Source organism: Ochotona princeps, chromosome 23 (assembly GCF_030435755.1).
Source record: "Ochotona princeps isolate mOchPri1 chromosome 23, mOchPri1.hap1, whole genome shotgun sequence".
In the NCBI taxonomy this organism is placed as follows: domain Eukaryota; kingdom Metazoa; phylum Chordata; class Mammalia; order Lagomorpha; family Ochotonidae; genus Ochotona; species Ochotona princeps.
In genome coordinates this window covers 28,652,490-28,724,578 of record NC_080854.1, presented here as the reverse complement: position 1 = coordinate 28,724,578, position 72,089 = coordinate 28,652,490, and positions in this window count along the sequence as shown.

Below are 72,089 nucleotides of genomic sequence, written 5' to 3'. Positions count from 1 at the left end.
TCGCCTTGCATGCGCCAGAATCCCATATGGGTGTCAGTTTGTTTCCCCGCTGATCCACCTTCGATCCAGCACCCTGCCTGTGGCCTGGGAAAGCAGCCGAGGACGGCCCAAAGCCTTAAGAGCCCTGCACTCCATGAGAGACCTGGAAGAAGTTCCTGGTTCCTGGCTCCGGAGAAACTCAGTTCTGGCCGCTGCTGCCACTTGGGGAGTGAACCAGCGGACAGAAAATCTTTCTGTATCTCCTTCTTTCTGTATATGTATTTTCCCAATAAAAGATACACAGATCTTTTAAAAAAAGATGAAAAGACTGATAAAAGAATTCTTGCGACAGCAGCATCTCTTGTGCTTTAGGCCGCAGCACAGCTGTAGCATCAAAGCATTTTTATGACTACAGTTTTTGCCTTGTCAGGTCAAGAAATAATATCAGCAAACTTGTTGCATAGCACCCTGTACATGTCCATACTGAAATACTTAACATACTTTCCTTTGGTACCATCATCGTAGTGTAGAGGACAGAACTGCCTGCCCGCCACATCAGCATCCCATATGGGTGTCAAAGGCTGCAATGGCTGCTCCACTTCCCATTCTGCTCCCTGCTGATACACTTGCAGTGGAAGAAGGCCATGTGTCTGAGTCCCTACCACCCATGTGGGAGACTTGATCAACCTGCTGGCTTCTGGCTTAGCCTGGTCCAGCACTGGCCATCGCAGCTACCTTTGGCCTGTATCCTTTGATAGAAGATACTTGTTTCTCTCTCCCCTCTCTCTTTAACTCTTTCAAATACATACATCATTAAAGAGAAAAACAAGTTTCTTCTCATTGAACTTACCCAGTTTTCTCTCGTTTTTTACTAGTTTGGGTTGAAAACCATATTAACAGGGAGCCAGAATTATTTTTCTACCAATCACATTAAATATTTATCAAAATATTTCATATGCAATTTCTTTTGGATATAAATGCATTTTACATAATTCCATCATATAATTTGCATGCACATACTGTATATAGATATTAAATATGAATGCATGTATATAATAAATGTAGTAAATGTAATACATATATCTGTGTGTATATTTATATTGTATTTCCCTGAGGGGCCTACTATACAACAGAATAAATTTTAAATATGTGCAATTATTTAAAGATTAAAATTAATACATACAATGAAAATATGTAAGAATATACAGGAAATTAGCACACAATGTTACATAGTGGTAAAAATAAATATCATAATACAAAATGGGGGGAATGATATAAACTTGAGTTTTCAAGCAATATATATTAGCACATAACTTATGAGAAATATGAAGAGGGAAAATAGATTAATTTAATTGTTTCTTGATTAATTTTCAATGTTTTTTTGAGGAATGAGCTAAATTTGCTACTCAAGCTACCTAGAAATATGACTTGCAATATTAGTTTATAAGTGAGGAAATGCAGGGCTTCAAGCACTGGTGTGGGTTTAGGCAGGTCAGTAGTCAAGTTGTGACATGAATGCAATCATGTCAATAAACTGATAAATGCAGGATCACGAGCAGCTAGTCTCAGTAAGAACGGGTGAATAAGCGCCAAACAGTTAATACGGACTAGAGGAGCGTATTAAATTTATTTTTAAAAAATCATAGCTCACCACTAAATCAACTAATTTGTCCATAACTTGCTCATGCTTTCTGTTTTCTTTAACTGTCCCTGTTCAGACTCAGACAAGTCAGCCGTTCGCAGACTGTATCTTACACCTTTTTACTTCTCTAAATAAATCCCACTTAGATGTTTAACCATCACCCTACCTCACTCCCCAATTCCTCACATAATGCTTTTGCCTTTCTGAGATAAAAACTCTCATTATCAACATTTCATCTCAGTACACTACCATTTAATTTTTTAATCAGTTATTATAAACAGCCTTATGTTGGGTTTTTCTTGTTCATATTATCCTTACTACCTCCCTCTACTTTGTGGGGACAGACTTTGCAGTCCCTTTGTGGTTATGCCACTATACATTAGGTGACCAGAAACTGGGCAATATTTTCTTTCAATTCATTCTCTATCTTGAGTCCTCAATGTGCATAGAAAACACAGGATACCTGCTAACTGTTGGTCCTTGAACTAAGAAATGAAAAAACAATACCACATCCAATGAGAAGGGTGAAGTCCCACTCAAGACAAATCAACATATCAAGACAAATCTTCAAAGAGGGAATGGAGAAAACAACAGTGTGCATGGAAGTAAAAAATGAGTTTGAAGCTTTCTTTCTGGTAAATTAACTGTTACTTTGTTCTCTCTTCTTGCTACCACATCCTTCTTCTCCTCTGTTGTTCGTAATTCTTCCCATATTCTTCCTGAAAACTACTGATGGTGCAGTACTTCACAAGGAGCAGTACCTCACAAATCAGATTGTTCCCCATCCATTAATAGGTGATCACCCGCCCCATAGGAAGCCTTTCCCTTGCTTCTAGAACATTTTATATAACAATTATCTTCCTGTTTCACTCTCACTCCTTTTCATTCTCTTCTTCCTCCTCCTGGCACCTCAGCATTGCAGATCACAAGCTATTTCTCAATTGTAATTAGGTCCTGTGTAACTCACATGCTGGACTACTTGTCCTCCTCCACTGAGGCTATGTAATCACTTTCTGAAAGTGGTCACCTAATTTACACATCTGCATAAGCCTCTCCTGTGCATTCTAACTCCATGAACTTCACTGGAAAGCCAGTGGGATCCTTATAGTTACTATGTCACCCACTGAGACTAATGCACCACGTTAACTAGAGTATACAGAACTAGGGATGGAATGTATGGGAAAACTGTGCAGTTTATAATGTTTTATACATGTAAGACAGTTAGAAGACGAAGTTTCTTTTTTTAAAAGATGAGAGTCTTCTTATGGGAGGTGTGTAAGTTTCAGATCTCATTCAGCATTGCTGGAGAATGCAACCTAAGCCAGCTTGCTAAATATGTATTTTTATAAAATGACTAAATCTGAAGTTCTTGCACCTCACAAGCATTAAAAAAATTAAGAATGGAAAAAAACCTAAAGCTTTATGCACCGAATATATCTGATTTGTGTAAATTATAATAATATGAAAATACCAGTCGTTGCATTTTGTGATTTAAAAGTTCGAAATTCTCACTCAGTGATTATAATTTTCTTAGAAAATATGCAAACATGTAATTTAAAGCATTGCACAGCTGAGACTGGCTAGTATTTCTTTGCAGACAAAGGTTGTCTTCCTCACTACATACAGATTCAAGATACGTAGTCAAATCTAAACTTTATCACAAATTATATTAATCCAAAAATCTGAAATATCTATGTAATTAAAATGTTTATTATTCTACTGTAGCTTTAAGCTAGCAACACTGTGTTCAGGTTATTTTTAAAACAGCAGTCAGCACTTTATTTTCTAGTGTAACTTGCAGATATTTCGAGTACATTCCGGTCTCCGAAGGGCCTCTGCAGTCTTGCTCATCCCAGTCTCTGCTCCCTCCTCTTCACCAGCTCGGACTCCCCTTATCCCCTGTATTTCTCCTGACATTACAACTACGTATTCCATTCCATTGGCGGCTTGTGCTGAGGATAATTGTAAAATCTGTCTTTTTCCAATTATGAGAGGTGTTCTATAAATTCTTTCGGTATATTCGTTTTGAGATGTAAGCCCATAACTCCCATTAACGCTGCCCATTTAAACTTGATCCATGGCTGCCTTTCCTCTCAAGCTGACTGCAGCCTCCGGTAAATATAGTTTGTTTATAATCTCCAAACTCCCCCGTAACTACACGAACTCTCTCACAAATGCTTTGCATGTAGGTCATTTATTAAACTGTAAGCCAGAGCAATGTGAGTTCAACCATTTTTTTTGAGCTGGAATATTTTTCATCTTCAAATGCAGTATTGCCACTACATAAAATACATTATTGAGTACCCTCGACAGAGGAAGTGCATCACTGTACTCTAAAATTAGACTAGCTTTTGAAGTGGCTTGCTTGGATTGACCATCGAAACAATGACCCCAGGAACCTGTACCACAGAAGTTATGCACTTCAATATTTAAAAATGACGCACTGTTCATTTTACAGTTGAGGATATACTATTTGTCTACAAATTTATTCCCTATTGTGAACACAAGTGTGTGGCAGAAATGTCTTGAATTTATATTTTTATGAGTGCAGCCAAAGCCAAAGGATTCTGACTTTCATTCCATGCTATTTTCTTCAACGTTTGTGTTTCAACTTCCAAAACAGCAAACCTCATAACATCTAGGTAAATGACTCATTTGATATCCTGATTTCTAGCTCCACTAGACCTGAACTGTCTATAACATCTGTAGTTTAGACCTTAAAATCATCCAGGATGTACGCTCTTCAAAACAATGAGACATTATTAGCTTCCCTATGATCACATTTCTGTCCCTACACATAATAATGTGTTTCTTGCTTATCACCTCCTTGAAAGTCCCCAAGATATTCACATAGAATCTTGTGTCCGTCACGTTAATCACTGAACCACACCTTTGATGATCAGGTTCATTTTAGCACACTTATTCAGATTCTAAAAGTGCTGGGTACCACCAGTCATTTCATTCCTCATATGCAGCAGCAATTAGCCCATAGGTTGCAATGCTTGTTTGAAAGTAAATTTCTGACATTTTCCTGGATCTTGGTTACACTGGCTGATGGATTTCTGTATATTAAAAAAATAAATAAATAAGTGAGAGAGAGAGAGAGAGAGAGAGAGAGAGAGAGAGAGAGAAGAGAAGAGAAGAGAAGAGAAGAGAAGAGAAGAGAAGAGAAGAGAAGAGAAGAGAAGAGAAGAGAAGAGAAGAGAAGAGAAGAGAAGAGAGTGGGGACAAGCATGAGACAGAAAGAGCCCATTCACTGCTTAACTACCCAAACCAGGAGACAGGAACTCACTGTAGATTTCCCAAATCAGTGGCAGCAGCCCAGTGACTTATGTCAGCAATACTGGCCAAGGAGAAATATTAGCACAAAGCTGGAGCAGGAACCAGAAACAGAAATCAAACCCCTGAGCTCCAATATAGGATGTGGGCATCTTAATTGGAGTCTTAATTGCTAAGCCAGATGACAGCTCCACATTTATGGATTTTTGAAAGGTTGTTTCAAATCGACTCACCTATGCTTCTTCCTGTTCTCATTAACCAGTGTTTAGAATCTTAATTCTCAAGGGTTCTTCCCAGGAGACTAAATCTCAGAATCTCACCTGGAGACCTAGTCCAAGTACCTAAGAACAGAGGTGTCTTCTCTCCTTTTCTTTTTCTCAAAGCAAATTTTTTTTTTATTACTACTTTATTTTCCCTTCAGGTTCAGATGAAATTTCCCACACATATTCACAAAGTTACAATTCTCCTCCTTCTGGACTCATACACAGTGAACATGGAGCCAGTGTTCTGGCACACATGGCTAAGCTGACACTGCTTTATCAGCATCCCATAATAGAGTATCCGAGCAGTCACGTATTCTGCTTTATTCGTGACTGGATCCAAAGCAAGCTGTACATCATTTCCATGCTTCTTTCACACTTTACTCATTGTTGCTTATCTGTCAGATTCTTCCTTCTTACTAGTGATACATTTAGCCTTCTTCTATCAGTTTAGTGTGATGTTCTATGCCTACAGCTTGACAGTTCCAAAGAACTAATTACTTATAAATATTTGACTTACATTATGCTTTCTTAGTGAGACCAGAGGAAAGCGTGTGTGAATTGGCCAGATCTGAGACACACAAACTCCCTGCAATGAGGAAACTCACTCCGACCACTTTAAGGACTGAAACTAGAGGGGATTCATGTCCAAAAAGGAACATGTTTGATGGCGAAAAAAACTATAACCACTATGACTGTGGAAGGCAGAGAGGCTGTTTTTCCATCTCATGACATATTCCTCAAATGTCTGTGGCATAAAGAAGACAGGAACTCGCTGTGGGCTCCCCTGCGGCAGCAGAAACTCAGTAACCTGAGTCCTCACCGATTGCTTTCCAGGGTGTGCTTCTCCAAGGGGTTGGAAAGGGGAGCAGAGCCAACTCCCAAACCAGCTACCCCATTAAAGGACATGGCAGTTCAACACAGCTTCACTAACAGTTGCTCCAAAAATCTGTCCCTGCCGTATTTCTCCAACATACATATCGGACAACTGACATGGAGAGTCCAAAGTTTTGAGCATGGCATTCAAGGGTGTTCACATGGTGCCAGGCTTTCTACCTTACAACAGTTTAGTCCAAGCATGCTTGGACTCTAAGCACCTGAGAAATACCAGGACTCTGGGGGAATGAATCTCATTTTCCCAGAAACCTCCTTTGTTTTCTGCAGTGAATGCCAGCATGTTCTTTATCTTACACAGTAGACCTCCAGATGTACAAGCCTCTCAGTTGCAAGCACACCATCAAGCTCTCTATCATGCTGCCACTGCTTCTTCTGTCTTCCTAAAGTAGACATTGTCTCGCTCTTGCCTTTAAATCTTCTGCATATATTTCACTACATATTTGTTGACACACTCATGTCTCTGTCACCAGCTAAACCTGCGCAGGAAGTAGCTGAAATGAGTACCTCACTGTTGCTGATTCGGGACAGGGTTGTGCAGACTAACCATATATTTCTGTTAACTTGAACTTTGTAGAGACAAAAATGATTTATCACATTTTGATATTCAAATTTAGTTTCAGAAACACATTAGTGAGAACAAAACTAAAAATCACTAGCTGTTCTCTATGCTCTAAATGCTTTACAAGTTTAGTGCGAATTGTAAATTTCTATATCCCTTCTTTTAATGAATGATTTGTAGCTAACATTGGATTTATTTCCCCACATAATATTTTTAGCACAGCTATTAGCTACTCAGAACATAGAATTTTTTCTAAACAATAAATAACATTGAATAATTTTCACAAACAATTTTAACTTAAGTGTTATCTACAAATCAAACTCATTCTCTGTGTAAACCTTTCAGATGCTATATTTACCTATTTTCATCCTCCTTATGTTACGTTAAACATCACCATAATAGAACAGTATCTGCTACACAATTAAAATGTTTTGAATTTTTCTAAAATGTTCTTTTTAACATTGCTTGCACAATTGAGAGCGATTCACACCCAACCTGGGCCTCTACTTAAGGTGGGTAGGGTCATGTGTGGAGAAAGGTAGGTGAGACATATGTATCAATCTTTTTTTTTTAACTGTGTCCCCACAGGAGGAGGAAGACAGAACCACTCCATCCCATTGAGTAAAAGGGCAAGCCCTCCCTCACCTCTGACCTGCTTTGATCATGCTGATTCAATAAATGCCACACAGTTACATTCAACCAAGTTTTATATCTCTTATCACTATCAAAATGAGAGACTCAACGTTCATCTTAATCTTGAACAGCCCTACTCAGATTGCCCAGACTCAACAAAATAAGCCTGGTGTCTCCGAGATTATGCATTTTTCAGTAACTAATCTGATCTGAAGAAAAGAAAAGTACGTCAGTGTAAAATGAATCTGACTTCTCGTTTCATCATCTGCTGCAGACGCAAGGTCAAGCTGACATGCAAACATTCTTTGGCTAACGCAGGGATCCAGGCTTGCAAGGAATGAAACCATGATATCATGCAGAAGAGTGAAGAATAATCAGGTGAGAGTTCACAGTGAATAAAATGAATAGGCAGGAATTAGAATGCTAGGTTTTTCCAAAACACAGCATTCTACTCACAATGACAGGTGATGTGCTCTCAACTGAACAACTATGCACCATTACAATCACCGTCAGCTAGAACTGCTTGTCACATCGCTTCCAATTCTGGCATTTCATGGAACTGTTTCATTTAGAATTTTTAAAAAAATACCCTCATTAACAGTGTGATAAGTGTTTGATTGTTGTGCCAACACTTAACTCATGTCTGCCAATTGAAGAGGGAAAATGTTCTTTATTGATTGAAAGAAGGATCTTGTTTGAATGTAATAGACTCTGGGTCTTTTGCTGACATAACTGAATCCCTGGAAGAAACATATACTCAGAAAACTAAGTTTTACACGTAAGGGGCTGATCACTTTCTCCTTACCCAAATATAGCGCTGATTAACTGAAGAGAGAATTCTGTTTTCTGTGAATCAAACATCACAGACCATGAATTATATTCTAGAAGCTGAATATGGGAATACGCATATGCGAATACGAACATGGAAATTAAGCATTTGGGGAAGCAGCATACAAGAAACGCAAAGCCAGAAACCTGTTACAAGAAAGATGAGGGCAAATTTGGGGTCCTAAGAGAAAAATTATTGTTTCAAAAAGAAAAGTATACACAAGAATCAACATTTTATACACTACATTAATGCCTGCCAAGATTTCACTAAAAATGAGATGTTCAGCTTTACAGAAGCTTACTTTAAAGATACATTTTGATTGGAAAGTGAGATACACAGGAGAGACAGAGAGGAAGATCTGTCCTCTGCTGATTCACTCCTCAAGCGGCTGCAACAGCTGGAACTGGGCCAATCTGAAGCCAGGAGCCAGGAACCTTTTCTGGGTCTGCTATGCAGGTGAAGCATCCCAAGGCTTTGGGCTGTACTCAACTGCTTTCCCAGGCCACAAGCAGGAAGCTGGGTGGGAAGCAGAGCTGCTGGGTTAAGAACTGGTACCAATATGGGATCGCAGCATGTGCAAGGTGAGGACTTTAGCCACTAGGCCACACCAGGCCATTCAACATGAGTTTAATAATAAAGTCATGAATTGAAAATATGCTTCTTTAGGGTTCGAAGAACAGAGAAACAAATATTACCTCATGTGTATACACAATTTGCCTTTATCAGCTAAAATGAAAAAACAGGAGACTAAGAGATGAGCCATTGAACATTGAAAGTGCAAACAAAATTTTAATAATTCACCCTGTATTTTGTTTGGTGCAATAAGTAAATGCTTCATTCGTTTCATTTTATGTTAAAAGAATGATTCGTTCCCTTCAAAAGATGGTTGACCTGGTATCGGAGAAAAGAAAAGGTGTGAAAAACGTGTCATTTAGCCCAGTGTTATGGTTCAATGACTAAATCCTCACCTTGCACGTGCCAGGATCCCGTGTGGGCATCAATTTGTGTTCCAGTTGCTCCACTTCCCCTCCAGTGTCCTGCTTATGGCCTGGGAAAGCTGCAGATGATTCCGCAGGTCATTGAGACTCTGCATCCATGTGGGAGACCCAGACGAAGCTCGAGCCTTGGGCTTTGAATTGGCTTAGCTCCAGCCATCAAGGCCATTTTGAGACGGAACCACTGGATGAAAGATCTTTCTGTCTCTCCTTCTCTGTACTTCTGATCTGCCTTACCAATAAAAATGAATACATAAGTCCTTAAAAAATGAAAAGAAAGAAAATGGGGTGGAGATTAGATAAAAAAAAAAACAAAACAAAACAATGGAATCTAATTGACCATTGGAGGGTCTGGCCTCCAAGAAAGGCAGTTCAACACAATAATGGTATGGTAGAAAGAATATGTCACCCACTTCCTAGGAAGCTTGATAGCTAGTATTTCAGTCTGGACACACAGTATCACTCACACACAAAACTATGAGGATGAAAGATAATTAGTAAAAATTACTGACACTAGGTATGATTTTAATACAAGCTTACTGTCAGCTATTTGCTCATCTGTTTGTTTTTGAATGTATGTAATATTCACTGACTTTTTTATGCAGCATTCGTGAATATAAAGTCTTGAATAAGCAGGGCACCATACACCTCACAGAACTATGGATCTTCACCATTCATCCCCAACATGCATCATCACCTATGCTGAGCCATAAATATAGCCACAGAGAACACCACTTCTTAAGCAATGACTAATGCTCACTTTCTCCAGCATTGGCACATAGGATGAAAATATTTAGAGAAAAGCAACAATAAAACCCACCGAGTAGCCATGTGTAAGATCCAACTGATATAAGACATAGTAGTTTTTGTGCAACTCTCCAATTGTTAAAACAATTTTACAAAGATTAATATTTTGTAGAATATCAAAATATCTATTTTTACTTAAATCAAAGAGTGTATTGACTGCTATTCATCTAGAAATTATAAAATTTCTCATCTATACAATTTTAATAATCCTAGGCAGGAAGAAGATTCATAATCTTTCATTTTAATTTCTTTTTCTAGCTTTCTTTACAGTCTTCAAAACTAGTTTAGCATAGTTGCCCTAGAAGTCATCTCCACTTTTCTCAGCAATCCAGTGGGGGGTGGTTCCCAAAGGAACCTCACAGGAGGTGACCCCACACCTGAGTCCTGTGTGTGCCAGCCAGTGTAGGGTCCGCATCCGTTCATCACCCACATCAGCCTACAGATGCCTTGTCTACCATATCTAACTACATCCTTTTTTGACTTAGCCATTCTTTCCTGCTTACATATGAAATTTTCAAAACCAGCTGAGGAACTTTCATAAGTTATTCTGAACTCAATCAAGGAGAACGCCTACCTACCAAACTTCACTGTGTGGGTGCCAGGTCATGTTCAAGCTGTTCCACTTACTTTCCAGTTCCATGCTTACAGTCTGGGAAAGCAGCAGAGGGCAGCCCAAGGCCTTGGAACTACAGCTGTGTGGGAGACCTGGAAGAAGCTCCAGGTTCCTGGCTCCTAGCTCCTGGCTTCTGGCTTTGTATTGGCTGAGGTCTAGCTATTGTGACTGTTTTAGTGAACCAATGGATGGAAAATCATTCTTTCTGTCTCTCCTCCTCTCTGTAAATTTGCCTTTCCAACTAAAAATAAATAAATTTTTAAAAATGTAACATAGGATTTTGAATGTTTTCCTAAAATGTCAATGTTTAAAAACATAGCAATGTTTATCCTCACTGGGTATTACATAATGTATACTTGTATTGAATAATCACATGTTACCAAAAAATTGGGTAGTTTTGTGTGACTCTTAAGAAACTTGCAAATAATAACAACAGAAGAAACAAATTCATTTCATGCAAAAAGATTTGCAAAGAAGTTGGGCTACTGCAACCCAAGTATAGAAAAAGTTAAAATTTGTTTAATCTGTGTTTTTAATGCACAGACTTTAATATTGTTTTGAGGAGACAGGAAATCCATCTTGCTTTTTCCCACAACTGTATGAAAGCAGACTGCTGGGATGATAAGAATAATTAATACTATTCACAAGTAATTGATGTTATTGAAGCACAGCTCAATGCATGACATAAAATATATTTACTTCAAAGAAGAAGAAACAGAAGCAAAAGTGAATCAAAGACCTCAAGGTCAATTTCTTATAAAGATATCTGAGCTGTATTTTTATCTCAGTTTTGTCTGCCTCCAAAGGTAATGTACTTCTCTTGATATCACAGATTTTATCTTAGTATTAGATTCTATCGCAGTATTAAGTGGCACAGTCAAAAGTATATACTATTTGGCAACAGAATGTGAGGTCCCAAATACAAATGAAACCACTATGAGAGTTGCCTTTCCCCTGCTATACCGCCAGTTGAAAATAGCTACATCTTTAGTCTACTGAGGGCACTTATCCAGAGGCCCTTGTGCCAAGGCTAGGGCACCTCCAGGTTCCACACAACAGGGACACATAAGCTTATTAGAGATGTGCCTGGAAAGCAGCAACTGCAGACGCAGTCCTCTTTGCACATTTGGGAGCCCTTGAAAGCTTCCCCCGCAACCAAGGGCATCCTTTAGAAGCTTAGACGTTGCACTGTGTCTAGAACTTGGAAATACGTGCTGACCTTAATAGCCAGCAAGTCTCAACTCTGAGCCTGCTGCTGTCTATGCATCATCGCAAGTAATGAAGAACTCTTTTACATTCCTGAATATCATAAACTGGGGCCTAGTAACTGAGAGGAAATGCATGCCTTTATAGATTTGAAATGATTTGAAAATATCTTGGACGTGAAACTCTAATGTTTGTCCTACTTCTGCTATTTGCTTTTATATTTTTGCAAGCCAGGTTTCTAACAGAAGATTCAAGATCTTTTCATTTAGGTCGCTGAGGATTTCTGCTTCTTTGTTTTGATGTCTGTGCTTTTTAACACTGCTGCTTTCATGGAAGGAAAGGACATATTCATACAGTCAATATTACCATGAAATTTAGCCTGTTTTTAAAAACTATAGTTCTGTAAGAGCTTATCTAAGCAAACTGCCAAGACCACACAATAAGTTCTACTAGTTTGATTCAAGAGCTTGCTAGCTGCATCCCATATGGACCCTGGTTCAATTCCCAGCTGCTCACCTTCCAGTCTATGTCTCTGCCAACTGTTCTGGGAAAGCACCAGAAAATGGCCCAAATTCTTGAACCCTTCCCATCCACTTGGCAGACCTGGGTGGAAGAACTGCCTCCAGAATTCAGCTTAGATTACACTGGCCTTTGTGGTCATTTGAGCAGTGAAACAGCAGATGGAAGGTCATTCTTGCTCTTTCTCCCTCCCACTCTCATTCTTCTCTCTTTTTGTAATGTTTTCTTTAAAGTAAACAAGTAAACATTTTAAAAATTAAGAGCCTAAGAATTTATTCACACATCACCACCACTATCACCACTACCACTATCATCATCATCACCATCAGCCATTATTAATTTCCTTGTATTAAGAGGTATATCAATTTCTAGACAGAGAAGAATCCACACAAAATCTTGTACAAATTTTAAGTCTCAGAAACAGGCAATAAAATTGATATTCAGGCAGTCACACAGGGCAGGATTGTGAGGCCTGTCTTGTCAGGAATGATGACTGTCAGCTAAGGGTGGCTGGAGAAGACATCTCCGCTAAACCGCCAATGAGTGAGCATTAGTGATTAGCAAATGATTAATGGGGAAGGCATTTCAGGAAGGAAAAAAAAAAAAACATGCAATAGAGAAAACTGTGAAGTGGAATGCTGTGTGAAGAGAGAAGCTGCAGTGGTCCAGACTCCGTGAGGCAAAGAACAACACAGTGAAGATCATGCTAAACAGTACTCCAGATTCATGCATGATTATGTAGCTCAAGTTCCATTCCCAACACTGTTAATAATTATTAATTTGGCTCTGAATGCTTTCTCATCTTTCTGTAAAAAGACTCAGGCTTTCTTTCAAATTTCCAAATGTTTAACCACAAATCACCTTCTGAAAGTATCAACTTGCTCATAGACATGACAGGCCAACCCGCGTGCCACCCTGAATGCTATTGCATTAAATCGTTACCCAGACTTACAATCAGAGATTTAATGTCTTGTATATAATAATATGTAAAATACGATAGTAAGTCACATGTGTGATTCTCTGGTACCCAGGATGACTGTACCAGGAGGACCACATAAAACATTTAAAATCTGATCCACTCCAGTATAGGTAAAGCAGAAACTGGAAGGGGAAAACCAAACTTAATGTTACAGGCTCCCTGAGGGCTTCTACACAGCTGACACATTCTTCGGGAAGCTACAATGGTGTCTATTTCTATATTTTTCCCCTACTGCTTCTTCATTATTTTCAGAAAAAAAAAATCTAAGCAAACACAAAATCATGCACTCTAAAATTACATTGTCTGTCAACCACATGTCTGGTTGGCAGGTACTGTTCTTGGCCATTTCAGATTTGTGAACACACAAAACTCACTGCCACATTTAGCTCATATTCTACTGGGCTAAGAGAAAATTAGCACAAAAAGTAACAAATACCCCTAATCATGCTGTTTTGCAACTAGCGGTCCTACGGAGCAACTGTATCTGTGTTTGATTTCTTTGAATGGAATCTCTCATTGAATTTTTCTTCAAATACATTCCAGTTTTGTCTACTTTTATTGCATTTTCTCTTTCAGCCAAGCTCCCTTGACACAGACATTATTTCTTTTTAATCTAGCTCTACAATATGTTCAAAGAAATCATGTACAGGAAAAAAACTGAAAATAGTAATTGGAGAAAATCTAACATATATTTGTCATGTATTATTTTAATCACCTTAAAACATGCATACCCTAGGCACTGACTTGGTGATGTAGGGGGTAGAGTCATTACCTACAACACCCACATTCCACACAGGCACGAGGACACGTCCTGCACCATTTCCCACCGACTTCCCCGTGGATGGTCCGAGAAAAGCAGCAGGAAATGGCCTAAGAACTTAATTTTCTGTCACCAACAAGTGACATCTATAGGAAGCTCCTAGCTTCAGCCTGGTCCAGCCCCGGCTACTGCAGCTGTATGGAGATTGAAGTACCAGGACAAAGATCTCTTATCAGCTCCAACTCTGCCTATCAAATAAATAAATAAGTACATCTTTTTTAAAATTTATTTCCATTGGAAAGTCAGAGTGACACAGAGAAAGAGAGAAAAGATCTTCGATCTGTTGGTTCATTTCCCCAGAAGAGTGCAATGGCTGGAATTGAAATGATTTGAAGCCAGGAGCTTAAGTGTCTCCCACTTGTTACAGGGTTCCAGGACTTTGGGCCATTCTCTACTGCCTTCCTAGGTTCTAACCATGGGAAGCAGAGCAGCGAGGACATTAACTGGTGCCTCTGTTGGATGCTAGCACTTTGAAGATAGATGATTGGCCATGAGCTATGGTGCTGGGCCCTAAAAAAATATATTCTACATTTTCTTTCCCTCTCAGTTCAAACTGATTATACTGTGTGTCTCTTTTTCTCTACTTCTTTGCTCTAATTATACTCAAGTTTCCAAGGATATCTGAGCATGATGGCAGAATCTGCAGCTCGTTTCCATATTTATAGTATTCTAGTTGCCATTTTCACTGAAAAATGTATTTTCATTATTTGATTCTTAGCCACTACAATATTGCCAACATTAAAAATATCCTGTTTTACCAAATTTGTGTTATCTTAAAATACACAAAAATCATAAGCACCCATATCTTTTTAATGAGCAAAGCATATGACAATCATCAACTTCTAATGTATGACATTATCCACCAAGCTTAGATCTTGCTTGGGCAGCTGTGAAAGTCCCATTGAGTTTTCTCTTAATGACTCACAGAAATATCTTTTTATAATTTTACCCAATAACTTTACTCCCTAATTTAAAACCCATTAATAGCCTCCACTTGGCAATTGGATTAAAAGCTTTCCTGTTTACCTTCCCTCCTCCACCTTTATTTTACCATTGCTCAGTCGGCCTCCGTGACAGCAAATCCCTTCCAGATGTATTCTAGCCTTTATCCATTTACAATAAGGCTTCTACTGGTTTTCGCTTCCCAAACCTAATAACCACAGTGTTTCCTTATAGTTAAGGAAAGGCGATTTAAAATTTTCTGATATTTTTGGATACAGGAACCTTTTTAGTATTCTTCATTATGATATTCATAGTCTTCCATAATGATGATATGAAACAAGCTCAATAAATGTTTGTAGTGAACAGGTAGACATTAGTTATCTATACATACACACAGTGAATATATGAGCATATATGGAGTGAATATACTTTTTTCTATGCAGATTCAGCTCAGTTCATAAAATATAATAACGCCTATAATTTCTAATAGTTTTTCCTTGGAAATAATTTGCATTTTACCCTTCCACTATTCATAAATGAAACTCCATGTGACAATGTGTAACAACACATTATGGATTACTCCTGAGCTGCCATCACATTAGTATTCAATGTCCTTATGCTGTAAGAAAAACATTGATTTCCTCACTGGCATGAGAATAGCAAAGGCTTCTTTAGGAGTCATGATCTTTAAGTCTTTCTGCTTCATAAGATCTGATTTGTTGCAAATCATAAATTTTCTCCTACCTATGACCTTGAGATGATATTTGAAAACCAGTTAGATGTGTTTAGGAAAGCAGTCCATGACCTTGGTGCTAAAGGAAAATAACTGACTCATAAAACAGTAAAGCTCATTATATGTGTGGTGAGAGGCTATATGAAGTTTGGAGTGTCAAAAAGTGGAAGTTGTGGAAATATGGGAGTTGGTCAATACACTTCTTCCAATACATTGCTTCCAAAGTTGACCATTTTGCCAGACTTTATTAAAATAATATTCAAAGTAAACACTGCTTAATAAGATTCACATGGTCAAAACTCTTTCTTAGAGGTAACTACAAAACATCAGTTTACTAGACTTTTCAAAGTTAAAGTGAAATTAGATGGCCTTATATGAAAATAAACACAGATAAAAATTGTACACTAAAAAGGATACCTGAATGATTGCAAGCAATGCAATTTAATTCTTAATTTACTGTTCCAGATTTTGTCACCAGAACTGACTTCTTTTTGTTGCCATGCAAGTGAACAAGCTCTCATGTGAATTTATGTCCAAAACACCCCATAACTCCCAGAGGTAATAATGGAAAAATAAATCACTTCACTCCACAGTGTGCTATGAAGCTTTTGTGTTGATGCTTAACTCAAATTACACTTAGGTCACAGATTACCTGACTCTCCTAGAAATAAAAAAAGTGCAAGGTAGATCGAAAGAGACTGCTGATATTTAATATTAAGCCTGCATGCAATAGATTCAGCATTTAACAGCAATTTTCAATTCTTGTCTCACCTATAAGTCTGCATTATAATAATGCCAATTGTTTGCATTTGGAAATCAGCTGATTTCACATTACCATCTACTTACTATTGTGATTTATGTCATTTAGATATTAATTGAGTTATTGAAATTTGTCTCATCTGCCTATCATTGATGGAAAGAAAACTGCCTTTTCTGCTGAAAACAATATGTTCCAATGAATCAGTAAAATAGTTCACAAGAGGAGAAAAACAGCAAAATTATACCTCTATTCTTGCATTTTTCAGAAACACAATTTTTCTGGATAATTGAAATGCGTACATACAAGTAACTGGCTGAGGGCTTGTTGCCAGTACCATGCTTATAACAGACTCAGCACATTTATGGTGATACTGTACATAGATTAAAGTTGTGAAGTTGAGCACATTATGTATCACAAGAATTGAAATAGCTTCCCAAAACTTGTAAGGGGAAAAAAAAAAAAAGAGAGAGAACCAGACAAAGAACCAAACTAAAAAAGTCTTCAGTTTACAGAAAGCAAGAGTCAACTATTACTGATACAGATGCATTGCTATAATGTCAAGAGGACATACATGGCCTTAGAAAGGCACTGATTACAAGAAAATTCACTAAATTATGGAAATGAAAAAGCTTGCATTAATTTTGTATTTACTTGTCTTTTTTTCTCAGAAGAAATGTGGAGAAAAGGCAACAATCACAAAGTTATCAATCAGTCGATGAGTTATCCTGATGATTCTCCTAAATGCCTCAAGAACTAAGCGGCAGATTAGTATTCAGTCATGAATTGGGTGTTTTCAGTCTCTGTAGAACAACCATACACCACAGGAGCAACAAAAACCAATTCTTAGTTGGAATCATTAAAGGATGCTTCAAGAAAAGGATACAAATATTTGTGGAATGATGGCACCCTTCCTTTGAGTTAACCATTTCAGTTATCTCATTAAGCAATGTTATTGAAAACATTAAATATTTTTTATTTTTAAATTTGATTTAGTTGAACATGTTAGAAAAACAGAAGGAAAGACAGAAAAATCTTCTACCTGCTAGTTTACAACTGGCCACACCAGCCAGGGCTGAGCCAAGCCAAAACCAGGATTTCCACATGGTTCTCCCAAGTGAGTGGTCACAGCCCAAATACAGCTTTTCCCAGGCTACTAGCAAAAAGTTGGATTGGTACTGGAGTAGCCAGTACTTGAACTGGCACACACATGGAATGTTGGTGTCACAGAGGTCCTTAACCTACTAAATTACACTGCTGATCTGCTAATTTTAACTCCTTAGATAAAATTTGTGAATTGCTAGAAATATATTTGATTATGATTTAGAGTGGTTTTTGGGGCCCAGCACGGTAACCAAGTGGTTAAAGTCCTCGATTTACATGCAAAAGGATTCCATATGCGCACTGGTTCATGTACTGGCTGCTCCACTTCCTTTCCTGTTCCCTGACTGTGGCCTGGGAAAGCAGCGTAAGACTGCCTAAAGCCTTGGAAATCCTGCACCCACATGAGAATACCAGAGGAAGCTCCTGACTCCTGGCTGCGGATCAGCTCAAGTCCGCTATTGCAGCGACTTGGGGAGTAAACCAGCGAACGGAAGATTTCTCTGTCTTTCCTTCTCTCTGTAAATCCGACTGTCCAATGAAAATAAATACTTTTAAAAAAGAGTGGTTCTGTATCAGGTTCTCGTATCTGGCATCCTAATGTAGAAATGGAATACATTTTGACAAGCAACGATCTCCTGTGCAATTCTTGGTCAGTCATCTCTTCAGCGCCTTTTCACTGCCAGATGCAACTTCTTGAGACCAAACAGTTTCTCCACCACTGTGATTCACAAGTTGAGCAGGTAATGTCTTACATGTTTCTTTGTCAGGTGTATTCTTACAATTTAAACAAGCATTAAAGAGGTTGTAACACAGACAAATATAGCTATCAGCAATGTCATTTTGCCCCCAAGGATTACTATTTGGTACTATCATGAGCTCAATACACTGAGCTTAGGAACATGTGGCTCTCTTGTCATCTAGGGGATTCCTGAGTCTCCTCCAAACAACTTAACATCCTCTCCACCTGCTTTTCACACATACTCAGGGTTGATTGAAATTCAATCAGATTTCATTGTACCAAGACACAGCTTGCAGTATATATACAAACTAAAATGTGTTCATGCTCAGTTTATAATTTGGAGCTGTTTTTTCATTGGGCTTATTTTATCATGACTTTAATAGAGTTTCATTAATGTGGTAACAATAAAGAGTAAATCCTAACAATTTTACTCCTTCCCCTCTCTGAAGCTACAAAAAAAATTCACAATATTTTTTCTCCTTTAAAATGAGGACATTTTGTGCATGCCAATTACTTTACACTGAACAAAATAGCCACTGTAAGGCAGGAAAAGATGGACAGAGTGAAACTATGGAGATTTTGGCTACCAAATCTAGTTTAAAGAAATGTTACGAAAATGAGATCTTAAAATATTTAAAGTGAAACATTTATCCAATTACAAAGCTATTGCTAGAGGAAAAAAAAATAAAGCCAACCAAAGAGGAATGACATGGAGAAATGGGGTTGTCAAAAATATATATATTAAAGAGGGTGAAATGAACACTTTGGTTTTGGATATGAAATCTCCATTATGGAAATGTTAACTACCTTTTATTAACTGCATAAAATGTACCAGGCATACTGCCAGGCTTGTGAATACAGCATTTCCAGTGTTTGCAATGGGCACTATTATTAACACGATTTGTTAGTCTTCCCCTCTCCTTCCCGTTCGAAGACTAGCTGGGCTAATGAAAGGTTATATGACTTGCTCAAGGATTGCATAAGCCAGACTCAGATGGGTGCTTCCATTTCCAAGATTCACTTTGTTCCCATGCACTGCAGAACCATGTATGTGAGGGTGTGAGATCAAAGCAATTGATAGTTCTTCTCCTACCAATCCAGGGGACCCAACAGGGTGGAAGGAAAGGATAATACAGAAAACCGGGTTGGCCCAGTTGGAGTGGCAACTTCATCATGTTGAAACATGGTCAAAGACAAGAGATGTGCTACAGTACTTAGGCAAATTGATATTTGACTGAATAGTGTAGTGTGACAATATTTAAAGTAAATGCCTAGATTTATTTGAAAAATATACAGCAATGCCAATGTACAAGGAAGAGCACACATCTCCTATTGCCCAGATTACACAAGAGTCCCACGACTACTTTGTTTTTGTTTTTAAAGATTTATTTATTTTATTGGAAAGGCAGATGTACAGAGAGGAGGAGAGACAGAGAGGAAAACCTTCTGTGATTCACTTCCCAAGTGGCCGCAACAGCCGGTGCTGACCCATTCTGAAACCAGGAGCTGGGAACTTCTTTCTGGGTCTCCCACATGGGTGCAGGGTCCCAGCGCTCTGGGCCATCCTCAACTGCTTTCCCAGGCCACAAGCAGGGAGCTGAATGGGAAGTGGAGCTGCCGGGATAAGAACTGGCACCCATAGGGGATCCTGGAGCATTCAAGTTGAGGACCTTAACCATTACGCTTATTACTCCAGGCCCCCTACAAACACTTTGAAAACATTTTTGCAATTATCCAGTGAAGTCGGTTAAAAATCACATAGCCAAACTCAGACACTCCTGAATCATGGATGCAGTAATCGAGCCGGTCAGCCAACAGCCCTTGGAAATACGTCCTCAACCCTGATGTAATGAACCTGACAATGTCTCAGAACCACCAAACCATTAAAGTTCCACTCTCAGGAAAGTCTTCCCCTCACTGGGATGTCTAAGGCCTCATCAAAGAACTGCTCCCCATCCCTAGGTGCTGATGCAGTTTGACCATAAGAAGCAGCATTCTCTCCTTCCACGCTTGAAGAAGAAGATGAGAAAAAAATGGAAACATGTACCTCATCCATCTTCCTCCACACTTTAACCCTCCCCAGCGTGACTGGAGGCCTACATGTGTGCATGTCTCTCTCAACTATGTAAAAGAATATTAAAAATAAAATTAAAACTTTTAAAAATATTGATCAGAGAGAACCTCAATTCTTCCCCAGAATAATGCAGAAGATGGTTTATAGTTTCATTTCATTGTATAAAAATGATTCATTTACATATATATTTATACACATAACATGTTTATCTGTTTACTTTATTTGATTGTATATATTTGTCTGTGGGTATGTGGGTAAGTATAATTGTTTCTACATAACATAGATCAGTAACAAAACTTAATGTGTAAAAAATAAATTAGTACACATTTAGCTGGTCTCCAATTCTGCAAGGATTAAAACCAGAAAAAAGAAGTTGGTGACGCACTGGCTAGTGATATGTCATTATGACAATATAATAAAGATATGCCAGAAATAAACTGATGAAATATCAGGTTTAGTAGTGATCCACTCTTAATAGTTCTCACGCTGTCAAGAAAAGGATACAGTAATTCCCCACTATTCAAATGGCAGACATCCCAGTGATTCCACAGACCCCGGAGGCCTCAGAAATTACTCCACGGTATACATTCTCGGGCCTTCCCTACACATGTGTATATAACTACGATAAAGCTTAGGAAGCTATGTACAGTAAAACAGTCACACCAAGAACTAATTGTGGTAAAATATGAAAAAAATAGGCTGTAAAGCAATTATTTAAATTGCATACTGTATTTACTTTGTCATTTCCCATTCAATATTTTTGTTCATTACAGATAGCTAAACTGGAAAAGGTAAAACTTGGATAAGGTGGGATTACTCTACTGGAAACATTAGATGCATTTCTCAAAAGCTATGAAAACAGAATATTTAAAAGTAATTTTTTTCACTGACACGACAACTGAAAATACATCAGAAAGTTATTCTTTCTTAAAAACATTTAACAGCAAAGCTTGACTTAGACCTAGACACTTAAAAGTGCACACTGCTGTGTAAATTGTAGAGTGCACCATCTAACAGGCTAAGAATCTCCCTTCCATTTCACACTAAAACTTTACGTTTCTCACTCAGACAACCGTCATGACCAGTAAATCTCTCTCTTCAATGTAGAAATTATACATATTTCGTACATTATATTTGACTACAAAACCCTAGGTTCATCCTTGGCCATCCTAAAAACACAAAGTGAATTTTCTTCTGCAGCCACAAACATTGCTTTTCATATTAATTTTGTGTTTTAGTCACTGCTTTAATCAGATGTTGCGCCTATTGACTCAAAATTTCAATGTGTTTTTAATGAATGTGTTTACACAGCATTAATGCCTTTCATGGTTCCCTTAAAATTAAATGCACTGATGATGCAATGATAATGATTTAAAAGTCATTATCGAATGCACTTTGACTTTTCTAGCAAGAAAAGAAACACACAAGCAAAAAATGACCAGTTCAAACCTGTCCTGACTTCACAAGGAAAGGACTGTAATGGGGCAACGTTCAAAGCTCTTTGCAATCACTTCTCTGTAGACCTTGTATCAGATTTTGGATTGCTGCTTCCCAGCAGTGCCTGATACCTCTAATGTGCAATTAGAGAAAACAAAGAAACCTTGTTTATACAAATAGAAAGCTAATGAGATGGTACAATCAATGAGGATACATGATCATTTCAGAGCCACAACCAGAATATTCCACCACTTAATCTAATTCCTAACAAAGCATTAGCTGCAGCCAAGTGAGTATCTTAAACAAAATTAGGTTCCTGCTCCTATTTGGTTTGTTTGCTTTTTTTTTTTTTTCATGATCTGGGTTGAATGCAAAAATCCCATTATCAGTGTCCACCTCTTGTAAACTCATCTAATTTGTTTCCCTATAAGGCTTATAAGTGATTATTCTACTGAGAAAAATTTCAGAAAACTCAAAAATAAATGTATTGCATATGAAGATAAGTTCTTTCAGGCAATCCTTTAAGGACTCGGTGGGACAAGAGAGAGTTAAGTCTCTGATTCCATGTAAAACATTTCTCTGAAAACATAAAATTTTGCTGCTTCACCATTTCACCCCTACGGAAGGGTGCACTCCTCCTGGCTTACCACAAGAACTATAACTGGGCTTAACCTGGAGCCTTCATCAGAATGTGAACTGGAATTTTACTTAAGTCAGGAATTCCCTTTGAAGGAATGAAAAGGGTCATCCCAAAAGCTCTCAGACAAAACCAAAATGTCAACTCCCCTATTCTTGAGTTTTTATTATGAGAAAAGCAAGGAAATGGTACCTTAGATACCAGCTTATCCTGAGGCTGAAACAGGAGGCTACCAGTCACACACTTCTGATTGCCTTTTGGCTCTAAGCAAGCTGGATAGGATTAGAATTCTGGCCTGTCACTGTTAACTGCTGTTTTATGTTTTGTTTGTTTTTTCACTCCAAAATGTTGCTTAGAAGACACCACTTCTACCATTTTATCAGATCTTTTGCTATGGAAAATCCCCCTCCTGCTGTGGACAGAGGTCTCTGTCTTTTATAACATTAGTAAATCTTGCTTTGCTTATTGACACTGTCCACCTGCAAAGTTTTTCTTTCCCAAGAAAAGAACAAAGTTTGCCTTTGTGTTTTCACATGAAATTCCCCACAACAATACATACTTCATTTTAAAATATTCCGTAAGCTGTTGATCTTAAACCTGTAACTTCTTTCCTCCATTTATAGACTCATCTGGAGCATAATGCTGACAAAAATTTAGATCCCAAGATTCCCAAGGTAGACTGAATTCCACCATAACATGCAGCTTTCCCCAACATCTTGCCCTAAATTCAGTTCCTTTGATCCCTACAATACCCTGAGATCATCTAAGCCCACTAAAATCTTAGTCACACCTTCGACGGGGTGGCCCAAGAACTTCCTAGTCATTTTCTAACAGGATGAGAGACCACCAGTGGGGAACACCTTCCCTGTCCAGACCAGGAGGGTGCAGGGAACACATTAAAATCCCAAGACCCTTCCAAAACCCTTTGGTGTTGCTTCCTCTCTCCAAGAGGCACCCTATCTCCTGTTTTTTTCCTTTAGGTACTATCATCTTCCCCTTTCTACACTCACCTAGTCACTTTGCAAATAAAATTTCTTTGTTTACAACTGATTCCCAGCTTTTTACTTTCATGTTGAGTTGAAGAACCTATTGAGCTTTTCTGGTAATGTTGCGGGGAATTTGATGACCGAAATGAAAGAATTTTCAGACAACTTCAGTGTTCTAAGTGACATTGATTTAAGAAAATGAGAGAGAGGTCTTCTACCATAATCAAAGAAAGGTGCTCCAATGTGCCTTTCATGAACCATTCAGGGACGGGTGGGCAGTGACAGGGAGAATAAGAAGTCACTCAGAGGGTAGAAAATTAAAAAAAAAAAAAAAAGCAATAACAACAACAACAACAGTTAAAGTCCTCGCCTTGCATGCACCAGGATCCCATATGGTTGCCGCTTCTGGTCCCGGCAGTCCCGCTTCCCATCCAGTTCCCTGATTGTGGCCTGGGAAAGCAGTCCTGCACGGCCAAAAGCCTTGGGATCATATACCAGTGTGGGAGACCTGGAAGAAGCTCCTGGCTTTGGATCAGTTCAGCTCCAGGTGTTGTGGATGCTTGGAGAGTGAACCATCATATGGAAGATCTTGCTTTCTGTCTCTCCCCTTCTTTGTATTTCTGACTTTCCAATGAAACTAAATAAAATCTTTTTTTAAAAAAATGGGAACTCATTCACCCTGAGCAAAAATGTCTGTCACTTTGCTCAGGACAAAGAGGACATGACATAGGTGTGACTGTGGTAGCATCTCCCTGACAGTAACTCAGTGACTCAGAGACAGGGGGTTTAGGCTTTGTCTCCTTGTTTTAGTCACTCTAGCAGACGGGAAGTGATGTGCTCATTCTGTCTCCTTGTTCTCCTTCCAGGGGACCTAAGGGATGTGGGGGGAAGCCAGGGAGAACACACTCGAGAAAGGATAAGAAACAGGGAGAAGCAAGGTTTTATATTTTACAATGGTAGTTTTACCAGGAACCAGAGACCCTAACTGCCTATTATCTGTTGGAATTCTCAAAGGAACATATCCTATAACCAAGAATCACAAATTCATAAGGAATATACCATAGTCTCTTGTTTCTGCCTTCACACATTAGTTTGTTTAATCTGATCCTGAACATGAATTTTTGCAAAATCCTGAAAAGCTCCCTGAAACTGGGGTGGACACATCTATAAGTAGCTACATGTTTGGAGGACTCCCAGGAAGAACAGACTGAATCACACAAAAATATTTCTGAGGCATCCATATTACTCATTCATCTGGCTTAAGATGTAAGGGATAATATCTATATAGAAAGAAAAAAATTTCATTTGATTTTTTTTAAGAGAAGCAGGAAAACGGTAAAAGTAAGAGAGAAACATGGAAAAAGATGCTATTCACTGCTTCCCTCGCCAAACGTCTGCAGTGTCTAAAGCAAGGTTAGAACAAAGCTAACTTCAAGGAACTGAATCTACGTCTCTCAAATGAATGTCAGCACCTGAGCTCTTGAGACATCACCCTTGCTTCTCAGGGTCTACCTTAGCAGAAAGTAAGAGCCAGAAGTTTTAATTACATAGGTATTTGTACACAGGAACTTAAAAAGATCTTAACTGTTGGCTCCGTACTGCCCTATGTCCCTGCCCTAAGAGACTCCCTGTTTCAGTCTTCAGACTGAGTTTCTTGCAATACCATTTTTACCGAGAAAGCAACTTTCCCTTGGACTCTTGGGAAAACCAGACACCAAGAAGTCACGAAGGGAAATGAACCTTCAGGGTAAGGAAGAGGAGCAGGGCTGTCTGGACAAAATCCTGGGAACAGAAACATGGACGCAGGAAACTACGGAATGTGTTTTTGTTGAAGCAATGCAAGATGTGACCAAGGAGACATAAAGGCAAGGCAGACACGAGCATCTTCGAGATGAGTCGCATCCAAAAAAAAAAAAAAAAAAATAGGGCACACTTTGGCCAGTACTTTGCATTAAAAAAAATGAAGACAATAAATAAAATCACTTAAACACACTTGCATTTCATTTCCACAGCAATGGCAGGAAGCCAAGATATAAACAGGTTACTTGAATGCTGCCAATTAGTAGGAAGCCTTACAAAAGTTTTGATGAAATTTGTTGTCAGCTGTTCCACTCCCTGAAGATAGTTTTGGCACAAGATTCCATATCCTTTCTCCAGGAAGTGTTTGTTAATACATTGCAAGCGGCTTGCTGGGCAGAGAAGAAAAAACAACCCTTACTGCTGCCAATATTTATATCATTGTAACTAGATAGTCACTCTTCCCCAGCAGTGAGAATGCTCAGATCCTAAGCTCTTTCCAAGGCCAGGGATAACAACAACCAAAATCAATTTGATTTATCCTCTACATGTTAGCAATTATAATTCTCTCTCTCATTAATCAATGACATGAAATTTATAATTATATTTATAATTATATTAGCCTACACTTAAGGTCGAGTTTTATTTATTCAATGATGACAAACTGAAAAGGACTCAGAAGAAAAATATCAGGTTTAAACCATGAAAACCAGTTAATGATATCAGCCAACTATTCCTTAGAGGGTCATGTATCCCTTACGATTTAATGCAGTCACGTCACCCTGTGCATTGAAATCTTACATTCTGCTCCCAAGTACTACCTACGTGTTGTCATTTACATAACCAGACAGCTAGCTCTCATAGTTAGTCTTGTACAGCTATTTTGTAAATAGAGATGATAAACTATTTATGCCCTAAAAGCTAACACATCAGTGTTTTTCAATTTATTGCTTATTACTCAATATTACTTATCAGAAATTTGAACACAACCATTGTTGCTCTAGCTCTTGTGAAAAATAGAAAGTAATCACATTCTAAAAGCAAATTACTCTTTACAAATAAAAACACTTATGAAAATGAGTTCAGTGCTTAGGGGAGAGCCTAGTGTAAAAATTGTCTATTTCTTTTTAATAAGTTTTTAGTGACTTAAATTATTGAATAAGACAATAGTTTATAAGCTACTTTCCTATAAGAAGATCTCTGGTTTGCTTTGAAACTTTAGTGAATAGTTCTTTACAGCATTTATTTTATGTTAAAATCTGGGGGACAGAGACAGATCCACTGGCCTATTCTAAACTGTCCACAGCAGTTAAGGTAAGGCCAAGCCAGAAAAGGGGCCTGGGACTCAGTATGGGTCTCCAATGTAAATGGTAGCAACCCACTGACGTACAGGTTGCTGTTGCTTCCCACCATGTTGGAAGTGGGGAGAGAGTCACAACCTGAACCCGGAAACTACAATATGGAAGGTAAGAACCCTGACTTGAACCCAGGAATTACAATATAGCATGTGGGCATCCCAAATGGTGTCCTAACCTATTTATAAAATGCCTATTCTCCATGTACTGTTCCACTTAAATCTTAAACTTCACATTTATACATTTTTGGATCAAATATAATGTGGCACACATTATGCTATTAGAATTATTGTTTTTGTACTTAGTAAAGCATATAATCACAATAAGCAAATTATTATCAGATACAAAAATTCCATATGAAGGAGATGGGAGGAAAGCAAGGGTGTGTGTGTGTGTGTGTGTGTGTGTGTGAAACAGAGAGAGATAAACACAGTGTGCGAGGCACAGAAAGTGTTCTGAAACAACAACCATTATTTGCTCTTATCATTGGAAGTTTTTGATGATTAAGAATTAATTATAGCAAATATCCAGACTCATCAACATAATCTGATGTATTCATTTGGTATCCGTACAGAGTTGTAGCTGATTCATATTTTATAAATAACAAATAAAATGCTGAACTTAGCAAAACTACACATAAATATTCGTCGGTGTTTCAAATTGCAAACACAGGAGATGCAAGAATTGTGCAACAGAGTGGTCAGTAGCGCCCCGCATCACGAGCTGCCTGGGTCAGAAGGTCACTTTAGTCTAGCTCCCTGCCAAGGCATGTGGAAAAGCTGCTGGGGACTCCAGGCTCCCAGCTCCAGGTGGGCCTTTGCACGGGCCCTCCCTCCCTTCCCCTGCTTCCCTTTGACTCTGGCTCATAAACAAATGTTTTCAAAATATATGTTGAGTTCTGGATTCATCTAACAAATTGGTTTTAACATATTTATTTATTTTTATTGGAAAGCCATTTACAGAGAGAAGGAAAGACAGAGAGAAAGTTCATCCATCTGCCTGCCAGGAGCCAGGAGCTTCTTCTACGTCATCTACACTGAAGCAGGGACCCAAGGCTTTGGACCATCCGTGGCTGCTTTCCCAGGCCACAAACAGAGAGCTGGAAGAGAAGTGGAGCAGTGGGAAGAGGAACTGGCGCCCATAACGGGTGCCAGCAATGCAAGGTGAAGATCTTAGGCACTAGGCTACAATACCCCACCTAATGAATTCTTAATATACACAGTATGACCACAGAGTTAAAAACATCTCTATCTCTGCCACTTTTTTAAAAACAACTTATTCATTTTGAAAGAAAGAGCAAGGGACCGAAAGAGACGTTGCATTCACAGGTTCACTCCCGATGAACTCCATGGTCATTGCTGGGCCAGGCGGAAGCCGGGAGTTAGGAAACAGCAGCTTCATCCTGGTCTCCCCTAGGAAATCGGGATCCCAGTTATTTAGGCCACACTGCAGTGCTCTCCGAAGCCAATGGCAGGGAGTTGGATCAGAAGTGGAGTAACTGGGATATGAACTAGTGCCCAAATGGGATGCTGGAATCATTGATGGCACGTTATTTGCTACCTCCTCTATTCTGCTAACCACGTAAGTGACAGCCTATTTTTACCATGTCTTCCACATGAGAGCATTCTGTTTACTCACATCCATACATTACGTAATTCTCTTTTCTCTCTCATTCCTAACCCAGCACCTTCTTGCAGCAGTTGAAACTGAATCACCTGCTTTTCCCACCCCCAGTGTTTCTTGTTTTTTCCTGGTATTTCCCAGGAGACTTATGTTCTTCAGTTCTCATTACAAGTTGCAATTTAATACTGAAGTTTAATATTTAATATTAAAGAATATATTTCTATTTATATTTAATGTTGAAGTATAATATTTAATATTGAAGTACAACTGAATTTTTTAAGCTGTTCATCTTTCATTGTATATATTCAGTTTCCCTAAGTGATCCCGATTACCCTAGCTGACTTCCATTTAAACCTCCAGCCGAAATTTCTGTTGACTTTTATCTAATTTGATACTTCACATCACTAGTCAAATGTCATAAAGTGGCCTCGGAGCCAACACTGCCACAGCTAAGTCCACATCTGTGCAGCCAAATGCGGTGAGTAAAATGGGTTTGACTCTTCTCACCCAGTGGAACAGATATCAGTATAGTTTGGAGTTCTCTTACATGGACCGATTCCAGACTCCTGTGAATCCATCCCTGTTGTAATGGTTAGAAAGTCTTTGTTCTCTGGAACACAATACTTTTCTTCTAACCTATTCCACATTCCTACCCTTGGCTCATCTAAATCAATTCTTGTCTGCTTCTCCCTGGGTGTGTTAATTGGCCTTTCTTAAATTCTTACCCTCCTTCCATATAGTCAATGAATAGTGCTGAGGGAGACATTTGTACAACAACATTTTCGCTATACACTGTTCACTGCAAATAAAATACACAGCATTTGTAAAAGAACTATTGATGTGCTCATGCCAATATGAATTATAGTTACCAAAATATTATGGTTGACTCTGTTCTTAGAGAGACAATAGAATATATAATATACCTACAGGAACTTGAATTTTCAATACAATTTTTTTAAAATTAATCTTTACTTTGGTCTTATTTCATTTCTTTTTCATTTTACTCCAAACATATAAACACAGATTTTAAATTGGAAATTAAGTTATTTAAGTGAGTTAGAGAAACCAAAGGCAGACAAAATGATAAAATTGTCTTTTTTTCTTTTTTTAAGATTTCATTTATTTATGTTATTGGAAAAGAGGATATACACAGAGAGAGAGAGAGATGAAAAGAGAAGATCTTCCACTCACTGATTCACTCCCCAAATGGCTACAACAGCAGGAGTTGAACCGATCTAAAGCCAGGAGCCAGGAGCTTCTTCTGAGTCCCCCACACGGGTGCAGGGTCCCAAGGCTTTGGGCTGTTGCTGGATTGCTTTCCCTGGCCACAAGCAGGGAGCTGGACGGGAAGTGGAGCAGCAAGAATACAAATTGGCACTCATATGGGAGCCCAGAGGAGACAAGGCAAGGATTTAGCCACTGGGCTATGGTGCTGGGCTCAGATAAATGAGTTCTAATCCCTATACTCACTCCTCAAAATGCTTGAAATCCAGGGGATGGGAACTCAGTTGAGTCTCCCACGTGGGTGTTAGGAACCAAAGTACCTGAGCCGGACATGAGCCAACGCCACCCCTCAACACAATTTTCTGAATTCTGAATGAAATACTGTTCTCTTTTTGTTCTTTTTTCAAAATGTGTTTCATTATTTTATAATACCATGCCATGGCTCTGTGATTTTCTCTTCCCCTTCCCCTAATGCGTCCTCGGCAAGTGATTTCCCCTATATTATCCCAATACTATAGTCCTTCATAGTATGTCATTAGTACATCATTCTGCTATCTCAGCGAATCCTAACATTGTAGGTATGGATAATGGCAGAGTCCAGCATCCTTTTCTCAAGATCTATTCAATAGTTTCATTGGGAGTCCATCTTTGATTTGGAAGTAAAGATGCATACTGCATTGTATGCTCACATCTGAATATGATAATCTCTATTTCAGTTACTATACATCCCCCTAAAGAAAAAACCATTAAACAAAATCAACAACAGGAAAAAATGGAAAATTTACAACACATTGAAGTAAAATAACATGCTACTGAATGATCAATGTGTCGCTGAGGAAATAAGAAAATCAAAAACCTTCTTGAAGCAAACAATGCTACCATGTGACATATGAGTAAGTAAGGAAAGTACTAAGAAAAAAAATGAAAATAAACACAAAAACATGAAACCCATGAGATGTAGCAAAGACAGTGTGTAAAAGGGACATTTATAACATCAGCTCCTTACCAAAAATCACAGTATGTCAAATAAACAATTTGATAATGCATCTCAAAGACTTATGAAGAAGAAAAAAATGAATGGAAAACAATAAATAATAAATTCAGAGTAAAAATAAATGGAATTGAAACTAAAAACCTATGAACTGCAACAAGAAAGAGCCATTTGGTCCTCTTTTTATTTCTTGCTTTCTGCTTGTTTTTGTATGTATGAGAAATAGTAGTGAACAACTGAACCAAGCAAACAGGCCCTTCCAATTCCATGTATTGAAACCAATTTGGGGGCAATCAGCTCACCGATTGAGCTGTAAAGGAAAAGTAAGGTGTCATCCTGGAACGGGATAGCTTATTGCTATAAGCATTCTTCCTCAAATTCCAGGGGCTTTCTAAGAACCCAAGATCTCTCAGAGGACCCAAGGTTATGGACATATCCTTGAAATCTTCCAGGAGATCTAGCCTTACTTCACCATTTTGTTACTGTCTGGGCTGTCACGCTATCTGAAGTCAGAGTCTGTGTGTTAAGGGTCATTCATTTTTGCCCCAGCTGTGGGGAACTGCTGAGGATGCCTTATGCCTAAGCAAGTAGTACACTGATGGTAGAATAGCAGTCAAGAGCTGGCAGAGAGCCCAGCGGTGTGGCCTAGCGGCTAAAGTCCTCGCCTTGAACGCCCCCGGATCCCATACGGGCACCGGTTCTAATCCCGGCAGCTCCACTTCCCATCCAGCTCCCTGCTTGTGGCCTGGGAAAGCAGTCGAGGACGGCCCAAAGCATTGGGACCCTGCACCCGCGTGGGAGACCTGGAAGAGGTTCCTGGTTTCCGGCTTCGGATTGGCACAGCACCGGCCATTGTGGCTCACTTGGGGAGTGAATCATCGGATGGAAGATCTTCCTCTCTGTCTCTCCTCCTCTCTGTATATCCGCCTTTCCAATAAAAATGAATAAATCTTTAAAAAAACAAAAAGAGCTGGCAGAGCATTCTGGGCCTGGGATGCAAGATATTTTTTGTCTCTACCAGTTTTCCATAATAGTTGCCCCCAGTCACAACTCACAGCATTGGTGACTACAGATTGCCTGGAAAACAGGGTTGGGAGACATGTTGGAATGCTAGCCTCTGAGAGTATGTTTGCTAGGTGAGGAGTGATTTCTGGGATTTCTATGGATTGGACCACTGCACTTGCACATAGCCAAGGGACCTGAGGCAGGATGATTTAGAGGGGAAAAAACCAGATGGCATGTCTAGGTCAGGTCAAGGCACCCACCCATGTGAGAGACCTGGACTAGGCTAAGCAAAATTACGCACGACCAGATAGTACACAAGAAAGCTGGGGCTGGGTCCTGTCATACTTGACAGGAGCAGGTCATGGTATTTGCTCATGAGTGTCAGGACAGGGAGTGGACCATGTCATGCTAGACTGCAACACACACTGAAACATGAAAGAGCCAGACCCAGGGGTGTATTCTATAGGGAATTTCTGGGCTCACCCCTGTGGGACTTCAGTGCCTGCTAGTGCATGTGAGAGCTCAGCATGATGGACTGAGCTAGGCAAGACTGTGGAGCTCACTGACACTCTCTTGAGCCTAATCCGAGAAGAGGCCAGACTGTGCCAGGCTAGGCCAGGCTGCAGCACCTGCCAGCACATGCAAAGGAGAGGGCTATGAGTCACCATACAAGGCAGGGCCACTGCACCTACTAACACATGTGACATCTGGGACTGAGAGCAGGCCTAGTATGGAAACTTGGGGAATTCCCTTGCTAGACTGCAGCTCCCACTGGAAAGCCTGAGAGCTGCAGCTAGTGTTGGCAAGGCCATATAAGTTTATAGCACTGATGGGTATGTATGTGGCCCAAGTCCATGGCTAGGCCAGGCTGACCCAGGATAAAGTATCTGATCACATTTCTGAGAGCCCGGATGGACTGTAGCACCTACCAGTTAACATGAAAGGTAATGCCTTGGGCAGACTGAATTTAGCTAGGCTGCTGCATCTGCCAATAAAAGTTGGGACTCAGGGTGGACTGGGCCAAGCCAGGCTGCAGCATCTGCTGTCAACTGACAAGACTAGGGGCAGGCCATGCCGCGATGGATGAAAGCACCTGCTGGCATACATCATATTCAGGGCTGGCAGTGGGCCTTTGGGGACTCTTCTACTAAGCTGCAACTCTCATGGGTCAGCTTAAGATTCAGGGCTGTGGACAACAGGACAGACAAAGCTGCAGCACCCACTGCGTAATGAGTGTGGACTGGGTCTAGGGACAGCGCAGACTGAGATAGGCCCACCATCTGGTGGTGCTTGAGTACAGGAAGGCTGGGCTAGGCCATGCCAACTACCAGTCAACATGAGGGCTGGGGCAGGAGGCAGGTGAGGCTGGGCTAGATGGGACCATCTGTTAGTGAGAGCTAGGATTGGGGGCAGTCTAGGCTGAGCCAGACTGCAGCATCTACTGCTGAGTGCCAGGACTGGGTACAGGCCATGACAAACTGGGCCCTACCACCTTCCAACATGGACAAGACATACAACTTGGCGGAATCTGGTAGGTGAACTGGGGACTCCCTTGTCAGGCCACTGCTTTCATTGGTGAGTGTGAGAGCTGGGCCAGGCCAGGCAGGGCTGAATCACCCATTAACCAGCATGTGGGCTGAGTCTGGGGTAAGGCAGGCTGGGCTATGCTGCCACAACCACAAGCACACATGAGATCCAGAAGTGCTGCAGGCAGACCAGGCTAGGTCACAGTACCTACTGGAAGTGCTGGGACCAAGTACGAGTCACGACTTTCAAGTTGTACCATACTACTCTCTGGTAAACACAGAATCTGGGGGTGGGGCAAGGCCTAGCAGGAATTATTGAGGGTCCTCCAGACTAGGCTACAGCACCCACTGGTGTATGTGGGGACCAGGCCTATGGCAGGCTGGGCTTGGACAGGCCACAGAACCAATCAGTTTACATAAATTAAGGATCTGGGCGCATAACTGACAAGGCAACTGCATCCACCAGTATGTGCATTGGCTAGTGCAGGTAACAGACCAATGCTGACACTGCACTGAGTGTACACAAGAGCCAAGTCTGAAGTCACCTCAAGAAAGACATCTCGAGGATGACTGCCAAATGCTGAACCCAAACCCTATCAGAGTAAGTCACAAGATAACGCTGGAGTTCCTCAATCCTGATCTCAGCATATCTTCAGTGGACAGTATACACAAAATGCACATGAGAGACATGGCAGCCAGCTGATGTAAGCCAGCAGAGGATGTCAACTGACTTGTTAGAGGATGCAAAACAAAACAGGGTGGACAACCCTCCTGGCCAAGCTTTACAACATGTTCTCAACCCTGAGCAATGTTGCAACTCAGGATTATGCAAATCATTCAAATAACACCCTTGGAACGCTCTTCTCCACATGGGAGCCTCTAAGGGTTCATCAAGTGACCATCGCCCACCCCTTCCTGTTCCGGGGTGCTCATGACATCAGGGTTTCTTCCCCTTTAACCTCCAGTCGTCACGGAACGGGGGGGCTAGATCACATCTCAACACTTCCCAGCTTAATTGGAGGCCCACATGAGTGTGTATACCTCTCAATTCTGTAAACAATATTAAAAATAAAGAGCTATTTATTTCCATTTACATGTGTGGGGGTACTTTTATGGAGTCTAAATGATACTAACTACACAGGTCATTACAAATAATTACCTTCACTGCTGGAACAGTATCCCACTGTCCAGAATGAACTGAGTTCTACCCAGGCCTCCAAATAATACCTTCAAGCTTCATGGAATTTTAAGAATACTCACTTACTTGCTGTAAGGATTTGAGGCATGTTCTAAGGATAAAAATGTTAATATGCTTGATTTACATATTAACAAAGCAACTGTCACTACTGCACTTCATTTTTGTTTCCTTGCCCATTAAAATGTACCTTTAGGTCATAATAGGAAACTTGGGGGGGAAAACCCACTTCCCAAAAGTGCATTGTTTCATTTTGTGTAGTGTAAGACTAGAGGGAACATTTAGATCATATGTAGAAAAAAGGCACAGTAATTCCTCAAATCATCTGTGATTTAAAAAAGCCTGTAATGGCTCAGAAAGTATAGAAACAACTCTTGGTCTGAGCTTCAATAAAAACTGAACATTTCTCTCTGCAGTCCACTTTTGAATTGTTTCTGATTTATTTTACCAGCTTCCTTTTATATATATATACACACACAGAAAGTGAAGATAGGGAAGGATTTTGCTACCTTTAGTTCTCTAATTGGAAGTTTAAGAAAAGCCTCATTGGAGAACCTCAATTTTCTGGTACTTCAATGTGGACACCTCTGATTTTTCTGTCTCCCAACCCTTCTTCTGTGTCTGCACGTCTCCTTTCTCCTGTCTTATCTTCTACTTGTTCAAGGCTATTGTGTACCTCTCTTCCTCCCTCCTCTCTCTCCTCCTCCTCCTCAGCCCCCACCCTTTACAATTTGGTTTTATTCACACTTTTTAATTACCTCCCTGGTTTACACAACTGTAAGGACTTGGGGTCACTTGAGGCACCTAAAGAATTTATCAGGAGTGCAGGTCTTCAGATGTGCTGTCATGACACTTGTTCTTTTCCACTGCTGATGAAAAAAAAATAAGATTTTTGCTTTAGCTGTTTTTCAAGAACCCTTCTCAAATACAGCATATTAATGTATATTTTTCTTAACTGGATTTGCTAGTAGGTCTACACAGAGTTAATTCTGTAAATTGTATGTTGCTGCTTCAATTTGGGAACCAGTGCTTTAGGAACCAGGATATATGTTTTTCTTCTCTTACTGCGAGTAGAGGGAAAGTAACTGGTTTAAATGGTTAAATACAAACACAATCGAAATGTGACAGTTAGCACAATGGTAGAGCTGGCCAGGGGAGTTAACTGCTTTGAAAGGAAAAATAAAATAGGATTTGTGGCAAAAAACTAGTTACCCACTGACATCCTCTTCAACTTCACTAAATAAGTTAATGATGCCAATGCATACCATCACAAAGGTCCAGGTCCTGCTATTTCCAGGATCTAAAGGTGGCAGTGCAGCCCGGGTCTGACTAAGACAATGGAAACTCATGTTGTGGGCTCTTGTTTCTAGGAAAATCAGTCAAAACCACACAGACTTACTTTGGATGAAATTTCCACCTTTTGCCCAGCCCTGGCCCTCGCCGCATGCAGATTAGTTGCAATAATGGCTTAATGCCATGCTACCAATCAAAAGATTAAAACCAGACTGGATTTATTTGGTCCTTCATTCCCACATGCAGAATAACATCATCCTGAATCACCGCCTACTTGTAAACCTCTTATGTGAGCAAAATATAGTTTCTGTCTTTTGAGCAAGTGACTTATGTGATGAGAGCTGTCTTCTCACACACATTTATCATGGCACAGGAAGGCAGCATTACAATGTAGAGCAAAAATGTATATTTTTCCATATGTTCATTTATCACAATTACTAAAGTCACATTTCTTGGTCTCTTAATGGGACAACAAACATCATGTGTTACTTGTTCAACTTAACTTAAAACGCAAAATAAACCTAACTGTTGGTGGGCTGTCCTGAAAGAACAGTCCCATGGCACACTGTGATTTCTCATGCTTTCAGCAAGATTTAGACTGGATTCTTAAATCGTGATTTCCTAGAATAGAAAAATCAAGATTATAAAATGACTTATTATTTACAATATTTATGACACAAAGCTATGAAAATAAGGCAACTTTTACTAGCTAAGAATAATCACTATTCTTTCATGGATAATTCACCTTCCTGGATAAGGTTTGCATATTTCTATGCAATATTAAGTACAGAAAATGTAGAAATTATTATAAAACAAATATCTCTACAAAAATATCAGTGCTATTTAATGGTGGAAACATGTCATACTGTTGTTATTTATCACAGGGGTGTATTAAACTATTTTTTCCACATGAATTCTGGTGCTATACAGGCATTACATATGATTAACATTACTAAGATGAGGTTCATAAATATTTCCTTGAAAGAAATGGAGTGGATTATACATATCTGTGCTTCGATACATTTGAAAATAAACTCTAGACTTTGCTTTTTGTTTGACGTTTCCTCAATCATGTGGTTGTCTCTTTCATTTCATTATAGAAGTCCAAAATGTTACAAAAAGAAAATGGACAATCTTACAAGTAAAAGAAAACCGTCCTCTTTAATACATATTTTAACTGTTCTCTCTCTCTCTCTTTTTTAATTGGAAAGTCAGATATACAGAGAAGAAGAGACAGAGAGAAAGACCTTCCATCCACTGGTTCACTCCCCAAGTGCCCACAACGGCCATTCCAGCTCTCCCACTTGGGGCAGAGTCTTTGTGCCATTCATGATTGCTTTCCCAGGCCACAAGCAGGGAGCTGAATGAGAAAGCAGGCTGGGATTAGAACCGGCACCCAAAAGGGATCCGGGTACATGCAAGGCAAGGGCTTAGCCAGTAGGCTATCGCTCCAGGCCCCCAATTTTTTGACATTTCGAATTTATTCTTCTGACTACCCTTAATTCAAGAAATTATCTTGCATAATGCTTGTGGTTTTTTAAATTAAGATATCTCTTTATTCACCAGTGCTTACATTTATTTATTTATTCCTATATTAGTTATGACTCGTTATACTATCTTTAAAGATATTATTAGAAAAGCAGATCTACAGAGAGATGGAGAGACAGAGACAGAAAATCTCTCAATCTCTGGTTCATTTCCCATATGGCTGACATAGTCAGAATGATGCTGCTCCAAGGTCAGGAGCCAGGAGCTTGCTCCAGGTCTCTCATATGATGTTAAAAAGCAAGGATTTGGGGCCATCCTCTGCTGCTTCTCAGGTCACAAGCAAGGAGATGGATCATCAGGGCAGTGGCTGGTAGACAAACCAACACCCATGGGGGATGCCTGTGCCACAGAGGGAGGATTCGCTTGCTACAGCACCGTGCTAGCCCCACATACTATTTTTTAGAACACGCAATAGTGGCTAGCCCCATGGCCACGGACTTGGAGTCAGGTGGGTTGGTTTCTCCCTGGATACGGGTCAGGTTTGGAGGCTTGAGCCCATCGGCTTGCCAGCTGCTCAGAGCTGGAAAGGCCGGCTAGCCCTGGAGGTAGGCTCCCAGGGAACAGTGTTCCAGCCAGCTAGCCTAAAGGCTTCGGTTGTCCCCATTTGTGTCCAGACCATCTGGCAGTGGTATCTTGAAGGCGAACACAAGGATCTTTGAGGTTTAGACTGAAGCATCAGCCCTTGTGGGATAGCAGACCTGGGGTAGTTAGTATTGACCAATTACAAATACCACTCACCAGTGCACAATAACGTAAGGGCTGAGGGTCTCCCTGGCAGCTAGATCACAGTACTCACCAATGACTGCTGAAACGGGACGGGTGATGTTAGGCTGTGCCACGGAACTAACCAGCACACAGAAGAACTGGGTCTGGGACAGATTGTTTGGGGGATGTAAAGGCCAGCCCCTGTGATCTACAATTTCAGTGGGTTTCCTTAGAACTGGGGTTGGTGACAGGCTGGGTTAGACATAACCACAGAACCAAGTGACATTCATGGGTACTGGAGTTGGATACAGGTTAGGTTGGTCCAGACTTAGCACCCAGAGACACACCCAAGAACATGGTGTGGGATGGGCCAGGCCACAACATCCACCTCTCATACATATGCAGGATGGAGGATGTAGTCTATAACCAGTAAGGGCCTAGCATTCACTGGCATCTGCAAGACATGGGTCTGGCAGTGTGTCTTGTGGGGGAACTAGGGAAACTCCGCTGATGACTTATAGCTCTCGCTGGTAAGCATGAGATTCAGGCCTTGGTGTTGGTCAGACAGAGCAGTGTAGTTCCACCTGTATGCACGGGTTTGGGGTGGTTTGGGGAAGGGTTGGAGTGGGTATAACCAGGCCAACCTTAGCTTACTGGCAAGTGCAGAAGCCAGGATAGAAGGTGGGGTATGTCAGGCGAGGCTATCACACATACTGGTTTGCATGAGTCAGGAATGGAACAGACTGGACAGGGTGAACCTGTAGCACTCACCAGCAATAGTTGGGACTGGGGGAGGGCTGGGGCAAGCCAGGCCACAGCATCTGATGGCAAAGATCAAGACAGAGGATGAACTAAGCAGAGCTGGGTCAGAGCAAGTACTGGAACGCGCGAGATCTGAGAATGGAGACAGCGCTGGTTGGGGTGTTAAGGGGAACCTCCTGGAGAGGTTGTCGTTCCCACTGGTGAGTGTGAGAACTGGAATGGGGGTTGTGGTCTGGGCTGCCCATGGCTGCTATGGGTGTGGACTGAGTCTGATCGTGCCCCAGTTCCATGGAGGAGTCAGGCACAGGGAGAAGCGCCCACGCCGTCCCCGCTGCTTCCCCTCAGGGAGGAAAAGTGCAACCGGGTTGTGCACCCGTGGCAAAACCCCCGCTTTCCTCAGGGAACCTGAGGGCCCTTGGCAGAGACCTCCAGTGAGGCCCAGAGCGTCTCCCAGGGCCTCGTGTGGGTTGGGGTAGAGGGTGCTTGGTTCTCATCCGAGAGGCAGCCCAAGCTCCCGGAGGGCTCGGTTGGTGGTGGCGGGTGCTGACCCTACCAGCTCCTACCCCAGGACCAGTTGTAAATGTTACCACTTCCTACCAATAAATGCTGATGTGATAAAATGGGAAAAAAAGCAAAAACACTAGATTCCCTACCATCAACTACACCAGCAATGCCATCACACATAATCAAGAGCAGAATTCTGGAAATGTGACTACAGCCCTACCACTTGCCGTGCTAGTGTAAAATATATGCAAGAATGGGGGTCAGGGCGGAAGACAGGGATGGGGGAAGCTCTATTTTTTTTTTTTTTACAAAACAGTGTAACGGAAATAAATAGTAAGTCTATAATCAATACACCATGTCCTTCCTTTTTCCATTTGCTAGAAGGCACTTGACGGCATTTCTTAGACACAACAAATGCATATATTCTCTGCTTTGTTGCAACTCTTCCATAACAACTGCTTCTGCCATTTTTACTGGGCTGACCTTTAATATTTCCCCGATACTAAGCTTCCTCCTGAAAACACGGGCAGATAGATGATCCATTTCTCCTTTTGCTAAAATGAAGAAATATTCACAAACAATAATTGCTGGATTTTAACACAATAGGTCATGTATCTCTGAATTACCACAACCAAAGATTATCTCTCTACTTGATAAAAGCAATACATTTTCTTCAGCATGTTAGACTGGACATGATTGATCAAGGCCGCCTTAAAAAGCCACGGGTCTGAATTGTCATATGGTTTTGCAATGTTACTAACACACAATTTTGTATTTTCTATGTTAAGTATCTTAATAACATTTAAATTTATATCCATCATAAATGTGTTCCAAAGACTTGTGCCTCCATTTGAAACTAAAGTTACTGCTATACATGTTTAAGACACTTTCAGTATTCTAATTTCTTTAGTATCTCTAATCCTGATCTTTCCCACTGGGATTTGTATTCTTCCTCTTCTTGGATATTTCATATTCAATTCATTCTGTGCCAAAAGTCAATTATCAATGCCCCAGCTCTTACAGTGTTATCTCTAATGCTTCTAAAATTCTAAGTGTACTTAAAGTGCTTGTTATGCAATATGTAATTTGATTTTATACCATCAGTTAGATGATTATTTTTAAGAACATTTCAAAGTTCTCATTAAAACAAACTTGACTTACAAAAAATGAATACAATTATATTGTTCTCAAATGCTTATTATACGTATAGTAACAACTTCTGGCAAAATAAAGGCTCTTCCTGGAATATATAATGACTCTAAATCACTTGCACTTAATTCTTTTCTTGCGGCTTTATAAAAGACTGCAGTCAGAAAAAAAAAATCTGTCCGTCCTTGGTTGAAATATTTCCTGTACTATTTCTCATTTAAATAATGTTAACTGTATATAAATTTCTCTTCATTGTGCAAATTTTGCCTCCAAGAACAATCTTAACACAGACTACATATTAATGTAAGTTTTTTCAATTAATTTATTTTTTATTGGAACGTCAGATACACAGAGAGGAGGACAGACAGAGCCAAAGATCTTCCATTCGATGATTCACTCCTCAAGTGGCTGCAACAAGCCAGGGCTGAGCCAATCTGAAGCCAGGAGCCAGGAGCCTCTCCTGGGTCTCCCATCCATGTTTGGGCCATTCTCAACTGCTTTTCCAGGCCATAAGCTGGGAGCTGGGTGGAAAGCAGGGCTGCAAGGATTAGAACCTGTGCCCATATGGGATCCTGGCACATGCAAGGCAATGACTGTAGCTGGTTAGTGGCTATTGTGCCAGGCCTTAATATAAGCTTAATGAAATTGATTTTATCACAATGTTCTTATTATTTTTAACTACAAAGAAATGTATTCACATTCAACAGATCTACTCAAACCATAGATAATTAGACATATTTGTTTAGTGTTGCCTTTAAAGTCAGGTCTGCAAGTGAATACGAACTCAATCCCCGAGGTTACTGCACTGCTTTTCTGTCAACACATCTGAGCACTTGCTGATAAAGATCAGGTGAAAGATTCATGATAATAAGCCAATACAGCTACAGCAAAGTCATAGTCTGAAGAAGCTGAACATAAAACGGTCAGTAATGGTTCAGAAACCTCTAAATACTGAACTTCATTGAGAAAACATATTCATAAAAAGTATGGAAAAAATATTAGGATATTTCAGATAAGAAAAATCTTATGTGATATGAGGTCAAGTAGAGCAAGTCTAGGAAGCAAAGAAATAGTTTGAAATGTTTCTCCTTCTGGAGACACTAGAAAATGACAGAATCATCCTTCGTGATTTCAGAAACACAGAGTGATAATATCCACAGACTATTATAATATTTTTCCTGAAGCCAAGGTTGTTACACAGCTAAGCTGACATCCTACATGGAAGCACCAGTTCAAAATCTGCTTACCACTCAGCTCTCTGCTTATGTTCCAGTGAAGGCAGCAGACATTGGCCCAGGTATTTGGACACCTGCCACCATGTGGGAAGAATCGGGTGTAGGCCTAAGGTGCTGGCTTTAGCCTGAACCAAGCCCACCCATGCGGGAAGACTCAGGTGCAAGCCTAAGGTGCTGCCTTTAGCCTGGACCAAGCCCAGGCTTGTGGCCATTTGGGAAATGAGCCAGTAAATCAACCAACTCTCTCCAGCCTCTCTGCTTGTGACTCCTACAAAGAAATAAATAAACCATAGAAATAAAATAATACCAATGCCAAAATTCATGTGATAAAATGCATTTATATATATTTCCCCATTTATTTGTATGATTTGTTATTAAAACATTTCCCAGCTACTCAAGGACGTAGCAGCCACACACTATAACCAAAATCACTGGATAATTTATACTTAGAAATCACATGTGTCCTTGTATTATTTTACAGAAGCTAAAATTGGCAATTATATCCACACACAAAAAAACAATGCTTCTCATCAAAACTGTGTTATTTTAAAATTTCCTTAGGTTTGCTTTTTCAAGGGACAGAGAAAGAAAGATTAAGCTTAGATACCAGAAACCTGCTGTTTATCTTCCTGAGTACACCAGTGGCTAGAACTGAGCAGGGACCAGCAGAACGATAAACTCTACCAAGGATTCCCACAGTGATGCAACTATTTGAACCATCACCGGCTGCATGGCAAGAGGTTGCAATCAGAGCATAAAGTTTGGAATCTAGCCTGTGCACTCAGCTATGGGATTCCAGCATCTTAACTGGCTCCTTAATTCCTACGTCAACTCCTACTCTGCTTTTATTAGTAGCATTGTTTGTAACATCAGCTATGCAATTTTTTGTACTGGAAACGTTAATGTAAAATCATGGGCTTAAAAAATCACAAGAAAATAAAAATATAAAATATGTTTACGGTCACCCAGAAATCATTGTCACAATTTACGCCATTACCATCATTTGGGGAGTCAACCAGCAACTGGAAAATCTTACCATACAGCGCTAACTTCATACTAAACAAACAAATCTTTAAAAAGGATTAAAATACATAGGGCAGGGCTCGGCGGCGTGGCCTAGTGGCTAAGGTCCTCGCCTTGATCCCATATGGCCGCTGGTTCTAATCCCGGCGGCTCCACTTCCTCTCTGTCTCTCCTCCTCTCAGTATATCTGACTTTGTAATAAAAATAAAATAAATCTTCAAAAAAAAATACATAGGGCAGTTATTGCTATTAAAAGGTTTACACTGAAATAAAAACATTTTTTCTGCACTGTGTAAGTATACTTGCAATGCAACAGCTCAGCACATGCTTGTATAGATATGGGACATATGCTGCTTCTTCCATTCTAGCCTATGCTTTTGAACTTCGAACTGAACTGCAGGCTCCATGAGGAGCAAGCAATAAACCGGCAACATCAGCCGCACTTGCAGAAGAGGGCGGAGCAGACAATGCAGCTATTAACTTAGAATCTGAACCTGAACACACCTGCATAGACAGATCTTCATTAACTACATGGCTTTGCTAGAAACGCAGTATTCATCTATTTTCAATAATTAAAAGTGGAGGCAGAGTATCAAATATCTTATGATTGTCTAGAAAAATAATTCATAAAATGACATTTTATATCGACTCAGTGATTGTGAAACTTTGTTAGTATTATATCTAATACAGCTAATCATATTAGCCACAACTGTAATGATCAATAATGCATTGTGCCTTCCCACTTCTTTTTGGTTTTATTTGTTTTTTGTATGTTGCAAAAGTAACACAAAATAGTAAACAGAATGCAACTCAAGTATTAGCTCTCTAGGCTGGAGAAATGAGGTGAGTGCAGGTTGTAGACTTCATGAAAATAAAGGCTGGACAACCTCAAGGTCTAGAATGAAGTCAATCGTTACATACATTGACTGTCCTTTTCATAATCATAACTGAATCCTGTCAACTATGAATCTTACCACAAAAACATGACGGTTACTTCATCCCCTCCTATAAACCACAGTGAGCAACCACTTAGAATCATTTCAAGTTAAATATTATATGCTCATCTATATTTTGATGTTAAATGTCATTTCTTCTGTCTGATTTCTAGAATGAATGCTTTGCCTAACTTCATCAACTGTAGCTCCGAGATTGTATCACCATACATTTACCATTTGCCGTATGACTTAGTCTTTCTTTGATCCACATTTTTTGATATTCTACTTTTTAGAAAGCATGATTACTTTACAACTGCTAGTTTTATTTTTTAATTTCTGAAACTGATTTTATGAAAACAAAAATACATACTAATGAGATTCACATTCCAATGGAAGGTGTATGAGAAATAACTTCAATTAATTACATACTGATTAACTTCCTTGAAGTGTGACCAAATAGATTATTTCTAAAATTATAATTTAAAAACAGAGCCATCATGGAATTACACATTTTTGTATTACCTGTGACATAACAGTAGCAACTGGTTAAGCAAAATGATTGATCCCCTATATCTATCTCCTTATGCAACATCAGCATTCCTGTTAGTCTGATTACTAAGTGTTCTATTTTAAACATGAACAGGACACATTATAGTTCACTTTCAATCAACTTCATCTTCTTCCAACCTGAACAAAATCTGATCGTGTAAAAGCATTTAGGTAAGTTGTGTACCCGATTAATATTTTCTTGGGCAATTAGTGAAGACCACTGCGATGCACGCTGGCTGGAATAGGAGCATCAAATCGTGATATATCATGTTGCTTTGCTGCAATGGATTGACAGAATCATTTGTCAGGTGTACAGCTGCATACCCGGCCATAAAATGAGCTATTTGCGGATGTTTCAGACCTAAAGACTGACTTCAAATTTCAAAATTATTTAAATGATTCTGTGCAATCCTGTCTTCCAAAGATAACTTAAAGGCAACTAAGTACATTTGACAAACAACTTAAATACAAAAAAAAACTTGGAAAAATTGTTAAAATTTTGAGAACTTTAATATTTTTTTAAATTCTAGGTCACAAATATGATTTGTTAACTAGAGTGAGAAGGGGTTGTTTTTCAAACATTTTCTGCAAATTCAATCCAAATGCACAGTTAACTGTGAAACAGGGACACAACCTTCAAAGAACAGTTTCTTTCATTTTCCTTTCTGTATATGATAGAATGGTGAAACAGAAAGGAGGAAATCTCTAAGTATGTACATCCGTGCACACATAACTCAAACTACAAACTCCATAATGGTTTAAAAAGTAGGAATCTCTTTACCCAGTAATGGAATCCCCTTGAATTTCTTAAATCAATAGTTCACTGAACCTGAAGGGCAATTCTGAAGCACTGGCTCATACATAATCTGTTTTATGCAGTGTGCTAAAACCTGAGCACTGAGAGAACTGCACTGAGATCTTAAAATAAAAACGTATGAACAGTAACACTGCGAAAAGCAGAAGCTACCACCTCAACACCCAAATACCAACCAATCTTTCTGAGCTCAATATTTGGGAACCTTGAGTAGTTACTTTATAACTGCATAGTGAATAGTATTGATAAAACATTTTTGTAAACAAGGCTTTATGACAGTTAAAGCTAAGCCATGCATATTAGTCTGTTAGCTTTGCTTACAAGGTACACTGAGCACAGCACACACTATATTAGTCCCAAACATGGAAACTTGTAGACAATACAGATTACGTTCCAAAGGTAAGCAGGGACTTGTAGACTTTCTGGAATCCAACGTAATTAACACTTCTCTTGCTAAAGCATTTGCAGGTTCAACTCCAAAGAAAGATCCCATTCTCTGTAGCAGAATCATCTCAGTAAGATATCCTGTGAAATTCTATCTTTCCTATACTTTTGAAAGTTTTTGCAATAATATTATCCCTATGTAAAACTCGGGGTTAGCATGCATACAGAATGGATTTCCCCTGTACTTGTATTTCTCTTCTCAGCATCTACTTCTCAAAAGATTTTTTTTTTACTAGCATCTTATTCTATCATTAACTGAAAAATGAGCAACTCTGCTACTAACCAAAGTTGAAAAGAAATTTCACAGCCATTTCTAATTCTATCTAGAAAGATTGTCTCCAAACATAATTTTTTCTATAAAAATGTAACTGAGGAACTCATATTGGCTTCCCTTTTTTCCCACAGTTTCCAAACTGTAATGAATTTTTTATTATCTTTCATTTAATTCCATGTAGGTTTATTCTTGCTGATAACATGATCTATTGTTCTCTGAGCCATGGTGAGATTGCCATTTCTTAAACAGACAGCACTTATTGGAAATTAAAGCTCTACTAATGTATTATAATTATTACTTGAGGGTAATTTGCTGCTACAGCAGGGAGTCGCAGCCAATGTGATGGTAACGTTTCTTCTAGGGAGCTGTTAATATTTCTTCTACACTGAAATCCCACATAATGGATCTTGCCTCAGGCTGATTAATGATTTCAGACCCGGAACGGTGATTTGTAGCTAAATCAGTTCTCACTGGAGGAGATTCAGGGTTATTTCAGTCAATTCTGTTAAATAAGTGTAAACTGTATCTTCAGTTAGCACACATGTAATCTAGTAGGTGAGAAAGAACAGCAATAAAAGGAAGGAAATAATGATACTCCTCAGTCTGTGCATCTCATGTATGCTTATAACATACGGGACAGAAATACACTGTATTGTCATCAAACTATGGAATCACTTCCTTGGAATGCATTTTTCTGCATTGAAAAGCAATTTTCCCAAACAAGTAAAAGCAAATTGAGCTAAGCACCTAAAATAAATCAGCGTCTGTCCCCCCATGTTAACACTCTTCACTCTCCTTGCTAAAGAAGCAATGGGATAAATCAGTTGTAACAAACTTGTGCAAACCTATTTAAAGTTGGGAAAAATCTTGAAGTTACAACAATGCCCTGGCAGCATAAGGAATTGTAAACACTGTCCAGGCTATCCACTTTTGGGGATTCTGCCTCCACATGCAATGCAGGTGCTGAAGTTACTGGAAGAGACTTGTGATAGGAGTAACATACAGAACCAGTCCTGTCTTGTCACCCAACTTAGTGCTTTGTTAATATAAAACAGGTATGCAGGAAAAAAAAGCTGTACAATTACTGTGAAGGATAATGTCACAGATACTAAAGGGAAACTTCCCACAAGTTCTACACATTCTAGTATGATTAGTCAGAGATCCTTGGCTTATGACTATCAAAAACAAAGGGAATAGCACAAGGCTTACTAGTTAGCACATGCTGATTCTGAGCACAGCTTGAGAGTGGTTGGTTAAGTCAAAACTATATACTTGCCAGCAAAATAAGTCTATAAAAGCTGGGTTACATGGCATTCTTAGAATGCTTCACAGAACCTGGGCCCAAAGAAATCTCTGAAAAACATAGTCGCTAAATTTTGTAATATGGAAAAACAGCTGTATGAATTAGATTTTTATCAATTCCATTCAAGATTTTTTTCTCCGTGTGACTTATTCTTGACTTACATACCTCTCGCAAACACTCATGTGCACACACACACAGAGTGTCAACACCTTTTACCTTCAGTTAGAATCAACACCAAAGTAGATTTCAAATCTGCAGTGGAATCAATACGGAACAGTTTTGCTCAGTGGACAGGACTAGATAAGGCATATAAGTTTTCTCAATAAGCTCAAAAAGTCAACTGCAAATGAAAAAGGCTTGTCTGTTGGAAAATAAGTGCAGATGTTTCAGAGACCTGCAAGAATGAATAAATATCCTCCTGGCAATTTGTACCCAAACTTCTTGAGCTAATGACCCATCCATTTCATTAAGTCACAACTCATATATTTTTCACCTACTAACATCTATAATCTATAATTTGATTTTTAACATATTCTCACATATGAATCTATTGACATAGTCCAACTCTAGAATATTTCATCACTTCAAATCATATTCCTCAACCATGCACTCTAACTAGTACTAGGCAACCATTAATCTACTTTCTGTTTCCATAAACTTGCCTACTATGGACATTTCATACAAATCAAAATCAGTCAATAAATTGCTCCCGTGACTGGCTTTCTTTCTTGATTATATTTTTTAAAGATTTATTTATTTTTATTGGAAAGTCATATTTACAAAGGAGGCAAGACAGAGAGAAAGATCTTCCACCCAAGTGGCCACAATGCCAGGAGCATCTTCAGGTCTCCCACATGGAACAGTGTCCCAAGCCTTTGGTTTCAGGACACAAACCAGCACCCATGTGGGATCCATGCGCATGCAAGACGAGGATTTTTTTAAGAATTTTATTTTGGTTCTTATATTTTCATTTTATGATCCAATTAGAGTTTCTAAAAATAACTGATGAAGTAATTATTGCACATATAGCAGGGATGATAAATAATGTGCTTAAGAAGAAATAATAAAAGATTAAATTGTCTAAAATTTGTGAATTATTACATTTCTAGAAAATTGTAATAAATATCATGAATATAAAGATAATAATCACAAAATCATATACATATCATAGTCTCATGTTTTTCACATTAAAAAAATGAACTATTTCAGCCAGGAACTTTGCCATCATCCTCTGATTTAATCAAGCATAAATATATATATATATGTGTGTGTGTATATATATATATAAATCTTAGATCTACTGATCAATCGTTACTAGATCCTACAAGGTTAAGACAGTTATGTTACATTCTTCTCTGAGGAAGCTCTCATCATTTCAAGTCTAACTGAAAGGGCTTTTATAAAAAAAAAAGCAAATGTAAGAAACATTACATTTTTGTCCTGGATGAAAGGTTGTCAAAAATCATGATACGTTGTATGAATTTATATAATTGCATAATGCTAAAAACAAATAAATGTTAACTATAGAAGTAGAATGCTTCATACTATGAATGACTAAAATCGCATATTTTTAGGTGTTTGGCACTTGGGTTGGAACTAGATGATAACTGAGAATCACACTCTTGAATTAATTAGCATCAGGGTGTTGGCAATGACATCAAAAGTGCCAATTAATGTTTATTTACTTTTGAACAGGTGTTAAATGATAGATTTCAAAGTACAACAGTATAATCTGACTTGTAACTAGAACTGTGAAAAATAGTCACAGCCTAAACTGAAAGGAGAAGTGTTAAGAAAAGGGAGGAGGAAGTCTAAATACAAGTTTAAAAATTTTACCTGTGTGTGTTTTTGTGTGTGTGCGTGTGTTAAAATAATGGGCAACCTCTAGACTTCTAGTTTTTTCCTAGCAGAGCTTCTTTCTAGAATATTCTTCAGTGGCAAAGAGGACTTCTAAATGTGGTTTCAATATTCTGGAATAACAGAGAATCCAGTGTGCACAAGCTCATACAGCAAAGGAAGTTATTTGAATAAGGTATATAAAGATTTAGGGTTTCCACTGTACTCACACTGCCACCATATTGTTAAACCTAAAACAATAACAGAAATGTCAATCCTACATCATGACATGCATTAGGAAAAGTCCTCCTTACGCATCCATACAAAACTGATATATGTACAATCGGAATACAGCCTTGACACCTTTTCTTTATTACAATGAATTATTTTAAATAGCTAAATAAAAGCAATCAAATTTTGAAAAAATTTCCAAAAGTATATGAACATTCATAAAAATGAGTATAATCATATTTTAGGCTCCAATGTAGTTTTAGTATCAAATAAAACAAAGTTATAGGAAAAAATGGTTGAAATTTTTGGATAACACTAAAGGTAAAACTGGAAATGTAATTATCAATAATGCTAATTTGAAATATTAAGTTCAATCTAAATAACACCAAAAAAAGCTTTTTGATAGTGAAGAACAAGGCTGGAAATGATGATGTTTGGGTTTTTATAGCAAAGAAGAAAAATAACATATTAATGAATACTCAAAACCTTGTGGGAAAAGCATGAGAAAATTTTATGAAATTTCATAACTTGAGTATAAAAATACTTAAAAGAAAGAGAAGAAAAGTTTTAATTTCAATCTGAACTTTGGAAGATAAACATCTCAGAGCAGACACTCTCACCTGCTCCTTGCGGGATGAGTTAGATTCAGACAGCTATTACAAAGGAAGAATCCATTTCCTAGAAGATGACAGAAAGAAATGAAAATTGAATGTGACCAGAATGTTTCTGTGCAAGTAAGGATAAGACTTCCAGGCAAGGTATTAAGATGTAGCAAAACGCAATGTTAATGGAAATCAGCTTATTGCATGAAACTCGATGCTATGTGCCAGATAGCTTTGCTTTTCTGTTTTCTGTGATTTTAGTAAATCTACCCAATTATTCTGATACCATTTCAAGTATACCCTACAGTAAGATGCTGACAATAACCTAAAATATAATCTATCCACGTTAGCCCAATATCCTCTGACCATCCAGCTTTTATTTTCTATTTCATACAAGAAGACGTTCACGGTTTAACCGTGTAAAGAAGCCAATAACATCAGCAAAGTTGTAACTCTCAAGAGGCATTTCATCCGATTCAGTCCTCCGGAGAGGCTTATGGCATTTAATTGCTTCATGAGAGAGTCACATCCCAATAGAAGTTCCACTCATGGACATGCAACACTTTACATGCAACTTTCCACAAATGTAACCTGGCAGGTGGCGGATGGCGGCCCAAGTACGTGGGTCCCTGCCATGCTCGTGGAGGAGCTGCATGGATTTCTCACACTTCCAGGCAGTGGAAGATCAACTCACTCAGCAGTCCCTCCCTCTGCATCTCTCCTATCACTCCGCCACATAAATATTTTTTTTTTAGAAAAATAGGTCCTTTTCTGATCCTCTGACTCAATCCAGTGATTTTCCCTCGTGCATATTACACACCATCAAGCACCTAAAGATGAAGGAATGTGTCATAAAATCAAAGTAGTATGTTTAGAACAATGGGCTGAAGTGCAAAGGTGCACAGCTCTAAAACTACCTTGAGATCACAAAAGTCGCTTATGTTTCATGTCACTTGGACAAGTTAATTCATTCTTCTATTATTGGTAATTATCTCTAGGGATGACACATAAATATAATTTCAGATTAAAAACTCCGAGCTGTAAATGTCTTCATCATACTCAGGGCAGGATTTTCTCACTAGACAGTCTCAGCATTGCACTCTTTTTCATGATTCTGTCTGCTTATCTGCATTATCCTTTCTGTTTCTCACTGGACACCACAATGAATGTGTCTCAGACTAGATGGATGCCCAGGACAAGATGCAATAGCCGTGATCAACTGGTCAGTGTAAGGAGTATCACCCATTTTTTCCTTAGATATGATATTTTGATAAACTGCTTACAACTGACTTTAGTTTGTTTTGGTTCACATGAAACTTTTATGTTAATCTATAAAGTCATGAGATACTGAACAATTTTATTTATTTAAATGCAAAGAGAGGTGGGGAGGGAGAGAACTACCAACCAACTGAGACCATCTGCTGTTTTATTCTTCAAATCCTACAACAGTCAAGGATAAGCCAGTGAAGTCAGGAACCTGTAACTCGGGCTGGATCTCTCATGTGACTAACAGGTCCACAGAGCCAGCAATCATAGAAAGCAAGCTGTAGACAGTGGCAAAAAGGGGTAAAAAGCCAGGCACTCCAACATGGTACGCAGTTGTCTTAAGCAGCATATTAACCACTATGCCAGAGGCCTATGCGGGCACACTTGCAGGGTGAGAGTTGGGGAGCAGAGCAGCTCGCATAGCAAGCAGCACAAGAGGGACGACTTAACCCTGCTCTACCACACCTGCCCAGGTAACATCTTATTTTTGTTTATATACGGAAAGCATTTATTACTAAACATTGCTTTAGGGCTGTTCTAATCCCCAAATAACTCAAGGAAACTTACTTAAGCCCTAAACATAGTTACAGAAATCAATATAACAGGGTGGATTCCTCTAGGTATGGCAATTACAAAAGTTTTAATGGTATTCTCACCCACAAAGCACGTCGTTAATGAAGCAAAACATACAACTACATATCATTTCCAGATGAAGAACATGTGTGTGTTTGTATGTAAAGGATGAAGTAGAGGGAAGGAGCAGAGATAAAAAGAGACACATACAGGGAGCCGGGGAGAGAAACTTGTGCCAAGTGGGAAATGGAGAGGGAGAGAAGCGAGGATGGGAACTGCAGGTGAAGACAACCTGACAGGTGGAAAATCTGAAAGTTTGAAGACTGAAACTGAATGGCTCTCTTACAAGTGTTATAATGGGCCAGACAAATGAGCTCTACTCATTTATAGTTGTATGTAGTTACTGCATCTTGGGCATATAAGCAACATAGATAAAAACCGCATGAGAGAAAGGGAATAATGACCTAAACTTGACAGATTGTTCTCACACTAATACCATTATTTCTTTATATTTGATGCTTGTTTCTTATCAAGACAGAGAGTAAGCTGACTGCTCTGTGAAGAGAGTACATGAGGATGTACCAATCTGAAAAACAGTTTGCTGAGAGGTCCCTAATGGAGTGAGGCAAACAAGAAAGAAAGAAAAAAACTACGAGTCCACACATATTTCTCTGCATGTGATGGAAAGCAACACAAGACATTTCAGACTTATTTATCCAGGTTGTACTTCTCTTCTTTAACACAAGCTAATGCTGCATCTATATTTTATGGATCTTATTACTTATTAATAATTAAGTGATTGAAAATAAGCCCTTGGAGTTGTTAAGTTTACGACAGAATGTCACATATGGTAAAGGAGAGAGAGAGAACAATTATTCAGAAACAATACCACAAAAGAACATGGACAAAATTCAATAAAATGTGGAATTTAGTGTGAAAGCATATCTAATACGTACTATGTGGGATTCACTGGCGACAGGAAAACATATCTTTAAATAAAACTTTTAAATTCTTTATTTTGACATTAAAATATATAAAACTGGGCCCGATGCGGTGGCCTATAGGCTAAAGTCATCACATTGAACATGCCGGGATCCCATATGGGCACCAGTTCTAATCCCGGCAGCTCCACTTCCCGTCCAGCTCCCTGCTTGTGACCTGGGAAAGCAGTCCAGGACGGCCCAAAGCCCTGGGACCCTGCACCCATGTGGGAGACCTGGAAGAGGCTCCGGACACCTGGCTTCATATTGGCTGAGCTCCGGTCACTGCTGCAGCTTGGGAAGTGAAATCATTGGATGGAAGTTCTTCCTCTCTGTCTCTCCTCCTCTCTGTATATTTGCCTTTGAAATAAAAATGAATAAATCTTTAATATAGATAGATACATAGATAGATAGACAGATAGCTAGCTATTCGTCCAGATAACAGTGGCTCCAGGAGAAAGCAGGTTGATTCAAAGCAGGACTTTATAGAGTACTACATGGCAGCTTGTGAAGGCTCTTATACCAGCCGAATGCCACAAACTTCCTGCAAATGTGCACAAATGTGATCAATCAGATAAGAAATGATGTCCAGCAATGAAACCCATAAGATAATAAAAAAAAGATGAAGTCTGTCTAAATTCAGTGCAGACTAGGAAGGGTTGGGTAATTACCAATGGATTATAATAACCTCCTGCATCCACATCAAGCAGAACTACCTGAGAGTGCATCGTGTCTTCACTGAGGAGTGCTACTGAAGCTCCGACAAATGCAACCTTCCCATGCATATTACCACTATACAGGAAAAAGGGGAAAACCCATTTCTGTCACTTAGTTGTCTTCCGACAACAATAAAGACACATAAAAACAATGCTGGAGTAGTTCAAGAACATGTCCCACATTCAGGCATCCCGGAGTGGAGTGTTTCTTCCTAATGTTGCATCATTTTCTTCTGCAGGGTCCCAGGCACACCTTTCTTATGTCTGGCTCTCATTTTGGATGCACCACTGTGAACTGGCCTTATTACAGCCTAATCACAGCCCGCCCACACTACACAGCACAGTGATTCAAGACAAAACATTAAGCCTCCTAAAAACACATAAATCCCTTCAATTAAAACACTAGGATTGTTTTCATGTTGAACTATTATTTGTCTAATTATTAAGGTTCTTTAACTAGGTTAATTATTTTTGCATATTGAATTCTTTGCAAATTTTCTCTGAAATTTTCATTGTACAGCAATGAAGATGAAAGAAACACCCACATTGAAAGGATTTCTATCATATAACTGTCATTTCATCTGCGTTGTAATATACACTACTTTCTCCAATGTCGTCTTTTAATCATTTCAATATGCCAATGTCCATCTATATATGAACTTTAGGTTCATTTAAGGGAGACATCACATATTAAATCTTTGATCTGCTGTGAATATAATTTACAATGAATGAAATACTGAAGCAAATGACAAAATCTTCATTAAAATCTGCTTAATCATTGAGGAAGTCAACTTCTTTGAAATTGTTCATTAAAACCAGCTGGTTTCTCATTACACTGTGTGGAATATTTTACTGTGCTACACTACGCTCAGATTGCCAACCACCCTTTTAATTGCTACCATCCATTTAAAAACGGAAAAGTCTTAAGTTCAAGTTTCAAATTCTTTGCTACTAACCATTGGCTGTTTGATCATGGATTTTTCTATAATGACTGTAATCAAAAGTTTTTTGTGGGGTATCTTTGATCATATCAGTACGATAAATGCCAAAAGCAATAGTAAATTTCTAGATACTTCAATACAAGCTCTGAAAAAAAACTGTGCATTGAAGTGGGAACTTTTATGGCTTATTTCCTTCATTTCTTCATGCGGGTAGCTTATTCACATAGTATGTCATTTATGGAACTGGTATTTAACACTATGGTGAGAACTAGCTCTAATATACAGATTCGAAAGACTTCACCATGATTTTGCGACACAAACAACAGTCTTCAGTGAGTGACACACACTCCTTTAAACCCACATCAACATAAAATCACATCTCTTCCAAAATATATTGAGAAATTCAAGTAGGTTTACTTATGTAAGGGGAGTTACAGAAATAACTGTTAATTGAAATAAAATGATGACCAGTAGAAAATTCTGAGTTTGAAGTACTGAAGTGGTAAAAGGAACAGCCTTCCTAAGTAAAGCATACACCTGAGTGTGCAAACACCAGGGTAACACGAACATGAGTTGTTGTTGGGGGGTGGAACAAGGTTCCATTTCATTCCGAGCCCCGAGGTTTTTTTGTTTTGTTTTGTTTTGTTTTTTTGATGATAACTTTACATAGTTGATTAGGGCAAAAAAGGGTCAAGGGCTAAAGGAAAGTGGGCAAGACCACTGTTATCACATTCTCTGTTTTCCTTCCCGTATCTGGAAGAAGGGAAGAGATAAAGGGAAAAGCCACACCCAGCCTCCCAATGAATTACATATATTTATATACACACACACATATATATACACATATGTCTAGTTTGCATATATATAGTTTGTATATATAGTATGTGGTGATTATACATCATGCACAGTTGTTTTGTGTCAGAATGTTAATGCCCACAGATAATTCCATTTATATTAAATGATTTTGTTATCCTTTACAGCATTACATAGCATCCTCTATGCTAATGCTTGCCAAAAAAAACTCCTCAAGAAATTCCAAAAATCAGGAAGATATAAATAAGTGATGAAGAACAAAGCAGATACCCTAATATAAAATGCAATAGGTAAAAGTAATTTAATGATAAAATATTAAGACTTTGCATGTACACCTCTCTGGGAAAGATTCTAGAAAGCAAAGCAAAATGGACAATAGCAAGGAACTAATATATGATCAAAGAGCATAGTGGTAATCCTATTCAAGATTCCATGGAAATTATAAAACCTCATAGTATCCTACAGGTCAGTACAACCCACACAAAATCAGACTCAAAAAAGGACCTTATTTAAAAAAAAAAAAAGGTCTGGGCTGGAGGCTCAGGATTTTTGCCACCCCCACCCCCCCGGCTCCGTGGCTGTGGCTGGTTTGGGCTTCAGACTGCGGACTTTTCTCAATCAACCACTACCACTTAGTGGGAGGATCTCCAGCTGGTCTGGGCTGAAGGTTAAGATTTTGCTCCCCCTGCTGTGTGGTAAGAACTCAAGCTGGGCTAGGCTTGAGGTCTGGGATTGTAGCTCCACCCACTGCTGCCTTGCCTCCACAATGCAGTCTCAGGAATAGTTGCAAGGCTGTGGCCAGAGTAACTGAGGGTCACATGGTTGTGGGGTCAAATGGAGTATGGGGGATGGCACAGCTGGGGACAAGCAGGGACCTGAGGATGAATAATGGCTTCTGAGGGACTTACATGGACAACATCACTGTATTCAAAGGGCTAGATAATGGAATCCTCCATGGACTACTGGAACAGGAAACGGTTACTGCGAGGCTGGGCCATGACGCTGACAAACACGTGAGTGTATCAGGTCTGGGGGCAGAATCTGTAGAGGCGCAAGTGGGCTCACCCATGTGGAACAGCAACCTCAGCTGGCACATGCAAGACTAGCTGGAAACAGGCAGGACTTGGGAGCTAACGGGATGCCACGGCTTGGGTTGGAATTCCCACAAGTGAGCACGAAGGCCAAAATGACGGCATTGGGCTGGGCTGGACATGGCTGCAGTCTCCCTCAGCATGAGCGTGGACTGGATCTGTGCAACACATAACTGGGGTAGACTCCTGCACCCACCGTTACTCATGAGAGTCAGGTTGGGTGTAGAATAGTCTGGGTTAGTTCTCAGATCCCACAGAACCACGTGGGAGCTGTGTCTGGGCACGGACCAGGCATGGTTGGGCTGTAACACCCAACAGTAAGAACCAGATAGTGTGGGGGCCAATTGGGCAGGGACACCATTCCTGCCAGGACTAGAGGTGGACAAAGTCAACAAGGACTTACTAGTGCGCACAAGTTCTGCAATTGGGAAGAGACCTGATAGAGGAGCTTGGGAAACTCCTTTGTCACGTTGCAGTCCTGGTAGGTAAGCGCAACAACCAAGGCAATGAGCAGCCAAACTAGGCCAGGTTATGACACCCACCAGCATATATATGTCAGGTCTGGGGGTGGGTCGGGCCAGGCCAGTTTATAACATTCATTGGCACATCTGAGAAACAGGATGGGCTGCAAGAGGGGCCAGGTTGGGCTGTAACACCAGTCAGCTCACACTGGAGCTTGAACAGGGGGCTGACTAGGCAAGCCTGGAATAGACTGCAGCACCAACCTGCATAGGCTGGACCCAGGGGCAGGCTGGGCTAAACTAGGCTGAAACAGCCACTGGTGGACTCTGAGGTGAGATAGCCATACCAGTCTTGGGCCATTGGGTACCAGGACCATGAGCTCCAGGACCACAGGGTTCTGATGGGACCCAGGTTTCCTGACCCAGGTCATAGGGGCCAACCTGCATGATGGGTGTCAGGTCCACAAGCCCTGGGTGCAGTAGAACCAGACCAGACTGGGTTGCCTGGTCTGCATGGTTGGTGCTGGGTCCATGAGCCCAAAAGTTGTGGGGTGGTGTGGGATTCAGCTCATTGGCCCAGTTTCTTGGGCCCACCTACATGGTGGGTGATGAGTCTGAGCCCCAGGGTAGGGGGTCCAACAGGCCCGGGTCGCCTGGTCTGCGGTCCACAGGCCCTTCTGTGAGAACTGATCCTCCTCAGTATAAAGGATGGAGTTCTGGAAGTCAGGCAATGGTACACAGAGAGGGTATAGTAGCCCATTGAGGCCTGCAAAGGCCATCTAGTACCAAGCCGAGAACATATGGAGTGCTACCCAAGGCAAACGAGGACAGCAACTGTGTCAGTAAACTGACTCTGGAAGGGTTTCCTCATTCATACATCAGTGAGAGTAACAGCATTTCAGAACTATTGCTTCCACCTGGGCAGAATGTTTGGTGCGTGCGCCACACGAGGACCCTCAGTTGGTATGAGGTGGCCATTACCCATCAGGTACTGGGATGATTCAGAGGCCAGGAATGGATTTTGCACTTATCTAGCCGCTCCCTCCAGAAATGGGAAAAAGAAAAAGTTTGGAGACAATAATCACACTGACTTCTCCCTAACCCTGGATCCTTCCCTCCCTGATCAACTATGTAAAAATAATCTATAGTAATAATAACAAAATGAATAAACAAAAATAAAGGAATAGGGAGGGAAATACAAAAAAGAAACAAAACTTACCCTTGGGTAAGAAAAAAAAAACTTTAATTTTGCCTTTTTTCATTTAAATAGTCCTACAAGTTGACTACAGAGCAAGTGTAGACACAAATCATTAAAATATTATAGTTTTATTTTTAAGATTGCCAGTAAATTATTCTGAACTAAATTAAGTGTGGGACTTACCACATACACATTCTTAGGGAAAAGTTTTGATTGATTTCTTAAAACAAATTGTCAACTTACTCAATTCTTTTGGGAAATATAATGTTTTTGAAATAAAAAAAGAAGGAATCAACAGTTGATTGACTGATTCTTTAAATCAGTTGAAAGAAGTAAGTTGAAGTTTTGCTCCCAGAAAGGAATTCTCCAGGGCATACATCACAAAACATAGCCCTAATGCACCCAAAGCTTGATGTCGATTCAGTGGGTGAGAAGAAACTTCCATGCAAGATCTACATGTTCTAACACTCACTTCATTACTCTACAGGTCATTTCTGGAGTCCCAGTTACATTTCATATTTAAAATATGACATGAATGCATGTACATGCCTACAGCACTTAAACAGCGCCAGACACATAGAAAATAGAAAAGCTAGGTAATACTATTATTTGCTTTTATTACTCATTAGTCATGAGTGAGGAAATTTTTTAAAGTCCTAAGTAGAGGGACCTACACTGTTGTATAATGGGTAAAGCCACCACCTGCCACAGTGGCAGCTCATAAGGGTCCAGTCCATGTCCAAGCTTCTGCACTTCCAGTCCAGTTCTCTCCTAAGCGACTGGATGCATGACCTGAGTTCTCAGGCCTCTCTGCATGGAAGACCTGCATGAAGGCACTGGCTCCTGCCTTTGCTCTACCCAGGCCTGGCTGTTAAAAGACATCTGGGAGGTGAACAGATAGAAGATTTCATTCTATCTCTCCCACTGTCTCTCTGTAACTGTGTCTTGCAAAAAAAAAAAAAAACACAATAAATAAAGATATATTTTTAAACACATATCTATGCAGGCTTGGCGCAATAGCCTAGTGGTTAAATTCTTGCCCTGCATGCACTGGGATCCCATATGTGCACCAGTTCATATCTAGGTTGCTCAAATTCCCATCTAGCTCCCTATTTTTGGTCTGGGAAAGCAGCAGCGTGTGGCTCAAAACCTTGGGAGGGACCCTGTTCTTGCGTGAGGTACATGGAAGAAGCTCCTGGCTCCTGGCTCCTGGTTTTGAATCGGCTTGGCTCTAGCTAGCTCCTGGCTTGGACTGGCTTAGCTCGAGCCATTGCAGCCGTTTGGGGAGTAGACCAGTGGATGGAAGATCTTTCTCTCCGTATCTTCTTCTAACACTCTGGATATCTACATTTCCAATGAAAAATTTTTTAAATCTTTAAAAAAAATAATACATCGATGCCTGACAATGAGTCCACTGATTTCTACTGGTGAGAATCTGTTTTGTTAACAGAGCTGCAGACTTTACTATTTAAGTTCGTGAACTAGATGCATTTTACAAGTTATTCATATTAAACCTTTCCCTCCTACTGCAAGAACTATCACCCATAGGATGTCTCTGTCCACCAGTCCAGACGCCTCTGTGACTGACTATGCAAAACCCTGAAGAAAGTCTCCATACCTCTATTTTCAACTCTCTTTTCTGCATTGTTCCTATTTTGTAGTCATACAGTACGAAAATAACTAATGTCTTTAATTGTTTCCTCTGTAGCAGCAACGTTCTAAAAGTTTAAGTTCTATTTATTATTTCAACTCTTATACAAAAGCTCACAAAACGCACATTAAAGTACCCTCTTTATCATTAGGAATATAAAGACATAACAAGGTTTATGTCATTTGCTCAGTGTCACAAGGCAAACAAAGGATGAAGCCAGGCTCTGTACAAAAGAAAACACTGGCTCCCCAGAAGTCATTCTCCTTAAGGAACGAGCAGTACACTGAGTCTCCCACACCAGGCAAATCTTGGCAAAAACTGCAGAATATATTTGAATAGCTGTACACATGCATTTTGGCATCCTTAATACAATGGCTTTTGAAATGTTTACTAAATTCAGTGAGCACACAATCAATTCTAAAATAAACTCAATAACGTGCCTAAAGACGCTTATACAAGGAAATTGGTCCTTCTAGGTGTGGATCCAGAGAATAGCTAAGATTCTCCAACTTCTGAAACAGACTAGATGTAACTCTGACTCTATCCCTTCCTTGTTCTATGACTTGTCCTGTAGCTAGTTGTATTGCCTCCTTTCCTTTGTTTATCTATAAAATAAGAATAATAATATATATGCCCCACAGCACATTCCAGAGGATTGTATTAGGTGATATGTGAAAAGTGCTTAGGAAAACACCCAACATGCAAAATGTACTCTCCTCTCTCTTTCTTCCATGTGTGTGTACATAATATATATGTTATATATTATATTTCTCTATTCTGTTACAGGTTTATTAAACCATTATATATACATATATAGAGACACATGTATGTGACAAATACATGACACATACATAAAATGTTTTCTTATTTACATAGGCAATAAACAAAAAATTAGTTGCATACATCAACTCATTCCAAGGCTGAGTTTACAGTAACCTCTTACTGCTAATGTAGTGCAGAATTGGGCTTAGTTAGCCCACTATTTAAGACTCAAATCCTGCACATCCCATGCCTTCTGGTAAGTCTTATACTAGTCTGAAGGCATGTCATGAATCCATCCACACTAAGCAGTAAATGAATGTTCTTACGCATTGAGACAAATTTTACTTACTGATGTTGCTCTATTTCACATTAGCTCATTTCAGAAATAAAACTCAGTATCTTTTTCATTTCAACTCTGCAATCACCTCATTAACAAATTATAATTTTATATTATGAATGCCTCATTCCTTACTGTCCTGGCTAATATCACCAACTGTGGTATCTTTCCAATGCAAAGTGGTTCTGACATGGAAAAGCTACACATCAGCTGGGATGAGGGCAGTTATCACAATGGACAACAACGGACAACAACAACTCTTCCTACCTGTCCCCAAACCTTTCATCTATTACTGATGCATAAATGTGGTACTAATACATTTTAACGACAATATTAACTAACTGCTATGTGATAGGAGATCATTAGACGTCTGTTTAAAATTACTTAGGTGCTTTCTCTAGATAAACATAGGAGAAAATGTGGAAGAAATAGAGGGTAAAAGTTAATCATAACTGAATGTTGGTACAAGTCATAAACATTTAAATAACGCCCTACTAATGAGAACTCATTACCAGGACAGAAATAAAAGAGCACATGTACCCAAAAGGATGAACTAGTATTACAAAAAAAAATTTGAATCAGATGTTGCTCAGCCATCATTAAGATATATTTAATTCAAGAATCCTGTTTCAAAAAAGTGCAGGCCGAAATGGTCTTCTTCGTGCCATTTGGAAATAAATCCTGGGAAGTAACTTGCTATTTTTTTGAATACTGGAACAGGTTTAAACCTTTTCTTTTAAAGGGGGAATATTGGTCCTATCCAATAATTCTTGTTATGATTCTCTCATTCTTAAGAAAATAGTATTTCTATTTAAGAAAAGTACAAATTATGTTTACAGACTTTCAGTGAAGATCACTTTAACCGTGCCATCCTGAACTTTTGTTATTTAGAGTGCACGGATCCCTCTTAAATTAGCAGCACAAGAATCTAATGCTGGTCAAAATGAAACCCTAAAATCACAGTTTAGCACAGCTGACATTAAGCTGTAAATCTCAAAATTGAAATGCTTATCCGTCTCATTTACCTGGAGATGTGGCTTAATTATGTTACTTCAGTTGGATAAGTATATTTAAATGAATCATAATTTCAAATTATTATTGCTTATTGAAAAACCGTATAAGCTAGTTCCATTTGAAGAATGTACCTGCACCACCGTAGAAAACTTCAGTCATTTCATCTAGCCATGGATTCATCAATCACTTGTGCTCTGCACCACATGCAGGGACTGACGCAGAAGCAGACAGGAGCAATAGAGCACCTGTCTCAGAGATCAAAACACAACACAGAAACAAATGTATAAAATACAAACACTGATTGAATGCAGCTGCATATAACATAAGCCTAAAATGAGCATGAAAATATTAGTGGAACCAGAAGAACATCTGAGCCCAAGCTGGTACTCTGGAAATATTAGAATCAGCAGTGTTTTCAAAGGAGAAAGAAATGTGAATGAAAGGCAAAACGGTGAGCATGTCTAAGAACACCCAGTATGTACATCAAGAAGGGTATGTTTTCCAGAGTTAATTTCCTGGACAGCTACTGAGTTCAGAACATTTGTGAGGACTGCACGATGAAGAGCACAGGGTGGCGAGAGGGACTGCTTGGCGTGAGGCCAGCGTTGGCTCTGAAAACACCATTTCATGACCCTGATGCAGTTTGTTGCTGGATGTTTGATGCTAAGGAAATGATTCTGGCCTCACCTCAAAGGTCTCATTTCATGCTGTTTTATCTAGAGATTAGCTAGCATTCTCTTGATCTGGACTAAATATGGCACCTAAAATCATAAGCCAGAAATTATTTTCTAATAGTGAGAAATACGGTTAATAGAGAAAGTTTTGTATTTTTAGGCATTTTCATATAGCCATGTATGTTTAAGTCACGAGTTTAAGAAGGCTTCCATCTTGTGTTTGCCTCCTACATATGAATAATACTTATTTTAGCTAAGACATATTTTTTAAACACACGTTTTAGAAATTACTCACATACATTATATATTCAATTCTCGTGTCCTGAAAAGAACATGAAAATGTTCAGTTTTCCAAAAATGACATGAAAACTCAACTAAAGTTTAACTTATTTAACACTACAGTGTGTGCTTCAGCTGGTCCAAAAACACAAAGATAAATATTTGGTTTAAAAACCACACTACTCTTTCCACCTACACCATTCTTAGCCTTAATAAAAGAAAAAAAAAATAAATGGCTCTTGAATTTTACATGAAATACAAGTACTTTACACAAGCAGGACATTTCTAGGCTTTTCTAATGCTATACGTACTGAAAATGTGAACTGCATTAGGCGGAAAGCCAGGCTGGGCTAACCAATTGCATCTACTGGTATGAGCCAGTATACATGCAGGTTGGTTGGGTTTTGCTGCAACATCAGCTGGAACTGGGTGCAATTCCTTTTGAGATAGACTGCAGAACCCTCTAGACTATGCAAGATCTGTGGTAAGGAGTGAGTCCACTGGGTAAACTCTGGGCACCTCTCTGTTGGGCTGCAACTCTCACTGGTGAGCATGACCTGGCTGGACAGGCAGTGGCACCCACTGACAAGAGTGTGGCCTACAGGGTGGAGTTGGTTAATTTGATTTAGGCTTCAAAGTCAAACGATGTGGGCAAGAGTTGAATGGGATGTGGGACAGACTGGACCAGTTCACTGTACATGCTGGCAGGCCCAGGAACCAGAGATGGCAATTGGTCCAGTGGGAGTCACTGGGGGTCACTCTGACTGAGAGCCAAGCATGTGGTGATCAGGGTTGTACTGGATCACAACATCCATTGGTTTGCAGGTGAAGGAGGGCAGAACAAATTGATCAAGTACCCCAGTAAAACTTGACAGCAAACTTCTGGGCAAATGGAGACTCTGGGTAGACTATGTCAGCCAACTGACCTTGGAACAATTTCTCCATCCTTGTAGAAGCAATAATAACAGCATCTCAGATCTATCAAAACCACTTGAATAGAATTCCCAGAACATGCTCCACGCAAGGGGGACTCTGGGATGACAGTGGGTACTGGGGAAGCTAGGCGTGGTCTCTCCCATTGTATCCTCCCCTCTCCTAGACACAGGAAGAACAAAAAGAAAATGTATAAGCAGTAGTCTTGCCCACTTTCCCCTGATCCTTGACCTTTCCGGCCCTCATGAACTATGTAAACATCAGTAATAATAAAATGGCCCCTTGGCCATGCAAAACATCCTATGATAAATGCTTTCACCACTGCAGTGCCTTAGCTATTAGCCCTTCACCAGTGCCAAACGGATGCTGAGTCCATGACCTTGAGTTTCTATATATATTAACTAAAAACATTTGCTATGAAGCCACCCAGTTTTTTCATGAGAGTAATCAAAGGTGGATAAACAGAGCTCTTATATTGGAAGGTGAGATCTAGTACTCTTCAGCGCTCTATTGGGAGTTTGACCACTAGACAATGTAACAATCAGAGTTATGGGGAGCGCTTTGAGACACAACACATCAATCCTGACTCAAGGAAACTGGAGACAAAGGGCATCTGCCTGAATTTCAGGAGGGGCTGCAGCCTAATTAACAGGTCCTAGGTGATCAAGCCCTTGAAACCCTGACACTAAATACTGCAGTGAAATTTCCCAAGTAACAACACCCTCTGCATATGGTCACAGAATGTGTCCAAACGGAGCTAAAACCACCATGACCCAGAATGATGAGATGCTCAACCTACTTCTCCCTTGAAAGGTTTCCTAGCATAATGTTAACTGTAAACGCAGTATATTTCCTAAGTTTTGCAAGTTGTTCTAGAGAATTACTGGATATGACATGATCTTGGGGACTCCCAAAAAATTGTATCCAGATGTTGTGAAATGAAAGTCATCCCAGAGACAACCATCTACAGCTGCTGTCCGCAGCGAAGACAGTTGGGGGAGATAAACTCTCAGACGCGGCAATTAAGCTGAACTCACAGTGGACATTAAAGAACAATAATATGTAAAACACATCTATAATCTGATCCTAAAAATGGCTATCCTCGATCCTTTGCAAAGTGAAGTGTTGAACCCATAATGGCACACAAATTATGAAGTGATGATTGCAGATAAATAATAATCAGAAACAAATGCAGGCCTCGCGGGGCCCTCGTAGGTGATGGGGGAACTCATCCCCATTCACGAAAAAAGCGGCATCCGTTCCTCACATTCTGATGACAAGGGAAGCCATGTGGCTGTGAGGACAGCCACAGATGTGACTGTGACACTGTGTCCACTGATCTATCTCAGACATCACAGCCAAAGGCACACTAAAGAAAGGAGGAACCCATGAAAAAGACAGAAGGCTGAGGACCACAAAGTGTTCCTCTGTTTGCATCATGCCTCGAAGAGCTTTGCCAGGTGTGAGGAAGGAAGGGATTAGATACCAATTGTGTTGTACAAGGCGGACTAATGGATCGTATTTTACAGTTCTCAAAATATTCTTTGCTGTCCCCTTGGGTCTTAGTAGACTGCATAGCAAGTGCTTGAATTCTCTCGTTTGCTACCGCTGATCATAATACCTTGGACTTGTCATTTAGGCTTTCTGTGAACTGACCTCCACGCTCATGAACACAGTATTAACATCAATTTAAAAGGTTTTGTGTTCATAAAATGAGATAATACTTCTCAAATAGGTGTTTACTTAAGACCTGTAACATGAGATTTATATATTAGGTTTATCACATAAGCTAAGAGCTGGATATCAAGGTCTCCCATTTTAAACAGGCATCATTTTAGGAAAAGTTCGTGTCATGAAATGTTACAAGTCAGGCTGATGATCAATAGAACAGTTTTTCACATCTCTGAAGCCTGGATTGAGTGGGTCAGCCTGGGTAGGGGGCTTCAAAGAAGATACACACTGGCTCTTCATGCCCCTCTTGACGGAGGAGACGTGTGGGATCCATGGGGTCTCCTGATGAAGGTATAAATTATACACAGTGACATCACTTTCATGATCTAATCACACCCACAAATGCCCACCACCAAACACTGCTTCATGGACGAAGACGCTTTCTGTGTACGAATTTCACAGAGACACAAACACTGTGCGCCCATAAGCCACCTTCTCTGCTGCTACCCTTATATTCCTCTCTGCCTTACCATTTACACGGAAAACAGTGGCTTGCTGACCAATGTTCTCCATTAGCTAGATAATTCTTGAGGAAACAGATGAAAGCACTTTTTAATAAAAACAATGGAATATAGTTGGACGTTTTCCAGGTGGAAAGGCAAGGTGAACATGTATCATTAAAAGTATTCACAGGCTTTGGTGTGGCCGTAATACACAAAATGCTCATTCCATAATTCAGTCTAAACAACTGAAAGATTGGCTTCCATAGTTTCACATAAATATGTTTTAAGCTAAACAGGAATATTTTTGTATTTAACAGGGCAATCTATTTCTAGAAAAATATGTTAATGTTACATGACAAATTCTACTTCATAGTGAAACTAACATATTCATGAAAATGCCACTGTATCACTTCTGGTACAATTAAAAAAAAAACCGCCTACTTCTAAGCAAAAAATAAATAAATAAATAAAAGCCAACAACAACAAAAAATGAAGTCCTGACTTTTCCAAAAAAAGAATCCAGCTGGAGACCAGGATGCTTAGTGAAATAAGTCAATCTCCAAGAAACCCAAATCTCCTGTTTTTTAATGATATGTAAGAATTAATATAGAGTAAAAGATGTGTCAGAATGAACATTTCATCTTCTTACTGCGGCTCACAGCTCCTGCCTACACTCCTGTGCAGAAGTGTTCCACTGCATATTTGTTGAACATTATGGCTAGTCATGGATCCAGCCTGTGATTATAAAGTATGTTATTTAAAAATGTAAAGACAAAGGAAATGAAGGCTGAAGAAGGGAATTATTGTCTTCTCATAGTCCTATCTATGAAATTGACAAAATCCGCTTTCATTAATGAATTCTTATGCAAATGATGAACTGCATTCTTTCTTTGAATTTACAGTTTTATGTATGCCATTGCCCTGACAGAAAACCTTTCCTCCAGCTATCTGGAAAGATTCTGAACATTCTTGGGAAAAATTCTTAATTTCAGGACTTCTTCAGTTCTGTGGTACTTAATATTTGCACATCACCACACCTAAAATCACAGACCACCATATTTTCAAATGCACATTGACAAATCTCCCCTGGGATGTAGGAGCCACATCTTTTGTGTGTCTCTCAGCCTTCTGTACATAATGTTGACATCAGTATTTTTGTCCTTCATCTCATCTTGCTCACTTATAAATTTCTTCTAGCACTCAATAACCATACTACGTTCTGGGATTTCTCTCAGAGACACTGATTTTGTGTCATACACATAGGGCCTACCCCTGCTCAGAATAAGAAGAACAGACTTGGAAATATGCTTGTGACACCTGAAAAGTGGCTCTCCCACGCAAAAGGTTTTGATAATATATTTTCACTAAGCTTTCAGGCGCCATCCCTGGATGTTTCCAATAAACTTTTGTGATAGTATTGTAATGTGTATTACAGATCCTATCCAACTAGGCTGCACGTACTTACATGTTTCCCTACCATATTGGGAGCTCCTGTAAAACATTAACACAGCTTATCCAATCCTGTATCCCCAGCAACGAGAACATTGCCTGGAATGTATTCAGCATGCTTCAGTCCTAATCAAGTAGCTAAATAGACAAGGTCTTCAGCAATAACAGATTCTTTTTCTTGAAAGTTACACAATTGAAATTCACAATGATACACCCTTACATTTTCCGTTACAGGTATGATGACTAGCACATAATGTCAGAATTCCTATGTCAAGAGTGTACAATTTATTTAAATACTCAGAAATCTGAGTGAAATATATGAATTTTGCTAAGTTAAAACTGGTAAAATAAATTCACCCAGATGTCTTGCCAAATATAAGTATACATAGCTGTTGCCTTTAGCTACTTCATACATATATCCCCTAGAAACAGATGTATATCCATATTCACACAGGAAATTGCGTGTACTTGCATTTCAAGTATGGGAGAAAAAGTGTTCAGATGAAGTAGCTGCTGTCTAAGGGATAAGCCTTTACCTATAACTGATGCTAAATCTGTGTTTCTGTCCGTATCAGTTTATGCACCTTGGGGCCCATATGAGCAAAGTGTGGAACTCCTGCATTTCTGTTCCCGCTGCACCATTCAGACACAGAACTACTGCACAATATCACCCTAACGAAGCTGCATTTTACTGAGGGCATTCCATTAAATATAGCCTGTGAACACTGGAAAACACTTTGTGGCTAAGGGGCGATATAACACAGCATGTCTCCACAGTACGTCAAAGGAAATCAGCAAATGTAATGTTACTGTAAAGGAAGTAATTGCTAATTTTTTTCTCTAAAAGACATAGAAGGTTACCATTTTATATCTTTTTTATTATTCCAAATGTGAGTTATGCTCATTGTAGGAAAAAATAAAACTCACAAATGTACAAAGTACAGAAAAGAGGTTAGAGAAGAAAAAATGAACTCACTTCTTCACAAACTGCTCAGACACACATTAGCCTATCAGGTTTACATAAAGAAAGCTATATCATTATTCATTAAAAGCTATAAACCACCCAGTCATTTGTTAGACTACTGGTACAACGCATTTCTGCATAATATGTTCCAAGTACTAGAAAACAGTTAGTTAAAGGGTTAATCTTGAATTATAACCTGAAAATGGACAGAAAATGTGTATTACAATCATACTCAGTATAACTAAAAAGTAGCAAATCAGTTAGAAACTCCAAACTCGGATGCTTGTGAAGGAAACACTGGCAGGCAACCCCAAAAGGCTCTAGACAAAGCCCTAAAGACTCGGGCTGTTTCCGGAAACAACCGTCATTCTAGCACTACAGCTTCATTATAATGTCCACTGCTGAGTCTGCATCTGGAGATATTATCTAAGAAAGACTTTTATTATCACTGTTGTTATTTTAATATTGTTTGCATATTTGAGAGGGATGCATGCCTCCAGGGTTTCCAATTAGTGGGAAAGGAAGAGAGTGGGTAGGGTTAATGTATGCAGGAAGGTGGGTGAGAAAAATGTTTCAATATTTCCGACTGTGTCCACATGGTGGGAAGGGGTGGGTGCCTTTCCTTGCTATCAAACCACATCTGGATGGAGAACAAGCATTTCATTATGCCTTAGAGACCCCAACATGGGGAAGTGTGCTTCAAGGGTGTTCCTTGAATGGCTTTGCTAGTTCTGAGACATCATCGGCTCCACTGTTTCAGGGTTGAGAATAACTTTCCAAGGACCACTGGCTTAAAAAGTCCACTTTAGTGCATCCTCAGGCCAGGAACATGTTGCAAAGGTTGGCGAAGAGAGTTGTCCAATCTGTTCTGTTGTCTGTCCTCTGCTGAGGCACCCTGAGTCCTCTGTGTGCGTCTGGGCATGCTGTCCATTGCACGGGCATCCGCAACTGAGGAGGCCCAGTCCCAACACAAGCACTCCTCGATCACACCTCATATATTGTGATTTTCCTTGTAGCTGTATATTTTTCTACGGCTGATGGAAAATGTCTTCATTCTCTAGGATTCTCACTCATTTACTTGCAATCGTATTAATAATATTGACTATATTACATCATTGTGAGGGTTAAGTGTACATAGCTACACAGTAAACGAGAATTAAGTTATATAGCAACGTTAACTTTCCGAATCCTAGTTGTTCATCAACTTTGAGTAAAATGTACTTATATAAAAATATAATTATATTTGAAATCAACCTAGTCATCAGTCCTTCACTCCTGAATTCAGTATCTCAGAAGCTACTGTAGACCTCAGGCACATGAATTTAATAAACTTACTGAAAAAAAACAATAACCACATATTGAGTTAACATTCAGATTAATAAAAACCAAAAAAGCACAGCAATGACTCTAAACCTTGCTACATTCCCTCTCCTTGATCAGTCTTAAAACTAGGAAGTACATGTTAAAAAATACTGACAATTTCACATAAGGAATTAAAACACAAACATAAATGACACCAATGTCCCTACCGCACAATAAATTTCTAGAGAATTGTCTTTGTTTTTGCCAATATATAAAAACAGTTGAATAAAAACGTTTAAAAAATGCTTCAACATCAAGCACTGGAAAACGGGAAATAGTATTAGTCCCAGAGCTACATATACAGAAGATACGATTACAGCTTTCACCTTGAACTTTGTTGAACATGTTTGGATGCAAGCTGAAGTGCAACATTTTAAAACATCAGATAAAAAAGTACAAAAATTTTAAAAAAATTAAAACCTTTCTTTTTTAAAGATATATTTCTTTTCATTGTAAAGGCGGGTTTATATAGAGAAGGAGAGAAAAAGATCTCCCATTGCTGGTTCACTCCCCAAATGGCCCCAATGGATTCAGCTAAGCTATATTCCAAACCCAGGAGCCAGGAACTTCCTCTGGGTCTCCCACATGGGTGCAGGGGCCCAAGGCTTTGGGCCATCGCAATAGAATTAGCAGGCCACAAGCAGGGAGCTAGATAAGAAGTGGAGCAGCCAGGATATGAACTGGTGCCCATATGGCATCACCTTGCACACAAGGTGAGGATTTAGCCATTAGACGATCACACTGAGAATAATCTGAAATCAGGAGTCAGGAGTCAGAAACCTCTCCTTGTGTCTCACGCAGGTGCAAGGTGCCAAGGTTTTGGGCCATTCTCTGCTGCTCTCTCAGGCCACAAGCAGGTAACTGGATAGGAAGCGGAATAGCTGGGACATAAACAGTGCCCATACGGGATTCTGGTGTATGTGAGATGAGGATTTAGCCATCACTCTTGGCCCCAAACAATTCTCTTATTTATTATTAAAAACCATGTGAGTAGGACTAGTAGTTGTGGTAGAGCAGGTTAAGCAGCTGCCTGTGACACTGACCTCGCATAGATCCAGCTCCCTGCTAATGTGCATGAGCAAACAGCACAAAATGAGGTAAATTCCCGGACCCCTGATTGGAGTCTCTAGGCTCCTTGTTATTTCCTGGCCCAGGCCCAGCTGTTAAAGCTTTGTAGGAAGTGAATCAGTTGAAAGGAGATCTCTTCCTGTCACCCTCTCAATCTTTAACCATTTCTTTCAAATACAATAAACAAATTTTCTTTAAAAAACAGGTGTAGTTATTTTACTTGAAAGCGATACAGAGAGAGGAACTGCCGGGATCCCATACGGGGCTGGCTTGTGTATTGGCTGCTCCACTTCCCAATCAGATCCCTGCTTTGTGGCCTGGGAAAGCAATGGGGGAAGGCCTTGGGGCCCTGCACCCGCGAGGGAGACCTGGAAAAGCAGAAGAGGAGAGATCCTGCACCACATGAGACCTGGAAGAAGCTCGGCTTTTGATTGATCATCTCTTGCCAGTGAGATCAGTTAGGGAATGAGCCAGCAGATGGAAGATCTTTAGACTCTCCTTCTCCATAAATCTGCCTTTCCAATGGGACGTAAAACAAAACTTTAAAAGAGAGCGCGCAGGAGATATATCAGAGAAGAACAGAACCTATACCCCTATGAGAGGCCAGTGACATAGGCAGAGGATTAGTGTGCTACACCATTTACAAACCCCAATAAATAAACCTTAAGAAATGTTGTGATCTGATTGATTCTCCTATCAATTTTGTGGTAATCAGAATCACAGCAAAGTCAAAGTTATCACTGAAAAAACAGTAAAGGCACTGAACAAAAACCAGAAAATAAATTGTAGCCTGGTACAAACTGTGTCTTCTAAAACCACATATTTTGAATATGAATTACTTGACCAGAGCTGCAATAAAAATACCACGAATTGGATAGTTCAAGCAAGAGAGATTTATTTTCTCACAATTCCCTGGGGCTGAAGTATGACATTTCGATTTTGGACCATTTTGGGAACATTGATTTCTTTGTAGGCTTCTCCTCTCCCTGCCTCCCCAGCTGCCCTCCCTCTGTGCATGGGTGCTTCCTAATATCTTCATCTCACTGGACAAATCAAATAGACCTGGAACTCACTCTAATGACTTCATTTTAATTTAATTTACCACTGTTAAATGCGTACGTCCTAATAAAGTATTATACTGTGGCAATTCGTGTTACAACTTCACCATAAGAACTTTGCAGGAGAAGCAATTCAGCACATACAGAAATCTAAAGCCTTAATATTTCAGAATAAAACTTTATTTGAAAACAGATTTACTGCCAGGTGTATAATGGTTAATCTGCAGCACTATTGACATGAAGCCTTCCCCTTGTCCAATATGAGTTTTCTCCTTCTAAAAACGGAAAATTTGAGTTCCAACACACACAAGGAGAATGCTAAGAGAAGGTGAATTAACAGAGAAAACTGAAGTGTCATCTCTTAACGTATGCCTCAATTTTCTGAATGTAACGGAGGTGTACCAGCGACTTAAACCTACAAGCAAATGACAACCTCCAATACATTTCTGTTAACATAGTCTGTCAAAATTAATAACAATAAAATGTTTCAATATTTAAAATAAATATATCAGCATATGATGAACAAATCATCTGAAATTATCATTACAACTGTTCTAGCAAAACAAGAACCACTGAGAAATAAGTGAAATTATCATGTTAGGAACCAATATTAGATAATTAACTCAATTTTAAAAACCAGTTAGTTTTAAATGAGATTTCAAATTAAGACTAAATTACTTCATTCCTGCTTGAATCTTTCACAGAGCTCTCCCCCAATGAGTAAACAATAATAATCAGGATTTACTTAATTGATTTAAAGAGAATGTTAATTAAATATTTTCAAAATTAAAATTGGGCATGAATTCAGCTTTTGTGCATTAATAATCCCAAGCAAAATTTCAAAGATCTTTGGAACACAGAAAAAAATTCATGACCTTTGATCTTATTGAAATTAAACAATTTTCTTTGGAAACATCATTTTTTTTTCACTTTAGCAGTTCTATCCTGCGTGTCATTAGAATTCACGTCTCCCACC